The sequence below is a fragment of the Urocitellus parryii genome, chromosome 2 (assembly GCF_045843805.1).
Source record: "Urocitellus parryii isolate mUroPar1 chromosome 2, mUroPar1.hap1, whole genome shotgun sequence".
NCBI classification, from domain to species: domain Eukaryota; kingdom Metazoa; phylum Chordata; class Mammalia; order Rodentia; family Sciuridae; genus Urocitellus; species Urocitellus parryii.
In genome coordinates, this window is record NC_135532.1 from 208,375,671 (window position 1) to 208,447,759 (window position 72,089).

Below are 72,089 nucleotides of genomic sequence, written 5' to 3' on the forward strand. Positions count from 1 at the left end.
ACCCTTACCAAACAGCTTTATTTTTCTGTTCTATGTAAGCACTCATATAAACAACGGCTATTATGGACTGCGATTTGAGCATTTCTCTTGAAACATAAGTGAATTTACTGTTGCCATATTTGAATTGAATCGTTCCTCTTATGATATGGTAAATAGGTATACATATCAGCCAGAGAAATCCAAAGAAAATATTTTAAGAATTCAGTATAGTAACATTAAACATGTTAGACCTCCATTGTATGTGGTAGAGGAGGCTGTTCGGGAGGCTGTTCATGATGGAGATCACAAATGAGAGTCAAGAGTGTTCTATGAGCAAGCATTCAGACTAAAGGAGGCTTCTCCAGCCAGAATTGTCAAAGATCAAGGTTAGCAGCATTCTGGTTAAAGGGCAAGGAGATACCTGAAAGAAAGAGAAAAACCACAAAACCTTAGAATTACAGTGTGTACACTGTATTCTGAAAATAAGGGCAACGGGTAGATTATGACTAAAGTCATTTTTAAGCAGTGGTTCAACTTTCTAGAAAAGTAGTCTAGAGAAAATTATTTTCTAACTAAAACTAGAAGGCTTTAAATCATTTTGATTGTAAGAAAATCTCATTCATACTTTTCTTTAGTACAGTGTCATTATATTGACAAGAATCTAATAACAGACATAACTTGAATCAAACCAGTGTAAGGTTTTAACCAGACAATTTAAACATTATTATTTTTCTATACATTAAAACAACCTTTAAAGACAGCTCTTTTTATCACTATATTGCCAATTATAGTCTGGATCCAAGATCTTGGTCCCAAAACACAGTTAATAAGGAATAAGAAACAATTGTAGAATAGTAATTCAAACTTGGAAAGGTAACATGTTTGAGAAGGTACAAATTCTACTTGCAATACATTGTACTATCTTCACTTTTCCATTTTCAAAGATGGATATAATCATGTATGATTTTGTGCAAATTATGATGTATTGTTTGTCTCACAAGATTTTGTTGCCATCTGGATCATTTACATAACAAAAAACAATAAGTCAGTTGTACAAGAACACAAAAACTTTGAATTAATATGCAGATTCAGTCTTATGCTTTGAATGATCACACAAAATAAGTCTGATATCACCAAGAATCAAGACAAAATTGAAACACTAAAATGTAATTTTCATATTATAATTATAATCATAATATAATCAATGAGTGTTTTTTTCATCTCATAGAAATATGTTTAGCTCTGAAAAAGGAAATCATATCTAGAATGCTACAGTGTCTTTTGAGATAAAAGTAAGTTTTGTGATACAAATATGCTATTGGATTTCCATTTAAATCATGTCTATATTAATCATGTCACTGAATCTCAAAAACTCAAAACTACTACAACCTGGCTTTATGAGCTATTGTTTTGTTTGGTGCCATTTCATTATCATCATTATCAATCATACAAAGTATGACGTTAACACAAAATCAGTAAAACATGGAAGAATAGGATCAACATGCCAATGTCATGTACCAATCACATTTAGGAATATTGATCACAAGGCTGATTTTCAATTGGTCAGACATTTTGAAGCAGCTGTTCAGACAATACAGTTGGAAGACTCATCAAAAAATTCTAAGACACCCTGAAACACAATTTGGAACAATGGAACACATCCCCAGCTGGAACACTGCCGGTTGAATGCATCTGTATTGTTGTCACATTAAGGTAAATAGTTCACAGAAGTTCTCATAGAAGTTCTGGCTACAGAAGACGGAATGCTGAGAGCACATTGGTTATTCTAGCTGTAGCTAAACACATAGGTGAAGATCTGTGTCAGGGAAGAGTAGCTATTTCATTCTCACCATAGTCATTGGAGTAAAGAATGAGAATGTGCAGGGAGTTTGACTCAGAGAATAAAAATGAAAGTCAATGATCACAGTCATTCCTATATTGAATCTGCAGGCATTTTTAATTGTATAAATTTATCACCAGCCTCCCCCATTCCAGATTGGTTATTCTAGCTGTAGCTACACACATAGTGGGACTGTCAAAGGTCCCACTAAGTCATGCATTTTCACTTAAGCTCTTCCACCTCTTTTGTTATATCTTTTTCATTCTTGGGCAGTTTTTCTTCTTTTGTAACACTTATAAATGGGATTTCTTTCTTGATGTTTTTCAGATAATTCACAGTTTGTATCAAATCATACATGGTTATAGATACGTTTAACATTAAGAAAATGAATATAGTTCAATGTGTTTTGATGCAACTTAAATTTTTGGAAGTTTCTTTTCCAAGTTTAAATTACTTTCTGTCAGTCCCTTCTTAATTCATTCTCTTTCTCATTTTTTTTTCCTTTACCAAGGATTAAACCCAGGGACACTTAACTACTAAGTCACATCCCCAGTTCTTTTTATGTTTTATTTTGAGACAGGGTTCTGATAAGTGGCTTAGGGCCTCTCTAAATTGCTGAGGCTGGCTTTGAATTTCCAATCTGCTTGCCTCACCCTCCTGAGCTGCTGAGATTATAGGCATATGCCACCATGCCTGGCCCCTTTCAATTCTTACTAAGAAAGTCTTTGAGTGGTGATCTTTGACTTATATTTTTATAAGATAATGACAATAAAAGCCACCTCTTCAAAGCTGTTATAAAACCCAGATAAAGTATCTGTAAAAGTGTCTTTATCATAATTTATATGTTATGGTGTCTCCCAAAACTCATATGTGAGACAATTCAAGAATGTTCAGAAGTGAAATGGTTGGATTATGAGAGTTGTAAACTAATAGTGGATTAATCCACTAGTATATTTACTGGGTGGTAATAGTAGGCAGGTACAGTATGGCTGAAGGGTTATTTGGGGAATAATGTTGAGAAGTGTATATAATCTCTGGTGAGTGGAAGAGTTCTCTTTCTGCTTCCTGGTCGCCCTGTCTGTGCTGTTTTCCTCTGCCATGCCCTCCAGCCCTGATGTTCTATCTCACCTCTGGTTCTGAGCTATGGAGTCAATCCGTCATGGGCTGAACCTTCAAAACTGTGAGTCAAAATAAACTTTTCCTCTTCTGCATTGTTTTGTCAGTTTTTTTTTTCTTTTTCTTTTTTTTATGCCTCATAGTTGAAAAAATTGGATAAAACATATTAGAGTGATTTTCTATTTTTATTGTGAGACTATTAAATTTGAAACAGTAAAATCATCACAATAACAACTAACATTCAATAAATATGGAAGGAAAATTTTTATAATCATATCAATGTAAGTTCTTCAGTTTGGAAGGAAAATAGATTTTCACTGATGAGAAACAAACTATATTTCATTTCAGGCTACAGAGATTTTAAAATTTATGTGTATATGAGTATATCCTAACACTTACTCTTACTAGATGTGTTACAGTAAGCAAATGAGTTGCGTTTGCTAAGTCTGAGTTTCTCCATTTACACAATGGGTATATATATGCTGATTTCATAGCTATTTTGACAATTTAAAGGAGTATATATATAGAGTTTTTAGCATAGTTTTGAACAAATAAAGATTATTCTTTAGGTGTTTTTTAATTATGATTTGTCTTTATTTATGTACATATCATAGATTTCATATTTTATGTGGTAGACTGCAAATATTATATTTACCTTCCACACAGAAAATTATATAATTTTCTAATGTAGAGATTTTAAGAAAAATAAACTTGGACCTGTAGAAAAAATGGTTTTAGGTACTAAATATAAAATTCTCACTCCATTTCTTCTAGTAGAGTTTATGACTGTGGTTATTTAATTACAAAATGCTAAATACCATCATCCTCGTATAAAATTTGTGTCTCCTGACATCACTCTTTCTGTGACTTCAAGCTGATTTCAATAGTGGACAAAGCTTTCTTGTTTTTTAAATTTTATTTCTAAGAATGTGATTAATTGTTTAAATAAAAATACTAAGGTTATTGAATAATTTTAAGAATTCATGAACTAAATATCATTTTGTATATAATATATAATGAAGTGTACATAATGTATAAAAATGCATATATATATATGTGTGTATATATGTGTGTGTGTGTGTATATATATATGACTAAAACATTGTCTTGAGCTGAGATGTTGTTAAAAAGGCTGACATTTAGTTCCTGTTCAGACATGTTACATCAGATTCTGTACCTTCAACAAGATCCGTACATATATTACTGTTTGAGAAGCACTTGTCCATGTTATATAGTACTGTGTTAACATATTCTTTGACAATATGGTCACAGTGAATTTTTTTTCAATGCTTATTTTCTAGGCAAATTTGGGAGAATAAAAAACGTGTATGTGTGTGTGTGTGGGGGGGGATCTCCTGCCCCACTGTCACATCTGAATATCACAAAGAATTAAAAGCATTTGATGCTTTTCAAAGAAAAACATTTATAGAATTAAATGTGAATTGAATTGTGTATATTATCCACTCCCAATTTCTAAATAGTGGTTTCAAATGGAACTTAAATGGAACTTAAAAAGCACAGGGAACCTCAGATTGAGCATGAGAGGTAAATGGCTATGGAACAGAATGACTTCCCTCCCAGAGGGAAAAGGCATCCTAAGGTGAGCATGGTATTATGGGAATGCACTGTGCACACATGCTGTTTACTCAAGTGTGCTTCCCCATCAGCCCAATAAATCAGTCTTCTTAACTGTACAGGGAATGATTAGTAGAGAAACTTTTCATGTAGTAAAGTTGAAATAACTGATTATGCAAAACAACTAGGATTTTGCTTGTGTATAATTTCACGGAACTAAATAATATGTCTCATTTGGTGTTCAAGCTTTGAAACTACAAAATATTGTTTTGCAGAACTATGAAATGACCTCAGAGAGTAGTAGGGAACTATGAAAACTATCATTCCATGTACACTCAGGATTTTCACTGAGCTGGACCATCCTTCTGACACTCTTTTATATCCTGAAGGTAGTCTTGGAATCAGTATGTGGATGAATACAAATATTTTGGGTAGGACTTATAAAACTGGAAAATGTTCTTTTAATATTGCATCTCAGCATGTAATTTAACTGTTATTAAAAATGCATTCCTTTAAGAAATAGTTTAAAACAACCAAAATTGAAGTTGCCACCATTATTTTTTACTCTATAAGTTTGCCACATAGTTCACTATATTTTCCCCCTATGAAACTATACCAGAGAGACATAAGAAGCACTTTTAGAAGTTTCACTCTGTTAGGCTACTTGGATATTATATAGGAAATTGGCTCTTAGCATTATATTACATGGTGCACTTGGGGCTTGAAAAGGTCAAATAGCTTTCAAAATTAGAATTTGTGAGATTATGACTCTAAACTCATTTACCTTCAACTATATATTTTTGGATATTTTCAAATAAGAGTACTATTTAGTGATAAGAAAATTAATACAAGCTTGAATTCAGGGAGCTTAATTTGGGGGAAGAAAACGGTATCTATACTTATGTAAAAAAATAAAATAAATGATGGCTTGGTGTATATCTCACTGGTAAAGCTCTGGCCTATCATTCGTAAGGCCTTGGGTTTGATCACCCAGAGCCACAAAAATTTTAAAAAGCAACACATATGCATGCGAAGACCACTTTTTAATGTGATTCCATTGCTTCACCCATTGGGATGGTTAATTTCTTGTGTCAAATTAAATGGACAAGCAGGTGCTCAAATATTTGGTCAAATATTATTCTAGGTGAGTCTGTGCGGTTTTTTTCTAGGTGAAACTGACATTTGAATCTGTAGGAGGACTAAGGCAGGTTGTCCTTCTTAATGTGAGTGGGTCTTGCCTGTGTGCTGATGACCTCAATAGAACAGAAGGCTGAGTAAAACAAAATTTCTCCTGTCTCAGTACCTCAAGTTGGGACAGTGGATATTTCCTGCCTTCAGACTTGAAATAAAATAGCAGCTATTCTTGGGTTTATTCTTGGAGACTTTTGGAACAGAATTTACATCATCAGCGATTTTTCTCAGGCCTTCAGACTCAGACTGGATCTGCACCATCAGCCCTTTTAAGTGTCCTACTTGATTATGGCGGACTTAGGACTTCTCAGTCTCCATAATTCCAAAAGCAAATTTCTTATAAGTCTCTCTCTCTCTCTCTCTCTCTCTCTCTCTCTCTCTCTCTCTCTCTCACACACACACACACACACACACACACACACACACATCCTGTAAGAACACTTACCAATGCATTCATCCAAAATTCATACAAATTTAGATTTTATCTCTTGACTCCTTAAATCCATGTTTGGCCATGGACTTGCTCTGGCTAATGATACACTAACGGATGTAACACAATAAATGTTTGAAAGGACTTGCACATGGGTTCGGACATGTTATCACTGAGAATCTCCATGTGAAGAAGCCCAGGTGAGCCTCTCAGAGGGTGAGGCAATGTGGAGTAAAGAGGAGCCATCAATGAAGCCTAGGACAGCCTCTTGAAACATATCGCCCTGTAGACCAGACAATATCCACTCTAAATTGCTCTAATCCAAATGGCCTGCTACCTTCCAGAAACTAGTGAGATTATCATAGTTCATCTGCTCATTGATCATCCAGGACAGCCATGTTGCCCCCTCATGTGATTATAACTAGTATTATTTAAATTCCAAGAACTGACTTTCTTTATAACATTCAATTATATAAATCAATTGTAAAGATTGCTTAATTAAAGTACTAAAACAATCTTTTTCTGAATTTCCACCTTTATTATTAACCTATAAATAATCCTATAGAATGATAGAGATATTCCTCTTAAATACACAAAATTCAGATTGATTTCTGCTATCATAAGTAAGTATTAGTGTTCTTTGCAATTATAAGATCATGCAGAATTACATACAAAAATACCATGACCAGCATGACCTTTAATTTAGGTACCAGACAATGGGCAATGAGGAGATGAAGAAAAGACAGACACACAAATAGAGAAAGCTGAGGCTGGGTGCATCACTAAATCCTGGTAGGAAGATAGTGACCCAGAAGCAGCTCAGCACATTTATTATATAGGTTTTAACATCAAAAGGATTTATTGTGAGAAAGTTTCTTCAAAGCAAACAGAAACAAGGTCAGATACTAGCAGACCAATTACAATTATGAGTTTATGTCCATAATTCTTTACCCACAGGCAGCTGATGTCTGAACTTGAGGACAAGAACTTATAATTGTGTGGCAGTCAGGAACCACTTTTGAACAGGGTGTCACCATAGCAAGTAGGTAATCAAGGCACCCTTGGACAGAAAGTTCCCAGAAGAGGCATTGCTTCTGTTTCTGGACAGCTCAATAATTCTGTCACCACCTTGACACAAAAAGTCTTGCCTTGAATATATCTATATATTTTACCAATCATTATAATATCTTAGAAATATATATATATATATATATATATATATATATGGATAAAAATAATAATAAGCTACTGTTTTACTTATTTACTTACTACTGTTTTACTTATATTCTTAAGAAAAACAAATTTCAATTTAGTAGTTACTGGATGTATTTAGTTTCAATATTTTGAAACATTTTAATTCATAAATTAGTGTTAGCAGCTATTTATAACTTAAAACATATAATTTAGTGCAAATACGCATTACACATATCTGTGTCTAAGTCAACTTTAAATCTCAGTCAGACTCTGTCTTTTCATAATGTCCATGGATGGGCTTTAGTTGGGCTGTGCATGTTCTGTGCAGGTTCTCATTCTCCTTTTCGTAAGCCCAAAGCAGTTACCACACCACTTATCTTATACAGTCATCTAGGTTCCCTCTACCCCTGCTTCAGAAATTAATATGAAATGAAACCTACTTAGGATCCAAAATCAGCAACTATACACATGGTTAAAATATTCTGGAAAAAGTTGATAGTTACTTAGACTTGTATGGTGATTTAAAAATGCAAATGTTACTTGGAAACATCTGGATAGAAGGAGAGCATGTTAATAGCTCTCTTCCCAATTCTCATTTATAAAACCAATAAGTAATGATGGAAGTTAAACACAAACAAGTAAATAGCCTAATATGGATAAAATAATAGTCCAAATCAGAATGTACTGAAATATACAAAATTTTGAAGAATATATGTAATATTTTTGCATGTAGAACAATGAAGTAATGGATCAAGAGGCAAGTCACTATAATCATGAAAAAAAAGTTCAGTTTTGGGATTTGTATGTAAATACAATTCTAGAAAAAAAATGCCCTAGTATTCCCAAATTGGACAAACTATAAATAAATACAAGTCATAAAATTAAAGTTTTTAAAATTAATTTTCTATAATCAACTGAATAAAATCTCCAAGTTTGTTGGTTAAGTTGATCTGCAGACTACATGATAAAGAAAGCCTAGAGTTATGAACTATTAGCATTCACCAAAGCACAATTCTCTTTTTCTTTGAGAACTGGACATGGGAAGGATAAATTTGTGCCCCTAATGAAACAAGTTCTCATGGATTGGCCTTCAAAGTATTACTTTTAGTTGATGAATGAAGGGTTAGATATGATGTCTGGATTCTGCTGAAGTCCTCTAAGCTGCTGTTATGGGGGTCCATGTCCCAGATAGCAGGGAAGAAGGAATTGTCAGCACCAGTAATTTTATTTATTTTCAAACTAACAAATTAGCTTGCCATAATTTTATTTTCTGGCAAAGCACATGAAACTCCTGGGTCAGAAAAAAATGAATTTTTCTTCACAATACATGAAGGAAAAATAACTCTATGTCTGCATAGGTTCACCTTCTCCTTAGTACCATGGGAGCAATGAGAAATGTCCAAAATGAATGCTATACCCATGAGTTTTATCACCAGGGCAGAGACCACAGCTTAGGAGACGTAATATTTTGAAGGAAATCCTACAAGATCTGCTTAAATTTTGCTCCAGTTGGAGACAATATTTTTACTATCCTGATCAAAATTTAAATCTGCTGTCTGACCCAAAGAAGAATGCTTTTTCTGTTCTAAGCCTGTTCACTACTCAAAGATAATGGTGGTTCTCTGGCTTTCCCTATATTAAGACAATTCCCTTCCTCATTTGTAGTTCTCAAGAATAACTGTAGACATGCTGGTATTTCAACATCTTGAAATAGGGAGAGACTGACCAGAATTGTCCAGGTTCAGTTCCAGTCTCCCTCTAGAGCAACATGACCCTCTACCTTTTAGCCCAGGATCATTTAGCTTCTCAGGGCATAAAACACAGTTTTCTCTGCTTTCTGCATCTCTCAGCTATTTTGCAAATTGCTCATGCACAGGTAGGACTCCATTACCCTTGTGCAGTGTTCTTGAAACTTGGGTGACTGGAAAAAAAATAAAGATTAGACTTCTATTTCCCCTATCATTAAGATATAAATGTTTTACTTGTAACTTGTTATGAATGTGAATGTTCTGTCTCACCAGACTAAAATAGTGAAGCATGAATCTGTTTCATCAAAGATTCTTGAAAATATCCCAAATAAAAGTTATCAATGCCTCTTCAGAAAACATGCAGGAATACAAGTCATCCATTAAGAATTATCTCCCAATAGGGAATGTCCCCAACAATCAGGGTCCTTGATTAAATGCTTAGAGCAGAAACTATTCCATTAGTTCATATCTGATATATAACTGGATGAATAAATAAACTTTGTTGCAATATGGTCTAGTCTAAACTAACTAAGCTACCTTTAAACAAATGGGACTTCTTCAAAAAAGTATGGGATAATGTTAGTGTTTAGGTTTTAGGTGTGCCCCAAAAGTTCATGTATGAGAAAATTTCACCTTTAAAGGTGAAATTATTGGGTTATGAGAGCCTTAAAATAATCAGTCCATTAATCCCCTAATAGGGATCAACTGGATGGTAACTCTGTGTAGGTAGAGTGTGGCTGGAGGAGGTGTGTCCCCTCTGTCTGCTTCTTGATGCCATTCTCAAGCCACTGTCCTCCACCACACTCTTCTGCCATGATGTTGCAACTCACCTCAGGTCCCAAAGAATGGAGTCAGCTGTCTATGGATTAAGACCACTGAAGCTCTAAAAAATGGAGTTGGCTATTAATCAATTAAGACCTCTGAAAACATGAACCCCCAAATAAACATTTCTTCCTCTTAAGTGTTCTTGTTGGGTCTTTTGATCACAGGAGAAAACAAAAATTAATACAGATAATATTTATATTATACAAAATCAATTGCTCTTAGATTTGCCAGAGAAGGAAGAGAGTTACTGATAAATAAAGATATAAACCTAACATTTTGCATGTAACTCACAAGGAGAAAGAGAAGGTTAGGTGTAGAAGACACATGCTTGTTAAGTTTTTAGCTGGGGAAAGACTCTGAATTGTGTTATTTTCTCTTCTCTCATTAATTAATGGGTTAATGACAGCCTTTCCTGTAGAAGCTGAAAACATATAGTAAAGAATGGATAAAATCTTGCTTTTGCTCACAATCTAATTTTATGTACTATGAAATTATGTATCCTGAAATCCTCTATAAAGGATGTTTATTTTGATTTTGTGTGGATGTGCAAATTTAATCGAGTGAATCTATTCCTACTTCTGCAAAATTTTATACTGGAATGAAAATTAATAAAACATTGGCCAGTCAGTCTAATACCTGGATTTTCATATCAATCTCAATATCAAATCTCAAAGGCAGAGGTATTTCTTGAACTATATTTAGCAGAGTCTGCACACATCACAAGTGACATGATACAGAGAGAAGTTCAACAGCAGTTTTCTGTTAAGTTTCAAGGGGTTTTGGCTGAATAGCAACCACTATGTGAGGTGGTAGAACTATTTCTTGCTTAGTGTTAAATTCAAGGAAATATCTATAAACACATACTAGAAATCAGAAAGCAAGCTATTGTGAGAAAATTGGTGAATATTTATCTCCTGGGTAGCAAAACAGAAAACACTGCTCTCCTGCTTCCATAATAATTTTGGTCTCATATCATTGTGCTTGATGTTTACACAGTGGCTCAGAAAATGGATATATGGAAAGAAATCAGAGTACTGCCTTACACTCATGAGATCTCTGTTTCTGGAAATGGACAGTAGTGGGATATAAATCATCTCTTCTGACTGGAGAGCTTGGTAGCACCAGAATATTTATAGACCCTGCAACTGGAACATGGCTTGAAATTAAAATACAATTAAAAAATGTCCAATGGACTATGAGGATTCTAGAGATTCTAGTGGGAAAGAGGAATAGGATTCCAAGAGAATAGGATTCTTTCTTCCTTAGTTTAACAATTACATTTCAAAAATTGATAAAATATCACATAAATTACTAGGTAGACATGATATAAAGAGGCAATACCTGCCTTTGTTAGATTTATGTTTCTTAGGAAGCTCCAAATTTAATATGCCCTAAGGCATATGTAAGGGAATGCATAGACAGTTTATTTAAAATCTCAAGTGATTAAATTAACATAAATTTGGGGTTTTATTTATTTGTTTATTTATTTATTCATTTTGATACTGGTAATTAAACGCAGGGATACACAACAACTGAGCCACTTGTTCAGCCTTTTTTTCTTTTTAATTGTCTCATTTTGAGACAGGGTATGGTTAAGGGTCTTGCTTAAGGAACTTGCAAAGTTGCTGAGGCTGCTCTCGAATTTACAATCCTCCTGCCTCAGATTCCCAAGTTGATTCAATTACAGGTGTGTGCCATCACACCTGTCAGCACAAATTTTAATAATTTTATAAAGAAATAGGGAAAATTTCCCAACTGAAAACTTTCTTTTAAAATATATTTTCATAAGAATATAGAGTTGAATAATTAGAAATGTAAGCTGAGCATGAAGAAGAGTCACCCATTTTAATCTGACACAGAAGAATTCTCCCTACATATTAATGCAGTTTCAAGGTCTGGAATGACAACCATAAAGGTGGTGTGAGAAGACAGGAGATTTTTTTATAACTTAGGGAGTTTGAATGCATTGTGCTATTGACTGCATATCCTTTCCTTTCATTCTTTGAATCCCTTATACAAAGAGTTTGGGAAAAAGAGAACAGTAAGTATTTAAAATGGATTGTCAGTTTTAGATCTTAAAAAGAAGGAAATTTCCTCTAATTTATATGGATTTATATTTGTAAATTACTTAGAAAATAATTTAATTAACATGCATTATTGCTGTAGGCATTCATCGATTTCTTCTTAGTCATTCATTTTTATGATCACTGAAAGCTATAGGGGTTCTATATGCAATTTTAAATCATTCTAAAATACAAAAGAAAAAGATTGTTATTTCAAAGTATCCAAACAATTATTTACTGTTACATTTTTTTCTGAGGATCTGGACATTTCAGACTTTAGAAATTCATTGGTGTAAACTTTTAAGCCTTTCTATTGTTCTAGGTTAATTAAGCTTAAATTAAAACACGTGGAGGTATCCAGTAGGGTGGCATTTGAAAGTCATCTACTCCCATCTTACCTTCACTAGAATCAAAAATGAGAAAGGAATGGCTCCATCAGAAAGGGTTTCTGATGCACTCAGCTACATATCCTGTCATTTAAAACTCATGAGTTCATCCGATGTACAATGCCCACTTTCTTCAGCTAAGAATTTATGCAAAACTATTAAAAACTTCTAATTTTACAAGATCGTATTTCAAGAGTTGAGTTAGTAAATTTTAAAGGGTTTTCTGAAGTTAAAAATAAAAATGTAACACTTAGAATAAGTAATTTCTTGGATTTAAAATGTATTTTTAGAGAGAATTTCAGAATATTGTTTTATTTTAATTTGGCTAACATTTGTTAAAAAACTTCAAAGGCATGAAGAAATTCTGCTGATTCAGGCAACAAAAGAGTGGGTCTAACCACTTAACATATAGTATACATAAAATTTAAATGAAAGTAGTTATTTGGCTAAGCAATATTTTCAATCTAAATCTCTAAGTAATTCCAATTAATTGCATATTAGTTAATACTCTTGAATACAGAAATAGAAATACACAATGACTTAATTTTAAGAAATAAGATAATAGAGATTTAATTTCATTTTGCTACACATGGATTTCCAGTTTTGCCAGCACCATTTGTTGAATGAGCTATCTTTTCTCCAGTGAATGTTTTTGGCACCTTTGTCTAGTATGACATAACCATATTTATGTGGGTTTGTCTCTGTGTCCTCTATTCTGTGTCATTGATCTACAAATCTATTTTGGTGTCAATACCATGCTTTTTTTATTACTATAGGTCTGTAGTATAGTTTATGGTCTGGTATTGTGATTCATCCTGCTTCACTTTTCTTGGTACAGATTGCTTTAGCTATTCTGACTTTCTTATTTTTTCAAATAAATTTCACTGTAACAGAGACCCTGAGCCTCGTAGAAGAAAAAATAGGCCCAAATCTTTACCACATTGTCCTAGGATATGCCTTCCTTAACAAGACTCCTAAATCACAAGAAGTAAAATCAAGAATTGACAAATGGGATGGATTCAAATTAAAAAGCTTCTTCTCAGCAAAGAAAACAATTAATAAAGTGAGGAAAGAGCCTATAGTTTGGGAGAAAATTTTTACCACATGCACCTCTGATAAAGCATTACATCTTTAAGATATATAAAGAACTCAAAAAACTTAACACCAAAAAAGTCAAATAACCCAATCGATAAATGGACTAAGGAACTGAACAAACACTTCACAGAAGAAATACAATTAATCAACAAACATATGAAAAAGTGTTCAATATCTCTAGCAATTAGAGAAATGCAAATCAAAACTACTCTAAGATTTCATCTCACTCCTGTCAGAATGGCAATCATCAACATAGAGGCAACAATAAATGTTGGCGAGGATGTGGTGCAAAAAGTACACTCATACATTGCTAGTGGGACTGCAAATTGTTGCAACCACTATGGAAAGCAGTATGGAGATTCCTCAGAAAATTTGGAATGCTACCACCATTTGACCGGCTAAACCATTCCTTGGTTTATACCCAAAGGACTTAAAATTAGCATACTATAGTGACTCAGCCACATTAATGTTTATAGCAGCTCAATTCACAATAGCTAGACTGTGGAACCTAGGTGTCCCTCAATAGATGAATGGATAAAGAAAATATGCTATGTATACTTAATAGAATATTACTCAGCTTTAAAGAAGAGTAAAATTATGGTATTTGCCAGTAAATGATTGGAGTTGGAGAATATCATGCTCATCAAAATAAGACAATCCCACAAAGTCAAAGGCTGAATGTTTTCTCTAATATGCAGATGCTAATTTACAATCAGGGGGCACTAGGGAGTAACAGTGTTAATGTTACCTTAGATTAGGTATCAGGAAATAATGGGAGGAAAGGGGAGGGGATGTGGGGATACGAAAGATAGTAGAATTAAATAGACATTATTACTGTATGTGTTATATGTGACTACATGACCAATATAATCCTGCAACATATACACTCAGAATAATGAGAAATTATAGCCCATCTATGTATGATATATCAAGATGCATACAATAGACTGTCATGTATAACTAATTAAAGCAAGTAATTTTTAACGTAGGCACAGAAAAAGCAACTATTGAGCTAGACCTCAGGGTAGGCCAACTGAAGATAAATAATACCAGGTTATTCCAATCTATGCATTTTATTTCTTAATCTTAGGGCATTATTGATGCTCATAGGAAACAAACACATGTGGATAGTGGGGAAATAAATTTAAGGAAACAATTCTATAAAACAGGCCCACTGTTCTGACCTCCACATGCTTTCTGTTCCAAGAAGCAATTTACTTGGAATCCCAGCTGGTTTAAATGTACAGGATATGTCACTTTTCTCAGAGCACTGTCTATTATCCATAGGAGAAATTCAGACTTAAGATAATGTTTATAAGAGGAAGCCAAGTTATCCTGAAGGAGAAAACTTTTATGACCCTTTTTACCAACCAGATCCTGAAACTTAGGGAGATAAGTAAAATTTCTCCTAACCCATAAAATCTGTCACAATATATTGTTAAGAATTCAATCAGAATCTGTCAGTATGGGTCAAAGTAATATAGAGCTGTTATGGCAGTGGGAACTGGAAGTAATAGAAATAATGACTAGTATCCAGTTCCAAAACGAAGTTTCATGAAGGTTATTATAATTTGGATATGGGTTATCCCCCAAAAGTTCATGTGGGAGACAATGCAAGAAAGGTCAGAGTTGAAATTATTAGGTCATGAGATCATTGACTTAATCAATAATTCGCTGTTAGAGATTATTTGGGTGGAAACTCTAGACAGGTGGAGTGTGGCTGGGAGGTGAGTATCTGGGTTATGACTCTTTGGGTATGTATTTTATTCCTGGTAAGCCAAGACTCTGTGTGCTTTATATTGTCATGTTCTGAGCTGCTTTTCTCTACCACACACTTCTCACTAGATGTTCTACCTTGCCTTGGACCCAGAGAAATAGAGTTGGCCATCTATGGACTGAGACGTTTGAAACTACAAGCACCAAATAAACTTTGCCTCCTCTAAAATTGTTCTTTTCAGGTTTTGGTCAGAGCAAAAACAAACCTGACTTAAACAAAGGCGCTTCTTGACTTAGATTAAATCAGTTACTTAAATTTGGTCCAGTTAGCAACTATTAATAGGCAGAATTGCCATTAACTAATAGGACACACCTGACAATAATATATGGGGGACAAAGGAAGTTTGTCAAGCAGGATAATAACTGCTATAATTCTCAGAACTTATGAATGTTTTACCTTAGTTTCCAAAACAAACATTTTTATGGATGTGACTAAAAGGAGGAGGATGGAGGTCATGCTGGAGAGGTGATGTAATCACCAGAGTCCTTAAAGTGAAGGAGGATCTTTCCCACCTGTGGTCAGAGAGAAATAGCAGCACAAACAGGATTTGATGCATCCTTGCCAATTCTGAAATGCAGAAGCATATGTGCAAGACGAGAAAGGCCTCTAAATGCAGAAAAAGGCAAAGAAAAGGATTTTTCTAGAGCATTAGGCCCATGCAAGTTTTTTGACCAACACAATGTCAATTTTTGTTTTTAAAAGCCACTAAGTTTATGGTGATATTTTATGGGTACAATAGAAAAGCAGATGAATGGGAGGGGATAGATGCTATAAAAAGAATGCTGGAATGATTATCACATCCATATCTAACATCAACTTGATGACTGTGGTTTGTTGTATTAAACTTGACTGGCATGCTCTAGTTAGAAGTCTCAGAAATAGAGGAATAAATACAGATAAAGGTAACTCAAAGTCACCTCAAAAATCAAATCAAATTATTTCTCTTCATGGTTTATATAATCTTTTACTTTTGACAGCATGCTTTATGTACACTAAAATATTAGGTTTACACATTGTATATAACATTACATTTAAATACAAGATTTAATTATATATTAAAATCATTTGTTCAGTTATTTTCAAAGCAAGCAAAATTATTTTGTTATGTGAAGGAATAGTGATATCTGAACTTTAGTTTTTATATTTTTATTTTTACCATTTTATGTTTAATCATTTACCTTAAAGGTATAGAATATTACTGTAAGTTTAGAACTTTGTGGAAAGTTCATAAAACAAACAATATGTATGTCTTTGCCTATTTCTTTATTAATTACATGGATAATTTAAAAAAAAACTGCACCAAATAGACAATTGACTTTTTCCTGCCCCTTCAGTTTTTATTAAAAATCAATCTCTGTTTTAGAAAGAATGAGTCAAAACACATTGATAAGTATTACAAAGAGATCCTAAAAAGAAAATCTGTATAATTAACAGATTATTAGGCAGTTATTCATCTAAAATAACAAAGTCATTAAACATAAACTTTCATTTAAAAAAATAGAAAATGTAGGTAATTGACATATGAAAAGGAAGACATCCCAATACTAAATGCTGAATTTAAAAAAATATAATAGGCTATTGTCTTCATCTCACTAAAATGTTTTAAAAGAGTTAAATAAAATAAAAATAAGTTTGATATGTTTATTTCTGAATTTTTGGAATCATAATTGCAAAATCAGCTGCTAATCTACTTGATCATAAAATACTGGAAAAAGAAGGTTGACATTACATTACAGATGAGTAACATGAATAAAAATTACACCAACCTACAAAAATACAGATCCTCGTGATGATCATTCATATTGTTTTCATTATCAGAATTGATGTGTCCTACTCCTGCCCCAAATTCATATTTTGAAGCCTTATACCTAATGTGACTACATTTGGAAAGAAAGTCTTTACAGGAATAATTAAGGTCATATGAGTTCTAAGAGTAAAGCCATAAAGCACTAAGAGCAAGAGATCTTAAGTATGCTTATGGAGAGAAAAGGCCACATGAGGACACAATGTGATAGTGGCCATGTGCCAACCAAGAACAGACCCGTAGAAAGCAACTCTGCCAACAACCTGATCTCGGATGTTCAGGCTCTAAAAATGTGAGAAAATCAATTTCTGTTGTTTAAGTCACCTAGTCTGTAGTGTTTTTTCACGGCAGCCTGCTCTATCAAAATAATGCAATGGTTTTGACAACTCATACAGTAAGAACAAAGAAATTTAAAGCAAAAGTTGTATCTTATCACAACTTGGATGATACTCCATTGTGAACTATACTTAAAGCTACTCCTTTGAGATTAGTTTAAAACAGAAGATCAGCAACATTATTAAGTATGTCTTGCATTTATAAGATGCTCATCAAAAAAGAAATATCAATAAAGCTTAAAAACCTATCATTGTTTTAAAAATGCTTAAACTTTATATTATGTTCATATTATTGTATGTATAATGCTATAAAAATATTTGGAGAAGATTTATAATCACTATGGATGGGATTTAGTACTGTATTCAAAACTTCTGTAATGCTTCCCAAAATGTTCAAAGCTAATCACAAATAATGAGGCGATAGTTGGAAAAATTATTGTTAATTTATATCATTTAAAGACAATGGATAGGATTATATTTTTCCTATGGTCTTTTATTCAAAGTAGACTTGATTTATATATTTTACACTTTTTGTCTAAATATTTTTTGAAAAAAAGGATTAAAGAGCAAGACCAATAATTTAAAATGACTACTGAAATAGCCAACACATGAGATCATCATTCACTTATTAAATTTTCCAAAATTGAATATTTAAAAAGAAAAAGTCAACTTCTATTTAAGCTATTTTCATCTTAATTTAGCAACAAAATGTTGAAAGACACTGTCAGCATATAATAAGCTACTGTGGTGTGTCATTATCATTAAATAAAACATGTACATAAAAAGTTTATGTTGTAATGGAAAAATAACTGTTCATAAGTATAAAAGTTTGAATTTGTATTTTCCTCATATTTAATTGACTTATTAATTTACCCTAAAACAGTTTCTTGTTTGAAATTGTCCATGCTAAACACTGAAACAAATTGGATTAGTGGCCATATTTTCTGATTCATGTTTTCTGAACATGTTTTGTTCGCTGGACATAGTTTTTATTTAATTTGTAATAACATAATCAACTTCTTATAAATATAAGTGTTATGGACTAAATACTTGTGCTCCCCAAGAAATATATTCTGAAATTCTAACTGTCTGTCTGATAGTAATAGAAAGTGGAGTCTTTGGGAAGTTGTTAGGGCATGACTATGAATGGGATTAATGAAAACCCAGAGTATTTCTTTCATCCATACAAATCCATAGAGAGTAGGAGGCAGAAGAAGGTCCTGTAAAGCAGGAAAAGGACCTTAATCAAAACCCACCATGCTGGAAACTTGATTATGAACTTCCAGGATACAGAACTATAAAAATAAGTTTCTGTTGTTTATAAGATGCACAATATGTGGGGTTTTTTGGTTGTTGCTTATTTGCTTTTTGTTTTTGTTTTTATTGTTTTGCAGCATAAACTGAGAATAAACAGAGAATAAAATCAAATGTAACAGATATACTTTATAACCATATATTTATAATGCACAAAATTATATTTATGATGCACAAGGAAACAAAATACTTAAAAATTCTAGCAATTACCCATTTATCCATATAGGTAGTGAATGGAGAGAAGTAGCTTTTCATTATGAAATAGTGTGAGCTTAGAAATGTACATGCTCATTATATCCACTTTTCTGAATGTGAACAAATGTTTAATATGCCAAGATATTTGCCTACATCTTTAAAAAAATGACATCTTCTCTATAAAATAATGGGAAATACCCATAGTTGTCAGTAAGTATTATGGAAAAATGGAATTTTAGACACTATTTAAGTAAATATAAATTGATGCAAGGTTTTTAGATGAAATTTTATCATATACCACATAGGTAGTAAAAAATAAATTGACTTTATATATTCTGATATGAAATATTATGGTTTAGATATGAGGTGTCCCTAAAACACTCGTGAAAAAAATGCAAGAAGGTGAAATGATCGAATTATGAGAACTTTAACCTAATTGATGGATTAACCCACTATAGTGGATTAATTGGGCCACAACTGTAAGCAAGTAGGATATGGCTGGAGGAAGTAGGTCACTGCAAGTTGCCTTGGAATTTTATAGTTTGTACCTTGCCACAACATATGCATCATCAACAAAGGATTCTCAAGTAAGAGTGATGAGAGATGAAGAAAAATCACAGAAACAAAGAAGACACAGATAATTTCATGAAAAGGTGCTATCAGGTGGAGCACTGCACTCTGATGGAGGAACAGTGACCCAGAACCAGCTTCAAAAGTTTATAATATAGGGTCTATAATCAGGAGGTTAAACTATAGGGGCATTGTAATTGTTCAATGCTTATAAGTTATCAGAGGCTTCTTTGTGCATTAAAATGTTGCAGAGCTAGAAACATTTTGCAGCAGATATACTACTGTTGCAATGCTAAGAACATTCTGCATTATGCTGCTGTATCCAGGACACCCATTTTCCTGAGATATCTGCTATGTTTTAGCATGAGAGCCAAGAAAAAAGGCTGATAATATCCCTGCCTTTGGCAAAGAATGTTTCCCAGGTTTGGCTTTGCTAACACTGCAGGTCAGCTTAATGACTGGGAGCTCATCTGCAATCCACAGTATCTTTAAGCAGAGGTCTCTATCTGTTTCCTGATTTCCAGGTCTTGATCTGCCTTCCTCTGGCGTGTCATTTTGCCATGATAATCTGCCTCACCTCAGGCCCAAAGCTATGGAGTTGACCAATTATGAACTGAACCTCTGAAACCATGAGCCAAAATAAACATTTCCTTCTCTATGTTGTTTTTGTCAGGTATTTTTGTCACAGAGATGAAAAAGCTAACTAAAACAGAAAATGGTATCAAGAAATAGAATTATTATTATGAATAGCCTGACCATGTGGTTCAGAAGTCTTTGGACCTAATTTGTGAATGGAAGAAACTTTGAAAAGTTTAGCTGGAAAAGTTTTCAAATACTGTAGTCAAAGCTTAATAGGAAATTATGGTGGGAGCTTAGAAGACAGGAATGCCTATAGGACTATGGACAGTAAAGATTGTACTCATGAGGTTTCAAAGGGTGAGAACTCTATCAGAAATTGGCCTTAGGCCACTTATGCTATGTTCTGGCAAAGAAGTCAACATTTTGCCCATGTCTTAAAACTTTTTTGTAAGGCTAAATGTAAAGGTGTTGTACTAACTAATTTAGAGAAAATTTCAAGGCAGCACAGCATTTAGGCAGTGGCATGAATCAAGATGGTGGCTACTGAACATATTTACTATAATAATCCAGAGCAGAAAGCAAAACTTTTTTTTTTTTTTTAAATCTTCAGGTTTGAATAGAAAAATGCAAGTACAACTGAGGCTAAGAAAGTTGTGGTCGTTAAAGAAATTATATCCACTAAAGAGACTGAAAGTATTTTACTAAGAAACAATCAAAAAGATGACTTGAAGTTATTTCAAGAATTATCAAGACCACACCCATTTCAAGATCAAGTGTGTAAAAGTAAAAAATCATTTAATAAGAGACCATTGATATACCCTGCTTGCACATATGTGCCTATAAAGTTGTTTCACCTTTCTCAGCTGCACAAACACTCAAGTGTCGTCTACAGCTATGATCCCAGGAGGATTGGGATGGTGGCAGACCTTTGCATCAACCACACTTTGCTAGTTCTGAAGGATTATAGAATGATAAAATAAGGAGGTCATGGATGTTTCCTCAGAGATTTCAAAGGAATGATTGCAAGGCCAGGTAAAATGTTGCAGGGTCAGAGTCCCTGTGGTATGCCCCTGAGAATATTATATGTGAAGAAGTGAGAAGAAAGCCAAAATTGCAATAGAGACCCCTCAGATAATTAGATGCCAGTGACATAGAATGTCTCCTGAGGAAAGTTGCAGGAAGCTAGCAGAACCAAGTAAAGACACAGACCACGTGAGCTGCAACCATCAAGGCCATCTGGGCAGAATTACACAAGTTCTTCAGAGGAACAAGCATAATCCTGTGTGCCCCAGATAATGGATGTGGAGTTACAGGACTTGTTTTCCCAGCTAGATTTCACTCTTTCTTTGATCCCTCCCCTTTCATTGTATGCCCTGATTTCTTCCTTATGGAATGGAAATATTTACTCATCGCCACTATATATTGGATATATGTGATTTGTTTTTGAGCTTTATTCTCATAGCTAAGAATCTGCCTTGAGTCTTAGATGAGATTTTTGAACTTTGACTTTTGGACACTGAAGAAACCCTTAAGACTGTGGGGACTCTTGGAAATAGACTAATTGATTTTTATTGTGAAATGGGGATGAGATTTTGGTGGGCCAGGGTAGAATGCGGTGATTTTGATATGAGGTGTTTCCCAAAAAATTAATATGTGAGACAATGCAAAAATTTTTAGAGGATAAGTGGTTTTATTATGAGCACTTTAACCTAATCAGCAGTTCTGGTCACAGCAATAAAAAATATAACTAAAACATGCAGGGCTGATTTTTTAGGAGAAAACAAAATAAATTATTATCTTATGATAATGATTTTCATTAAACTGAAAATTCACCCACATATATGCCCTCTTCATGCACATATGATTTTCATATACTCTGTTTTTTTTTTTTTTTTTTTTTTTTTTTTTTTTTTTTTTTCCTGGGAGAGTCCTGTTTGTGACTTCTTTAGCAGTTTCCTATTTAGTTTGGAATATACTAAAGACTGGATGCTTATGTTTTCCCTAAAATTCAAATGCCAAATCTTAATATCCTATGAGTCTTAGCTTTTTTGTTGCTATGACTAAAAGACTGACCAGAGAAATTTTAGAGGAAGAAAAATTTATTTAGAGAGTCACAGTTTTAGAGGTCTCAGTTCATAGGCAGATGGCTCCATTCCTCAGGGCTCAATGTAAGGCTCAACATCACCTAGGAATATTAAGGTAAGGCTGAACAGCACTAAGATTTTGGTAGAGGGAAGCAGCTTACATGATGATCAGCAAGTAGAGAGGGACTCCACTCTTCATATACAAAATGTATGTCCCAAGGCCACGTCCCCAATGCCCACCTCCTCTACACACCCTCCCAACCTTCAGTTAGGTATTAATGCACTGATTATGTTAACATTCTGATAATCCAATCATTTCTCTTTAATCCTTCTTGCATTGCTTCACACATGAGCTTTTGGGGGACACCTCATTTCCAAAACACAACATTCCACCCCTGGCCTCCAAAAGATCATGACTGTCTCACAATGCAAAATACATTTTGTCTATTTCTAAGAAGAGTCCTCATGGTCTCAATAGTACCAAGATTTTCCAAAAGTTCAAGTCCAGAGTTTCCTCTGAGACTCAGGGCAAGCTCACATCATAAACTCCAGTAAAATCAAAAGCGATTTACAACTGTCCAATATATAAGGGTACAGGTACATTAAGAAAAATAGGGGCATATAAAGAAGAGATGGGAAAAAACAAGATTGAAATCCAACTGGATAAACAAGTTCTATAGCTCCATGTCCAGCATCTGATGCTCATGTCATGATGATGTTCTCTCGAAAGGGCTTGGTTAGATCAAACCCTGTGACCTTGTTTCTTGAAACCCAAGTGACCTTTCTGTTGGCTTATCTCTGCTCAATTCCTTCAGCTTTCTTAGAATGATGTTCCGCATTCCTGGCACTTCTTAATCACAAGGGTCTCCACTGAAGCTTTGGCTTCCTCTTCATATCTATGCATTGCCCTTGTTGGGGGTGCCTGCAGGGACTCCAAACCTGGTGCTCATTGCCTGGGCTCACAGGCCTTCCTTTGAAAATTTGTGGAAGCCTCCATGACACCCTAACTCCAGCATCCTGCATTCCTGCAGAACCAGCACCTAGGTCTGCCACCATTGATTGATACCTAGGTCTGCCACCATCTTGAACAGTAACCAAAACTACAGAGACTGTGGATGCAGAAATTCCTCAGCGCCTGGGTGGCTGAGCATGTTGAAAAAACTTCCTAGGACCCCTTGTGCAAACAGGGTACCCCACTGGTCTCTTCTCAAGATAATTTTTACTTTTACTCCCTTGAGCCAGAGATAAATATAATCTTGCTAATTCCTGAGTTACCTTCAAGTCATCTCTCTTATTGTCTCTGGGCAAAGTCATTAGCATTTCTTAAATGGAAGCAATGTCTTTAACAATCACAACTTTCTTAGCCTCAGTTTTATTCCTACCTTCCAAGTCCAGATAGCTTTTGAACCAGATGATCAGTTTAATCACATCAAAGACCCCACTTCTCAGTACTAATTTCTCTTAATCACAGCAGTGAAAAAGCTGACTATAAGACTATGTATTTGGAGATAGAGTCTTTGAGACATTGTTAAATTATGCTGGTTTCCTCCTCAAGAATGGGATTAGTGCCTTCATAGGAGATGCCTCAAAGAGTTACCTTGCCTATTTTACCTTGTGAAAATAAAGCAAAAAGAAAAAGGAGGAAGAGGAGGAGGAGAAGGAGGAGATAAAGAAAAAGAAGGAAGACAAACATTGTCTATGAGCCACAAAGCAGGTCCTCATCATATACCCATCTGCCAGCACCTTGATCTAGGACTTCCAGGCTTCAGAACTGTGAGAAAAACATTTCTGATGTTCACAAACCTCCCACTCTGTGGTGTTGCTACCGCTTGTTTTCGGTGATGAGTTCTGCTCCCACATATGTTGAAGTATAACATTAAAGAAGCACACTGAGGCAAGCATATAAAGCAGGGTTTATTTTAAAAGGTAAAATAGACTTCTCCCTGGAAGGAGAAGGGGGCCATAGCTGGTATCCTGGTATCCCCAGAAGTGAGGGTCTTTCGCCTTTATATATGACCTAGGTTTCTTTTGTTCTCCTGTTCTCTTTCCTTTATCTCTCTTCTTCCTTCATATGTAACTAGGCCCAGGAGATGCTCCCTGGGATGTTCAAAAGGTTAGAAGCAGATGGACAGATGGGTAAGGCCCAGATGGAACAGCCCAGGACACATTAATTAACAACTTTATAACTCCCTATGGGGAGGGGTAATTCCTGGGGAGGATATCTTACCAATAGGTTGGAGAGGGGCAGGTTTGATAGGGTAGAGGAAGGGATCTGAAGGCATTTCAGTCCCACAGGGGGAAATCTGCAACTTCCTAGACTCACCTAAATTGGCTTCCTTGATCTAACCTGACTCAATTTACCTATCTATACTGACTGCCTAATTCTGGCTTCAGTGTGTCCTCTATAGCAGCCTGAATGGACTAATCCAAGATTTGTATGTGACTTCATTTTGAGATAAAATATTATTAATGGATTCACTAAAATAGTTGTATTAAAATTCATAGCTGCATTTACATAGATTGGCAGGAGTCCACTTTATCCTCCCCACTTGTCTCATAGTTTACTCTAGCAGTGTGTGAGATGCTTATGAATCAACAGAGTGTTCACAGGAATGTGTGGCTAAATCTGAAAGATCCCTAGCAATACCAGCAACTATCTGCTGAACTGTTTCAGATCTTAAGTAATAAGATCATCCCATTAAGGCCAATGTGTTAGTTAGCATTCCATCACTAAAACAAATACCTATAATAATCAGCTTACAGAAAAATAATTATTTTGGCTCACATTTTTGGGAGGTTTCAGACCATGATTAGTTGGCACCAGTGCTTTGGGCCTGGGTAAGGAAGCAGATCATGGTGGAAGCAGGTGGAAAGCAAAACCATTCATATTGTGGCAGTGAAACAAAAGAAAGAAAGACAAAGGTGCTTCACTAGCATCCACTTCTTAAATACTGTAGTACCTCAAAGAGTGCCACCTGGTGATAAAGCCTTTAACCTATGAGTCTTTGGAGGACAATGACAGTTCAAACTGTAGCAATCATCATTTAGCAGAATGTTTTTTTCAGAAACTCAAGTGTGCAGGCATGGGTCAACTAGACCAGCAATGGTCACTGGAGAGCACTATCCAGCAAAAATTCAGTGATACTGTCCACTTCCTGGCCCTTGGTTCCCCAAACACTGAATAATTACTTGTGTTGGGATTTACAAGATGCATGAAATCTCCAGGCCACAATTTTTAAGATTTCACAGAACAGCTTGGGAATTATAAATTAGGCATTCATGGAAAACATACTTGAAATAAAGTCTGTGTAGTATTGCTAATGAGGATAGAGAGTACTGTAAATTCCAAAGCTTTGTCATTTGCCATGTGGTATATATTAAGACTTTTACTTTTGAAGGGGTAGATCATTAAGAAACACTTTTTCTAATAAAATCATTTAGAAGTACAAACTAAATAAAAGCAAATAATATGAAATTATAACTATAATTTCATAAAATTGAGTACATATATGAAACATACAATATTTATTGACTTTTCTATTGATTGTAAAGGCTATAACAATATCACTGCTAATGTGAAAATTATAAGCACAATATTCTGAGGAAACTTAAAAGTTACAAAAATTAGTTCTTATTTTGAGATATCAGGCAAACTGCATAAATTGCATTTAAGTATCATTCATTGAAGCATGAGGATTTTTTTTGTTTTTTAAGATCAAATGAATGCTCTTATAATTTGTATTTGCTCATTTTTTTATTCCATGCATTTTTGTACATGTACAAAAAGTGAATTGATAGCTAATATTGTATTGGACCCACAAGGGAAGGAAAAACTTTACAAAAAATTAATGGAATTTTCATATGATGTCATCAGATATTTCAAAGTGACAATAGATTAATTCTAGTAAATACTTTTCAAATAAAGGAAAAATGAGAGCTTTTATAGATTCTTTCTGCCAAAAACATGAGATGTTATTTATGATGAAATTTATCTCTCAATTTAAAAAAAAAAATTAAAAATCCACCAAAGAAGAAAAAATATTTATTTTGAGCTAAAAAGGCAAAAATTTTAGTTGTTTCCAGGTTGATGGAAAAAATATATTTGTTAACCTGTGGAAAAGAAATATACTTGATTGCAGTGCTCATAAAATTTGTAATTGCACTTAAGTAATTCTGAACAATATTAAGAGAAGCTACATTTATCCAAAACATAAACATTCAGCATAACTCAGCAACATTGGTATTAAATAAAAAAAATGGTAGCCTGATTGTAAGCACTTTTTCTCTCTGCTGTCAATAAATAATGAAACTTTGAATTGTTAATCCTTTGAAAGACTACATGATAATTATACTATGTTCCCATAATTTTTTTAAAAAAGCACATTTTATTCAAATTCAGTTGACAGTCCTGACAAAATACTCAGTGTAAGAAACCATTAGATTTTAATACTTCTAATAATTGTGATTTATAAAATGATCTTGAAATCAGGAAACATTAGAATTTGTCTTCAAAAAATTAAGAGTAATAAAAGTCAACAATATTTAACTTAGAAATATTCGAAATTTTGAAATTAAAATTTGTAGGAATATTATTTTGATGAAATTCCTGTTCTTAATTGAATAGTTTTTTTATTTTGTAGCAGAATATAATAATTGGAAGAAAATCTTTGATTTTTCACATCAAAATCTGACAAAGATTTAATATATTTGATAAAATATCTTCACAAGACTATTTAATGATATTCATAAATGGTCACACTGTTTTTCAAAATTAGTAGTGCTGTGAATTGGATTTGAGATGTCACCCAAAAGCTCAATGAAATGTAACACAATGAAAGAAGGTTCAGTGTTAGAGTCAATGTTAGAGTCTATAAACAAGTCTGGATGGCGCCTGGCATTTTGCCAGAGGGAGTGGTTTGTGAAGTAACGCCAGGGAGCCATTAAGTGTGGAGATTCCTTATTGGTTGACTGCTGTATGGAGTTTATGTTAATTAAGATAAGCTGTGTGAAATGTATAAATACCTCTGTTGTCCTACAATAAAAGACTCCCACTCCTGCTGTATCAATCTACACAAGTTGTTCGTCACCCCCCCCCCCTGGTTATTTTGCCCAGCCAGCCGGGCTATGGCAGTTCAGAGAAGAAATGATCATCTTATAAGAGTCTTTACTCAATCAGTGAATTAATCCCCTGATGGGATTAATTGAGCGGTAACTGAAGGCAGGTAAAGTGTGGCTGGAGGAGGTGGGCATTGGAGGTGTTCCTTTGGGGTACATATTGGGAGAGTTGAGGTAGCCTCTCTCCTTCTGCCTTCTGATCATCATGTGAATTAATTCCCTCTACCACACTTTTCTGTCATGATGTTCAGCCTCATCTTGATCCCAGAGGAACGGAGCCTGCTGTCTGTGGATTGAAACCTCTGATACTAGACGTTTCCTCCTCTAACATTGTTCTTGTCAGGCTTTTATTCACAGCAGTGAAAAAAATGACTACAAAATATTAGTGCTACAATATCTACAATTTTCAATAAATTAAAAAAAAACTGAACCTTCCTCAATAATCTCAATTTTCAATTTTTTTTTAATTTTCAAATTTTAAATAATAATCTCTGGGAATTACTACAGCATTTATATTTGTTTTAAAAACTTCTATTTCAGTCTGAGAAGAGAGTTAGCTGAAGGTGATAATTCTTTTCAGTTTAATATTTGTTAAGTGATAAAATGCATTTTTGAATATTATAGACTCCCTTATGAAAAAATTAGAAATACTAAGACCATATTGAAAGAAATATATTATTTGAAAAATGATGATTTAATGTAAGACAGTTATAAATTAGTAAAGATTTATTATATTGCTATATGACAGAAATCATTATTTTATATATTTGGGGCAGTGTAAATCATTGAAATAAGTTTATTTTCTTTTGTGGAAATAAATGTGTATTATTATACATTTTTAACTGGTTAAACTGGTGAAAATGCAAGTTCATCATATCAATAGTTTGTTTCCCGGTGTCTGTAAGTGTGCTTGTCACTGTTAACATGTCATAAATTTTTCTTTCCTTTGCTAATTAATGAGTTCACTTAATTTTTTCTGTCACTTAGATCAACTAGATGATTATATTTGAAAATAAGGGAGGTGACTCAAAACAGAGTAGGAAGGAAGAGAATGAGAAGAAGATTACCATGAAATAAGGAAAAGAGGAGGGAGGGAAAGGGAGGGAGAAGGGGAATTGCAGGGAAGATGGAAGGAGACCCTCATGGGTTTGATGGTGTGAGGGGGAAGGGAAGAGGAAAGAGAGAGAGAGACAGAGAGAGGTAAGTGTCACAGTAGAATGGGTAGAGAATAGGGATGGGAGTGGAGGGGAGGGGGGATAGGGAGGGTAGCAGAATACAACTGACACTAGGATTGCTGTATGTATACACATGGATGTATAATCAATGTGATCCTGCAATCTGTATACATGGGAAAATGAGAATTCATACCCTATTTGAATCAAATGTATGATATGTCAAGATCATTGTATTGTCTTGAACAATAAAAAAAGAAAATAGTTTTAGTGCTGCATTTATTTTACATACATGGTAGACCCTACAGATATTCATATGGCTATACATAGATGTTGATTCTCAAAAGGTTATCAAAGAATCATCAAGAATTTTTTTAAAATGTTGTAGATATTTAAAGGTCAGCAACACCAAACATACCCTTGAAATCGTGAAGACAATTTCAAGCTGTCAATGTTTATATATACGTATATAATTGCATCTTGTGTTTTCTGTCAATGTTATAGGTACCATGTTGTTGAAGTCATTCCAGTTGCTGGTATAATTCTGGAGTCATTGGAAGTCTAGTGGCATTAATCCTTTCATTTTAATTTTTTATTTTCTTTTTTAGGTTTCAAAAGTAACTTCTGAGAAATTCTCTGTGTAAAAACTGAATGACGTTCAAAGAAAGACATACTCCTCCTACCAGATCAATGTATTATCATACATAAAAATAAAGTTTATAGGGATTGACATCATTCATCTGTAATGATGTTATTATTAATTAGGGGGAAATAATTTTTAGAATTTCATTTTTCCCCACTGCTTCAGGCTAACCAAGTCTCACTTTTCTACTCACTCTGAAACTTGAATAATTGATAATTGGGGGTAGATGATGCTCCTGATTTTTTTCAAGGCTATAAATCATTTTTACACACTTAGTATTGCTTTCAACATGTGGTCACTGATCCTGGGCCTAAAACATAACTCAAATTTTTCTAAGCTTCAATGACTAGTTCTAGTGAGGAATGGAATGGTCTCTACAAACTGCTTCGCACAAATAATGCTTTTGGATTGCGTGTTGTGCTGCTCACTGGCAGAAATGAAAGATCCATTTGTCTTCTAACCCTTAAGGACAAAAATGTATTTGTCTTTCTTCTTCTAATCCAATCAGTGCCATTTTTCCTCTTGTGAGTGAATGGTTGTATGGAAACTGTCTGTCATTTTAACTGGTTTATGAAAGCTTCCATGTGATTGAGAACTCTATATTTTCCTCCAACCTTCAATCTAGGACTTTGACATACTAGAAGGGAAGGAGTAGGCACCTCAGGATAAAGCTATTTTCAATCTTAGTGATCCCTTGACTTTACTCTTCAAATAATAAGATCATTCTGTAGCTGGTATGCTAAGTGATTAAACATACAAATTTAAATGACCAATTCATACTTCAATATTCAGAAAAAATTGTTGTTCAATAAAAAGAAAGACCAAACAAAGAGTAAGAAATTCTGGGAAAACAAATTATATTTTTCCTTTTTCTGTTATAAGAAATATTCCAACTTGTCTTTTTATATAACCTGGTTTCTCTTATTTGAATTATATGTTCAAATGTTAAGACAATCCATATCACATTTTTCAAATGTTAAGACAATTCTTCATTTCACTTTTTTTTGTCTTGTAGAATGAATTTTTAAAGAATTTAATTATATTACTTTTCTCATTGATGGCAATTCAAACATGCATTCAGAATATTTATGGATTTTGTGAATTTATAAAAAAGTTTCCAGTTTGTATGACTAGGATAATGAAAGAAGGGCAAAAATAAACGTGCATGGGAATACTCCATTTTCTATACTTGTTCTCATAATCTAGTTTTATATTTGTAATTGCTGGGTGATTTTTGGCTACTGGTCCATTGTTTCAACTTCAAACATTTCATTTTTTTTCAATTACTGACCCTATTCTAAAAGGTTTAATTGTTATTCTGATCTCCTTACATATGTAATGAATTATTTTATAGTCTGCCTTTCCTCTTACTGTTTTCTGTTTGTCAAAACAATGGGAAAGTCCCAACATAGTCTAAAGTAAAAGAGTAATAATAATAATAATAATAACTGCTTTCCTTCACACATCTCTCATGAAGTGAAGCATATTTGGATAAAAGAAGAAGATAGCTTTCATTTGTAATCTACAGAAAATTAGAACTGATAACAGGAAAACAAAAAGGTAGCTTGATATAAATTCTTTCTTCTTTTGATAATGATAGGAATTTAAATGGATGGGTAAAATTCCTCTAACTCTGTATATTAGAATGCAATGTGTATGTACTGCAATGACATTCAACACTTAAGACCTTTCCTTAATACAAGATTTAAAAGTTGTTATAGACTTTTAAATGTAAACAAAGTAACAGCTCAGTTATGTATAAATTGATTAATTTTAACCTCTCAAATATGAATCTTTCAAAATGTATTAATTGTATTCCATGATGTATTTATTTATTTAAGTTGGAAATACCTGTATGACAAATTCTAGAAGAATATTAGCATTAATAGTTTTCTGAGTTGAATTACATTTTTCCCACTCTATTTTAGGGGCAAAGCTGATTGATGTTTGTTAATGTTATATGTCAATTAGGGCATGTTGGTTGCTATTGAACTTCAAGTATCCCAATTTTCTGTGTTTTTTTTTCTGTTAATTTTTTAAAGGAGACAGTTGAAATCTTCGAGCATACTTGAGTGTGTGTCTATTTTCCTTGCAGTTCTCTTTGTATCATGTATTTTGAAGTTATGTTATTAGTTCCAGAACAATTCAGATTTCATGTACTCCTATTGAACACTTTATGATTTAGGATGATACTCTGGTAATATTCTTTACATAAAATCTACTTTGTCTAATATTAATATAGTGATTCTATGTTTCTCCCTCACTTCCTCCTTTCTTGAATCCCTTCTTTCTTCCCTTCCTCCTTTTCCCCTTCCCTCCCTCTCTCACTCCCTCCCTTCCTCCCTCTCTCCCTCCCTCTCTTCCTTCCTTCTTCCTTCCTTCCTTCCTCCTTCCCTTCCTTCCTTCCTTCTTTACTTTTATAGTCCTGGGGACTGAACCTAGGGACACTGTGGCACTGAGCTACATCCTCAGCCCTTTCTATTTATTTCAAAGTCTAAGTTGCTGTGGCTAAACTTGTGATTTTCCTGTCTCAGCCTCCCAAATAGCTGGGATTACAGATGTGCACCACTGCTCCTGAATTCTATTCCTATTAGTATGGCCTTTTTTTTTTTCAACAATGTATCTTAATTTTTAGCACCTTTATAACTAAAGTGAATTTTTGTAAGAGCATGAAGATGGATTTTTGTACTTTTTATCTAGTAATAGATGCATTTAAACAATTTATATTTAATGTGATTATTAATTTATTAGAAGTTAAATCTAGTATTTGTGTATCTAGTATCTAATATCATTTTTATTTGTCTTACTATGCATTGTACTATTGTATTAGCTTTTTGTCTCTGTGACTGAATGCCTGGGAAAAACGATCTAGGAAAGATTCATTTTACCTCATGATTCCAGCAGTTTTAGTTGATGATTGTCTGGTCCCATTGTTGCTGGGCCTGTACTAAGGCAGGGAATTATGAAAGAAGGACAAGGAGGAACAAAGTTGGCTTCACTCATGGGGGTCAGGAAGCAGAGATAAAAGAGCCAAAGACAAGACACAACCTACCAGGGCACACCCTGCTCTCATGACCTACTTCTGCCAACCAAGATCAAACCCCATAATTTCTACCATCTCCACTTAATGATACCAGTTGTGAATCCTTAAATGGATTAATCCATCTATGAGGTGAGAACTTTCATGATATTTTCACCTTCCTAAAGGGCCCATCTCTGAACATTGCTGCATTGGAGACCAAGCCTTCAATGCATCTAGATTCAAACCTAACAACCTTCTTTCCTTTCTTAATGCCTTTTTTCTCCCTTTGGTACAAACTAGTAATAGTTTAGTATTCTATTGTTTTCTAGTGTATATTTTACTAAAAATTGATTATATAGATATGTATGTATATATATGCATATATACACATTATGTATGCTACATTATGAATATGGAATATTTCCATGTATATCAATATACATTTTTGGAAATAGACTTTAATTAGCTGATTTTCATTAACTCATATTAACTGTACATATGAATGAGATTCATTGTGGTATTTCCATATGTCTACAGCATGCATTAATTATATCTAATCACCCTTCTTCCATCTTCACCCTCTGATCCCCTTTGTACCCTTCCAAATTGCCAACAGTCATAATTATATTTTTTTTCAGTATCTACTTTCCATATATGAGAGAAAACATGCCACATTTGTTTTTCTTTGTCAGATCTATTTCACTTAACTTGGTGTCTTCCAATTTCATCCATTTTGCTTCAATAACAGGATTTTATTTTCTTTATGCTTTTGTGTGTATATACACTATAATACTCTCTCTCTCTCTCTCTCTCTCTCTCTCTATATATATATATATATATATATATATATATATATATATATATACATATATACCTAAGCTGATTTTCTGTCATTTCTATTATTTTCTGGGTTTGTTTGTTTGTTTGTTGTTGTTAGCTTTTGTGTGTGTGTGTGTGTGTGTGTGTGTGTGGTTTTAGTGGTTGCTGTATAATTAATAATACGTATCTTGAAGATTCTATAGTCTACCTCAAGGTGATATTAAATAATTTGTGCAAATTTAAAGAGACAAACATATTTGATTTCACATGCTCTTGCCTTTGTATTTGTTTTCCCATGCATTGTGTATGTGTACATTTCAGAATACTTTGACATTGCTTTAACAGTCCACTATTTTAACTTAAAGTCTTTAAATGTAACTTAAAATAAGGAAATAATTTTATAGTTCACCAAGAAGTCATCATTTATGCTGTATTATTTTCTCCATTATTTTGTGTAGAACCATATTTTTATCAAAAATTGTCTTTCTTCTATTTAAAGCACTTCCTTCAATTGCTAAATTTTGTCAGCCTCCCTGCATTGAAAACTATATCAACTACAACTTTAAGTATTTTTGCTAGGTAAATAATTTTAGGTGAACAATTGTTTTCTTTCAGGAATTTAAACTTCTTGTGTCATTCATGCTTGTATTATATATGACTAAAAATTTACCTTTTAGTAAATTTTTCCTATAGGCAAAATAAGCCAATTTTTATTAATGCTTTTTAAATTTTCTCTTCATTAATTTTGAGAACTGTGAGTATAACAGTCTTTGTTCTGTCTTCATTTTCTTGTGCTTGAGTTTCTTAAACATTGTTAATTTTGGTGTTTAGTTTTTTTTTTTCAATTCAAAAAATTTGAAGACCTTATTTCCTCAATAATTTTTGTGGCTCACTTTCTCTCCTGCTTCCCTGAGAAATTTACTTCATAGGTTAGGCCAACAATTTGAGGTTGATCCTTTGCTTACTGATCCATTGTATCTTAATTTCAATCATTTCCTCTGTATCTTTGATTTATTGTCATGTCATCAATTTAACTAATGGATTCTACAATTATGTTTAACCTCTCTGTTTCAAATTACTGCATTTTTCAAACTCAAAATGTTTTATCTTGTATTTTCGTAGGTTTGATTTGAGTCTTTTATGGATCTATGTCTCTATTATACTTGTGTAATTCTTTTGGTTTCCTAGAGATATAATAATAACTATTTTTAATGCTCTTGTTACTAATTCCAATTTCACTGTCATTTCAAGGACATCACTTATTGGTATATTTTAACAATATGAGTCATATTATTTACTACTTAGCTTTTTGGTAATTTTTGATTCAATGGTCCACAGTGGGAGTCTATATTTGGGGTCCTGGATATTTGTATTCCCACACAATTATTCAGCTTTGCACTGTGTGATATGATAAAGAAATTTTGATATATCTTTCATATATCATTTTTTTAGGTTTTTAAAGCAGGACAAGAGTAGAAATTATATTTTGGTTAATTTTTATAATTATCTTATTGTTATAATTCAATAATGTGGCAATAACTTTCTGAATACTGTTTATCACACCCTATGAATTAGGTTTTTCACTCTAGTAAGAGCAGCCACTATTCCCTGCATGTGTTGATTCCACATCTAGGTTCCTCTACATTTTGGGGTGTTTCTTTCCTTAATTTGGGTATTTCCCTCATGCACATGAGAGATGATCACTACTCAACAGAAGTTTTTAGAAGGATCAATTCTAGATTATCAGCATTTTTTTCTTCAAAGGATTTTACCCTGTGGTAGTCCAGCTTAGGAACTATAGCTGCCTTTTTCTCACAGGAGTCTCAGATCAATCATCTCAATTCAGAGAGATCACTTTGCTTCAACTGGATTTTCTTTCCCAATGTTTTAAACTGAAAGTTTTCTCTAACCCACAACTAAACTGAGCTTTACTGATGGAAAATCTGGAATATCAATCCTCAGAAACTCATTAATTTTTTAGAACTTTTACTGATTCAGCATAGATTAGAACCCAGCCTCATTGAAGATTTGAGAGATCTATTACTGTTATTATAAAACAGAATGAAAAATTTATGAGCAAAATATCTTTTTGAAATAAATTATTGGTTCCAGAAAAGAAGAACACATATTTGAAAACCAGATGAGTTTATTAATGGAAGTGATCCAAAGAAAAATTTAAATTATTGACTTTGGTCAAAGAACTGCTAGAGCTAGTTTAATGGCTGTTTAATCTATTAATGGTACAAAAAGAGACCCTTGATAATCATTAAGTCAAGGTAGTCTCAATTAAAATGTAAGGCCACAGAACTAAGATTTGTAATGATTTGTTGTAAGAATACTTAATTCTCCTTCCTTATTTGAAATTCTTGCCTAATTATACAACATATAGTTTGTAAAATTTGCTGTTAGTGAGGACCTTCTTAAACAACTAAAAATATCAATCAGCAGAAAACATTAAGTTGATGCCTAGTCAATTTATTCATTTGAATGTATTCATATTTTATTACACACTTTTGAACTACTATTAACCAGTTCTCTCTTATGCCACATGCTTTAAAACTAATTTGACAACAAAATTTATCCAAAACTAGACATAAATTCTGAGCCTTCTCATTTATGCCAGGCTCAATTTCCAAACTGTACCTTATTTTTTTTAATTACTGAATTTAAGCCAGAAAAAATACACTGGAAAAATAATTAATTGTATTAGCATCAGAATAGAAGACAATTCATCAGTAAAATAACATATTAGCATTGTGTTATTATTGTTATATAGTTTAAACTAAAATCATAGAAGACATTAAAACATATATATTATTTTACAGATACATTTTTAATTATGGCTACTTTCTTTCATTGTCTTTTCTCATAAACTTATTTAATTATAATGTAGGTTTGATAATACTATTAATTTTAAATATCTATAACAAAATTTTATATATGTTTTCATAATAGAATATATGTGAAATAAAATCATTAAGCATAAAAGTGACACTGAAGGAGAAATGGAATATTGTCAACACAACCTCTTCTAGGCAGTTGATTTATGAATGCATTTATTTATAAATAAATAAAATAATTTTTGTGTAATGTAATGTTTTGTGTTGTCTGTCCAGAAAAAACTTCAGGAAAGATACCATAAGTATAATTAAATTAGTTACTAAATTCGATTTAGTTGAATTTTTTGGAAAACTGCATCCCTTAAAAAAAAAAAACACAACTGCTTATTCATGCTTATTCATTATTACATGCTGACATAAAATATTTACCAAAACTGTTGACAAAATGGTATAGGATCAATGAGATTCAAAAGACTATAATTAGTTACTCATTTTCTCTCATCAGAGCAGAATACACTTGCATGTGTTTACAAGTAAGCAATAGCTATTAATAATCAGTGAGTAAAAAAAATAAGCCATAAAGAAGTTTATAAAATACTTTCATTCAATTAAAATAAAATACAATAAATCAAAATTTGCTGAATGCATTTTAGCAGTGAATTAGGAATACTTATAGCCTTACTATGTTAGAAAAAAAAGGATGCTAAGAAAATGATTCAACAACTCATATTATTAAATATGAAAATAATTAGAGGCAACCTAAACCCAGGAACTTTAGAGTTATAAAATATTAGAGAATAGACAGCAATGAAATAAGACAAAGTAAAACATTAAAACAAATGTACTGTAGAACCACCGAAAATATTAATTACTTCCTTATGAAGGCTAATATCTTTTTTAATATATTTTTTTTTTGTTGTAGTTGACACAAAACCTTTATTTTATGTATTTATTTTTTTGTAGTGCTGAGGATTGAACCCAGGGCCTAACCAGTGCTAAGTATGGGCTGGACATTTTAACCACAAACCCATCCCAATGAAGGCTAATATATTTTTTAAATAGAAATGTTTTTCAAGGGAAAAAAATGAAACCCCAAGATTGCATTGTGCAGTTATTGAAAACATAAAGCACTGATGACTGTTTTAATAGTAATAAATACAAAATAATAAATGAAATGGGAAAATTCATGGACATGAACTTTTATAATTGTAAACAACATAAAGGACTCGAATATCTCATCTAGAAATAAATAATTCCACACTCTAAAAGCCTTTGTCTTCCCACAACATAGATACAAAATGTAAAAATTCCATGGGAGGAAACCTGCAAAGGTTCAGTCAGCAAATGGATAATTTAAATAATCATATATTTGTATTTGAATTTGAATTCATAATATAAAAGCTTTCCAAAACTAATGGCTTGGTTCAATAATTGGTAAATTCTATCAAACAATCTGATAAAGTACCAGTTCTACACAAACTTTTTCAGGAAATAAGAAACAGGCCACCTCTAAAATCATTTTATGAAGCTTAAATTATTGGCCAAAACAGCAAAGATGTTACAAGAAGCAACAAAACAAAACCCCAGATATTAATATCTGCTATGAACACAAATGCAAAAGGATGGAACAAAATATTAGCACACAAAATCAAGGAATATGTAGGAACTGTGAACATCATTTCCAGCTCTGGTTTATTCCAGAAATGCAAGGTTACTTCGTCTTTCAACAGTCAATGCAGAGTTCCATTTTAAAAGAATGAAACAAAACTAGAAAAGAAACAATCATGGCAATTAATAAAGAACTTGTCAAAAGTTAACATTCATTCATTAATTATTAAAAATTCTCAATAATCCAAAACTAGAAAGAACTTTCTCGGCTTGATAGAATGGTCCTCTCTTACCCATACTATGTTTGAAGACCCCAGTGAATGATTAAAGCCATGGGTACAGACATTGTTTTTCCTATACATACTTATTTATGATGAGTTTTAATTTGTACATTAGCTATAGTAAAAGATTAGCAATAAGAACCAATAATAAAACAACAATTATAACAATATGATATGTTAAAAGTTGTACGAATATTGTCTCTGTCCCTTAAAATATCTTATTGTACTTCCAACTTTTCAATTCAAGGACTCACTTTACAGTTTCTCTTTGACAAATCCAAATTGCCAGTATCACCACCATTGCACGTGGGATCCATTATTGAGTAAAATAAGGTTTACCTTCACACAACTACTGCAGTATAGCAACAGTGACTCTGATAACCAAGATGTCCACTAAGTAATTCATGGGCAGATGAGGCAAAGTGGGATGGCACATGATTTCATCACACTATTCAGAAAGGTGCACAATTGAAAATATTTAACTTATTTTCTTCTGGATTTGTACCTTTAATATATTTGATTTGTGGTTGACAGCAGGTAACTGAAATTGTAGAAAGGAAAACGCTTGATTAAGGATATTAGTTTCCATTAAAACACTGTAAATTTTATCAGAAACACACTTAGCTCAAATTAAAAATGAAAAGCAGAACTTGCCAACCGAGAAAATTTGTCCAGTTGATTTTTTAGTAAATACTTCCAAACACTTAAAAGCAGGATAACAATTTTTTTAGCTCTTATGAAGAAGGGGAGGGAAGTGCAACCCACTGTTTTATTGGACAAAAGATAATTGAATCAACATTGGCAAATACCATTAAATGACAGGAAAAAAAATGCACTGAGATTGTTGAAAAATAGTGCAGTGATATATAACAGCAATCTCAGAAAACAGATTCTTGGTATATGGAAATTCTACATGTGTCTGCAGTGAAGGTGTTTTTTTTTTGTTTGTTTTTAATCATCAGGAAACTAATAATTTTTAATAGCTTACTAATTTTATACCTAACTCCTTATCATCAAAAAGTTATTCCACTCAGATTGTGTTAAAAGTAAAGTCATCATTTAGAAAAATACAGAATATCATTTTGATCCCTACATGAGAGTAATTGGCTAAACAAGATAGAAAATATTAATCTATGAACTATTGAGCAGTGTATAAATCCACATGCAAATGAAAATATATAAAAAACATTTATAAAGCCATAATATAAATAGAAACAACACAAAAATAAAATGAATGCAGAATATAAATAAGCACTTCACAAAGTAAATACAAAAAAAAGATGCATTTCAAAAATAGATACTGAAATTCATCAGTATACAACATAATACAAAGAAACAACAAAATTGAGATTCAATTTTTCACCCACAGGCTTAGCAAAGTATGATGTCTGAAAGAATTTGGGGAATAATTAAGGCAATCAGACCCACATACTACTCAAAATAAAAACTTTTACAAACATGTTGAAAAGCAATTGAAACAATTTACCAAAATTAAATAGGCATATATGAAATGAGTTAGCAATTACATTTCTAAATATAGTTCTAGAAAGTTCTGGAGTCCTGTACCAGGCATCCCATACACAAATCTTCATGACAGCATTTTTAGAGTTAGGAATGAATTGGGCCCAGTGGCATCAACTTGTAATCCCAATGGCTTGGGAAGCTGAGGCAGGGAATGGCAAGATCTCCAGCAATTTAGTGAAGCCCTAAACAACTTAGCAAAACCCTGTTTTTTTAAAAAAAATCTGGCTATGTTGTTGCTCAATGGTTAAGAGCCCTGGGTTCAATCCCTGGTACAATAAACAAACAAACAAACAAACCTAGGAATGGCTCACATGTCCATTGATAGAAAATAGGTATAGTGAGTATATTTATATAATAACGTATTATAAGATATAGAAAAATATCTTACGTATGAAACATAAAATCATAATGCTGAGTGATCAATATAATAATTTGTTGAATAACACCTGTATAGTAATGAATAGAAAATGTTAAAAGAAAGATAAAATAAAACATCATACATAGTTTAATCATACATGAATTAAAAATTAAAAAAAAAACATATAGGAAGAAAGAAAACTGATGAATAGAAAATTCAAAGTATAGAGTTTTTAGCTAATTTTATTTATATATATATATTTTTTCTAGATATAGGTGGGCACGATATCTTTATTTATTCATTTTTATGTGGTGCCAAGGATAAAATCAAGTACCTCACACATGTGAAGCAGGCTTTCTACCACTGAGCTGCAGCACCAGCCCCGAGTTTTTAGCTAAGGGGAAGATCGAGAAAGCCATTAGGGAGAGCGACAATGTGCTTTTTAAAGTCTGGTTCTTATGCTGATTGTTGTTGTTTTTTTTTAAAGAGGGACAGTTTTATTTTTCCTAATGAACTTTATGATATCTTTCAAACAATTTTTCATATATTAAATATTTTAACCAGATCCCTCAAATATATCTTCTTGGTATATAGCACCACACTTAAGCAAGCATATTAAAGCATATTGATAGAGTTCATCTAGATACAATGTAAGGTATCAACTATAGTACCCCATAGCTAGAAATGCTGTTGGCCTGATAACATAGGAAAAATGGAATGCAGGATTAACTACTTAGAATGTATCAAAAACTCCCTTGAAAGATGGCAGGCAGACCCTTATGTGCAAAGTTAGCTTTCTTGGCTGTCGAATGGTTCAACTACTGAAATAAGCTCAAGGCAGATTGTTTATGCCATGCTTGCAAAAGCAACCATTCTCAAAAAGGGTTATACTTCTGCAAGAAACAAACACGGACAGGAAAACTCACCTAACATCTAACCACGGTGTGTCCTTTTTTGCACTGCTCTTTTTCTGGCATGGTTCTACATCAGAGAGAAACAAATCTTCAACTACCTGCTCAGCCTCTATTCTCTTTGATCTTTTAAACTGTAGCAGGCTTCATGATCTGACCTTGCAAATGATTTTGGAAAGATTTAACCACATGTACACTCATGCATCTTATATCATGTTTCTGATACTGTAAAAGGAACTTTATTAAATAGGGGCTCTTTTCATGTTGTAATTTATTAACATTATATCCAGATTCAGAAATATTTATATTGTTAAAAATAAGTTCCTTAAGACATTTTGTTAATTTTTATAATTGTTTCATAATTTTAAAATATTATTATGATTTTTTAAAAAATGTAGTTTTTACAAATTATTACTGAAAACTAGTCTATTTTCAAGCACTAGACATGAAACACTTTATGAGTAATAGCAAATTATTTAGTAAATTCTCCTGTTTAGTAAGCATTATTTCTACTTCATATGACATCATTCAGGAAAACAGTAAAATAACTACTTTACACATTTATCTGAGCTTTTAAAAATAAATTAAAGATTTTAAATAATTATTGTGTCTTTAAAAGAAATAATTTCATATAACTAATTTTCATATTTGTAAGTTGTCCAAGGTAGCAGCAAGTTCTGAAGTTTAATTTTCACAATTTATCATTTATAGTATATACCATTTGCTTGTTATTTGACTTCCAGCTCTTTGAATTGATTAAACCTGGTTCAGGTGTTCACAGACAGCAATTGAAATTGCAACAGCTCTGACAATCTCTTAAAGTACAGTCTATAGGATAAAACTATGTAACACATATAAAAGTGTATTGAAAAATCACAAAGTTTTAAAATTAACAATAAAAGATAAACTGTCATTATTATTTGCTCAGGATTGAGTATTAAAATTGAAGACAAAAAGAAATAAAAGCAAATGTCAAATCACAAAGAGAAATTTGATCTTGATCAATTTGTTTTATCTGGTCCAATTTAGACATTTTAAAAGAAAAACGTTGTATGTTGTCCTGCTCACATTATCAGTCTCACAGAGCATCTCAGCTTGTACCCACATTAGTAGCTATTTATAGTATGCTACATAATTTTGACATACTATTTTGAAAATACAAAAAGGAGCATTGATAATACGTCAGTGTGACATCTGCTTACAGCTGAAAGTGTTTACAAAAATTTGATGAGATTAAATTGGTGCCTCTTCAGCTTTTAACTTCAATTGAATTTGGTCTTTTTATGAAAAAAAGAAAGCAAAATACAAATTTTAAGTTGTTTCTTAAGACGTTTTTGTTATTATTATTATTTTTTTTAGAGACCTTATACACATGGAAGAAAAATCTAATGCAATAAACCCACTGGAGGATAGAATAAGAAGTCTTTCTGCTTTGGTATCAAACACTACTCCTGATGTACCTACAGCATAAATTTAGTATGGTTGGCTCTGTAGTTTCACTTACATTCCAAAACATTAGACAATAGTTTAACTGGATGACTCATTACTTGTTCCCCTTTTTGTTACTTTTCTCCAAATGCATATTTTTGTCTGTTCCTTTATAACTTCACAATTACAACTGTCCTCTGGAAACTCCTATAGTCATCTCCTTGGTGCTATTTAAAACATAAACACTTTACTTTCTTCTCCCTTACAAGATCTAGTTATTTTTTAAATGCTTCTTTAAAATGCCTATGGGATCGCAGAGAACAAGTTACATAAAAATAGATAAGTTGCATTTAGCCCTAGCATCAAAGGATATGTAGAAAATCCAAGAGATTTTAAAGTGAATAGGTATTATAAATCACACATTTGGAAGCCCACTGAGAACTCAATACACTAAAAAATAGAATGGATGAGTCCACAGCAATTCACTGTGCCTATTCCACAACTCCCTGACCTTGCTCTTTAGCAATACAAACCAGATGTAAAAGAAACCTTTCATTCCCCACTCTTGTAGTTCTCCAGGTAAAGTTCTTTATACAGAGAGAAAATGCAAATCAAAGTTGTCTAGTTACAATAAAAAAGTCTTCAAATTAACATTTCAATATCTTCCTGCATTGACCTATAAAACTATAGAAAGAAATGAAGGCTGTTTGGTGAAGGATACAGACCAGCAGTAGTTCTATGACATTCATAAAATCTGCTGCAATACTGCCATCTACCGCTTCAAATAGCTGTCCTTAGATATTAACATCTATACTCCATGGTTTGAAATAGAAGAATGTATGTGATTTTTTTGTGCCACCTTCATTCTAGGCAATTTTATACAGATGTATGTATTTTATAGCATTTGAATACAAATAGCAATTTCTCATGTGATGCTATATAATGTCATATAAGAGTCTGTTATTTGATTGCCATTCAATAGAAATGATAACTTTACCAAAATGTATTTTGCTTTCTAAGGTTTTCTTCTTTGGTATGAAAAGAGGTCGTGATAGGTAGACCAGCTATAAATAAAAGTTTAAGTGGAGTTGAAGCAGGAGATGAAATTTTAACAATAACCAAATGCATTTATAGTTCCATACATAAGTATAACTGCAATTAAGTCCACTTATAATGTTTATAACTTAAACCACATTTACAACACCATGCTACGTATTTCAGTTTTGATGAATGCCTGCAGAAAAGGCAAAGAAAGAAGGCAAAAAGAAAAGGCTTTAAGCTTGTTTTCCTACACAAAAAGACACAAAGAAGATTGCTCATTGTCCTAGTTTGTTTCCAAATACATCACTTAGCCCTGAACATAATTCAGCTGCATGTGAAAATTGAGAGAAGAGAGTTGACTGTACTATGAATCAATCTGCCTTCAGGACTCCAGTGTCTACTTCGTCTCTGGGTCAGAGACCTAGGATCAAATCTCAACATCTTTATCAGCTTTTGGAGTACGAAGATGGTAAACTAGGATGAGATATAATTAAATCAGACCTTCATTTTGAAATAAGTTTTCCATTTTGCTCTTCTCTTTACTGTATACCATAGAATCAATTTTAAAATACTGGGAATGTATACTATGTTCAGAATTTTCTTATTATTTATTATTGTTTTCTTTTTGAAAGTTATTGTTATTTTACAATTTTATATTTGTTTCCATGTGTGTGCTGAGACTGCACATTATATATCTTTCTAATCAAAGAGAAAGAACACCCAAAAGAGAAGGAAAATTTCAGTATAGCAAACCTGGAAAATTGATCAGTGATCACAAAATGGGACAGAGATCAGCATCTAGATGTACCTTCCGCATTCTACTCTCTAAGGAATCAGCATTTAAGTATCTGGTGTGTAGCCATTGCCCTCCAATGAAGAGGGTCCCAGACTACTTCATGCTACTGTATCTCTCCTTTCCCTATGCAGGGTAGTATCTCTCTGAATCTGTAGGATTAAGCAAGGTAATACGTCCTTAGGAAAAATAAATAAATAAGCAGAGAGAAATTGTCATATTCTTTGCAGCTTAAAACAACAAAAATATTTTTTTTATTATAGTTGTGGAGGTCAGAAATCCAAAATGAGTCTCCCTGAACCAAAATCAAGATATTAAGGGATGTGGACTCATTCTGGAAGCTGCAAATGAAAATCTGTTTTCCTGTTTCTTTTACAACTTGTAAAGGCTATCTACATTTTTGGGCTCATTTTTCTTCCTTCCTCCATTCAATGTGCATCACTTTAACATTGCTACCTTCCTCATGCATCTTCTAACTTTGGAGATTTTGCCACTTTCTTACAAGGAATCTTGTGATTGCATTGGTCCTATCTGGAAAATTCACCCCCACGTCATTAGTTTAGTCATATATAAGATGTTCTTTGCTATCTATGGTAACATCTTCATAGATTCTGTGGATTAGGACATGGACATCTTTTGCTGGAGTGAAGGAAAGGGTAGTGGTGGCAGCAGTATCTCTATCCATAAATGCTTATCACATGCAAGGGGTATAGCTAACAAGGAAAGTTTATTAATAATTTTGAACACAATGTAAAATAAATTTCTCATTTTCTCATTCTTCATTCTATCACACTTCTTTAATAATGTCCAGAACATAGAAAAAATATCAAAATACATATTAAGGAATAAGTCACTTGCATAAACTGATCATAGTGCACCTTTATGATCCTGTCTTTGGTCATTCTTTTGCTTTCTTTCTTTCATTTACAAAAGCACTTGTTTTACAATTCTTGAAAAACACCCAAAGCTTCCCATTCCCAGTGCCCTCTTATATAATTTTTCTGTGTTTCTGTAATAACACAACCATACTAGCTTGTTAAAGAATGCTTAATACTTCATGCTATTTGCATGTGTCTGGCTTTATATCATCTCTATAAGGTATGTGAAGGAGACAAACAAGACACCTTGTAAATTGAAATACAAAAGCAAAATAAACAAATGAAGGTAAGAACATACTCTTTTTAATTTTTTTGTTGTTGTACACAAACACAATACCTTTATTTTGTGTGTTTATTTTTAGATGGTGCTGAGCTTCAAAACCAGTGCCTCACACGTGTAAGGCAAGGGCTCCACCGCTGAGCTACAACCCCAGCCCCAAGAACATATCCTTTTAATAAACCTTGGATTTTATTTTAAATTTGAAAAACATGCATTTATACATGATTAAAAACTAAAACTTCCAAGTAATATAAATAATTTTAAATAAAATTGTAATATAAGCATTCATTGTAGTTTAAGCCATTTCAAATATATTATAGAGTTGGTGGAAATTTTAAGTACTTAAATAATGATAATTCTCATATTCTCTTTTTTATATTTTCAAGAGATTTAAAAAATTAAATTGTTTTTATTAGTGCATTATAATTATATATACAATAGTGGGGCTCATTTTGACATAATCATACATACAAGGAATATAATTTGCTCTGGTCTAGACCTGAGAGTTTCCACTTTCCTTCCCTTTCTCCCTCCTCCCACCCTCCTTCCTCCTCCTATACTCTACTCGTCTTCCTTCTATTTATTTATTGTGTTTATTTTTAATTGGTGCTTTATAGGCATAAATAAAGGTGGGATTCACTATGGTATAGCCATTTCCTCTTTTACACCTTTCTGTTCTTTGGTGGTGATGCTCAGCCTAAGGCTTCATGCATGCTAGGCAAGCGCTCTGCCCCAAAATGCAACTTATACCCACCAAAATCACCCCTCCAAAACTGAGTAGTTGTAACCCTATACTGAAGCAGTCATTTTACTATGAAATTGAGGTGACGACCTCTCATATCTTCTATCTATAAATAGATAATGGACAGATGCTTGTAACACTGAGAGAAAAATGAATGGAAAGAAAAGATCCGAATATATGGTGCATGTAGGGCATAGTCAAAAGACCAACCATAGTGTAATAAGAGTGTACCTATGTAGGGACATCTATATTTAAGGATGTATAACATTTATCTGTCTTTATGCTTAATATTTAATCTTAAATATTAACCTTAAAGCTAATCAAAATAAACCTAAAAATAAGATCGGCAGCTGGGAATGTAACTCATTGTAGCATGCTCGCCTAGTATGCATGTGGCCCTAGTATCAGCACCACCATCCCAAAACAACAACAAAAAGGACATAGTAAAGGAAATGAGAATAATTATTTATTGTGTTTACTTTCCACCAACTCTTAGCATCTTTGAAATGGCTTAAATGTAATTAATATTTAATATTATTAATATTAATGTATATTTGCTATTAATTTAATATATATGAAATACTTAATATAACTAATATTTACATGTTATATATTAATACATCATTGTATATTGATTTATATTAATCTATACTTGCTATAAAATCACCTAATACAAAATAGCATAAAATGACACAAGTCAAATACTGGTGCTTGTCAATTACGCAATGAAGATTGTTCCTCCGGAGGCTGCTAAGCATCCTGTATCTGATCTCTATGATAGACCAGCACACTTTCTGAGAGGCACTCTCCAGTACTGCAGAAAGTAAGCTGCAGAACAAGTGGAGTTAATGAGAGGCACCTACAACACAGCCCGAACCTACCTCTGAGCTTAGTGATAGTGATGGTTAATGGTGAGGCCAAGTTGAAGTACAAACCATGTTTGGTCAGAAACAGAGTTTTGTATTTACAAAGAGGAAAAACATGAGCTTGGGGAATTTTATTTTGGAATTCATACTGTTGTAAGATAATTTCACTTCACTTCAGTGAGACTAATATTCCTCCCATGTTTGTGTTTTGTTGAAGGTATAACAATATTATTAAAATTTTGGCAACTCTATGAAGATTATAAAACTTTGACTAGGTACAGTTCTTTTCTTTGGAAAAAATGAATGAAAATTAATAAATGATGAAAATGATTGAAGAATTCACTTGAACAAACACTGTACTAACGCTGCATTCCAGACACATGCTATGTGTAAATTATCTTTTGATGCACTCCATGAGCTGGAGTGCAAAGTAATTAACACCATAGAACAATTTTTATTCAACATATCTTTTTCCCCTACACACCAGGTTTAAAACTCAGTGAGTCATATTTTATTTACAGATCTAATTAATGTTCTGAATAATAAGACCACCAACATACAGTCGCTTACTTTACTTCCTACTGTACACTCTAGGTGAGTATTTCAGTGGTTTGTGTTAGGAATTATCATTCTTTTCATGTTCCATTCTTCCAACCCTACAAGCCTTGATCCACAATGAAAAAAAGAGTTCTTGCCAGTGAGAAAAAGAAAGAAAGAAGAAATGACCTAGAATTTGACAACATTTCTGTTTACATTCCGTTAACAAAACAGGAAATTAGGTCCCACCTTAAAAAGGAGGAGGACATGGTATTTGCTGTCTGGTCATTCTTCCCATAATTCTAACACTTACCTATTTAAACTGACCGTGGAAAACAAAGATTCATCCATTTGCCACACCAAGGTAAAATTTCACAACGTCTTGTGGTTACCAATCATTTCTAGTAGTTTTTAAAGCCATATATTAAACGAAACTCTTTCTCATATAAAATATAATAGAGAATAGGGCATGATAACTACCATAATTCTCCAACTGGAAAAAAAAAGGGGGGGAAACAAGGAAACAAACTGTTTCACAACTTCAGATAAATAAATGGGAAAATTCTCTGCCCTGACATCACAGGAATTCCCACAGACACATTTCTACATCAGTTTTGTGTTCTGGGTTCTGGATTCTGGGTTCTACTCTCTTGGAGGTTCTTCTTTGCTCATTATCTTATTGTTTTCACACCAGAGATAGGAAAGAACTTGGAGACCTAATCAACAATTTTGGTGTTTTTTGTTGTTGTTGTTGTTGTTGTTGTTTGTTTGTTTGTTTCCCATGAAATCTATCAGTGACCCAGAGTTGCTAAGAGTCACATATTTATAGGTTTTTGCAGTTCAGGTAATTAGGGGTTGTCAATCCATTTCTTTATGTAATATGGTTTCCAATAAAACATAATAGGCATTCAGTTTACTAGCTTCTAATGAGGTTAATGTGCAAGTAACTTCAACAAATATTAACAATTGATTTATTTTATTTTGTTGTATGCCTGTTTTAATCTCTGAAGTTCTAACCTCACCATTGGAGAGTGTCTTTGAAGTTAATGATACTCCTGTCTCTAGGTGCAGCCAATGTTGCTGCAGGTGAAATGGACCTGAAGCTGGATTTCATCCTCCCTCGCCCTCTTCACTGCTAGCCTTTCACAGTTGCAGAGTTCAGCTGTACAAACTGGACTTGCATTAAGGAAATCAGAAACAATAAGCCTTAATTTATTATCCACAGACAAACTGGCTTTCAAAGTCTAGCTGAGGGGAATGAGAAGACCTTGAGGACACAGAGTTAGCTCTTGATCTTGCTGCCCCTTTAGAGTAGAGCCACCTCTTAAATAATCTAAGTTCTCTTCTGGTAGAATTTACCAAGCAGAAAATATCTCACATTTTTTCCAATAAGTTTTGCTTGAAGATAAAGCTCTCTTGTTCTGCCTTTCAAAGGATCCCTGGGGACATTTCCACCACTACTTAACAAAGGTCAACAACATCAGCAGCAATAGCTATGCCTGTGCTCAGCCCTTTCCCTGTTCCACGAAGGCAAAGTCAGAATTTTCCTGCATCTTTGTAACAAATTCTTTATTGGTTATACTACAGGTTAGGCCGCTTATGTAAGCAAATACAAACCACAGAAAAAGAGCAATAGGTTATAAATTTCTTTCTCTTTTACATCACAGCTGTGTGAAGTGGAAAAATGCAAGCATGGCAGTTGGTGATGTTGGGGAAGCAGATCATCTGTAGCTGGGTTGCAGGTCCACTTAGTGAGGGTGACATATTATGATACCTGCAATGCAGAATGAGAAGATATGCCTTAAAGCCCCTTGCCAGAAGTTGGGCATATCCCTCTGTTTGGTTTTGCAAGAAGGCTAGCCTATATTATATAATATGTATTATATAATACATGTTATACCTTATATTCACATATAATATATATGATATTTAATAAGGTAATATATAATAGGATATACTGAGATATATATTATAGTCTATAATGTATATGTGCTTCCTGTTGAAATACCCTTACTCATAATAAAGGCAGATAGATGTTAGAACCATGGACATCCTCTCTCTATGGATTGTGTATTTTGAATATGGAAGTATGATGAAGAGGCTAAATAGCAGTTCACTTTTAAGTTACTTTGTAAATAGAATCTATTACTAGGTTATATTATAATAAAGCACATAACAAAGTACTAATGACATTTCATACTTCAAAGTTATTTTTAAATAAAATTCATAGAATAAAACCCAGCCTTCATTGAGCATATAAGATTGTATGTGCATAAACAATGTATCAAAATGTCCCATAGTATGTTATGAATATTTATGATTTTTTTCATGTATCAGTTTAAAACTCAATTTAACGTTTAAAAAAAACGGATCAAAGTAAAGTACGGAATATTCAACAAAATATTTTGCTAAGACTTAAATTTAAATGTCAAGTTTTGTGGCTATAAATGAGTATCTGTGAACAGTCTTTTTGCACATTTCTTCCACCATGACCTACCTGACAGTGATTATCTGATTAGTGTCCCATAACTTTAAAGTTGTTATTATGAATGATCAGAATTATGACAAGAAAATTCACCAACACAATCATATTTAACATACTAGCTAGCAATAAAACATTATCTGCTATAGTTGAATGTTAGTTTAAGAAAACATTAAAATATTCAGAATAAAAAAATACATCTTTATATCCAAAGGGATGCTTCAATTTCTTGATTAAAGTGAAATAATTTCTGATGTCCACATTTATTAAATTCCAAAAATTATTATTTTTATTGATTACTATCAACAAATCAGCTAATACATTTTATGGAAGACTACAGGTTGTTTTTAATTTGTCTAAAAAAGAAATGTCTAGTTGCCAAGGATACCTTTGAAATATTTGGTAATGTCAATAGCATGAGGCAGGTATGGAGTAGAGGTGAAAAAACACTGGAGTAGACAGTGTGATTAATTTCCATGGTAATTTTGAACAATCCATTCTTTCATACTTGATGATTAATCATAATTGTGAATTGAAACTTTTGTTTTCACTCTTGATGCAGCATAAATAAATTAAATGACTTAACACAGAAAGAAGATTTAAGGTAGCACCTCATACTTAGAAGACATTCAATGGTGTCAGCCTTTCCATGGATCTTAGTCATATGTTGCTCTGGAATATGGATTATATTCAGAATTCTTCACATACCATGCTCTATAAAAAAACAATATTCGGGTTGGGGTTGTGGCTCATTGGTAGAGTGCTTGCCTGACATATGGGAGGCCCTGGGTTTGATCCTCAGCACCACATAAAAAAATAAAATAAAGATATTGTGTTCATCTATAACTAAAAAAACCCACAATATTCATCTCTATTTTGTGCTTTTTGGCACTGGGTTGTTTTCAAAATCAATATATATGTTAGTAGTTTATTGTTGGCCTTACAGAAAATATTTGTTTAGTCAATTCAAGGAGTAAAAGCTATTTTAATTCTATATCACTTAATGTGCCTTTCATTTTGCCTTACATATTTGTAAACCACATTATCAAATTTTTGATTGAATAATTGCATGTTCAAGATTTATATTCTAACTTTTTAAAAGTCACCTTTATTAGTAGGATCAGAGCAACACATCACTAATAGATTACATCACAAACTCTGATGTCTAGCTGTCTAAATTGGTCACACAGCATTTCTGTTTATAAATGTCAGAAGAGTAGTGAATTTATTTATTATTCCACTTCAGTATATACCGAGCATGTTAATACATTTTCTATAATTTTACTTATGACTATTTTGAGGAAAAAATCATAACATAGAACACAAGTCAGATAACTCACAAATTCTTTTGATCAGGTCACATATTTGAGGAGTGATTGGCTTTGGATATATAATAAGCATTTGTCTATTACTTACCAGATTTCAATAAGGTCAATTTGAGGCACAATAATTGCCTCAAATTCAGTAACTAAAGAAAATAATAGATCCTAAAATGTTCATAAGCTTTATATAAAAAGGCTATGTAAATGCATATGAGGAAAATACTGTGAAAAAGGAATCTGACTCAAACTGTTACTTCAAACAATGATTAATTTGTATAATGGCTTAAAATCATTAAAACAGAAGGAAAAGAAATAAGAAATTGAACAAATCACAAATTTCAAAGCAAGATGCTTAGTAACAAAATAATTTTATAGTATTAATTAAAAGTCTATATTTTTAAAAAAATAGATCTCTTAAATGAAGTAAGTTGCAGAATTTTAAATTTTTAAGAAATATCAACATGTAGTTTACATTAAAATTTCAGTCACAATATGATATAGAATGCTTTATGCTGTTGTAGGTAGTATGCAATACCAGCTTTTCAAAAGTGTGCTCTTCTTAATTCCCAAATTGTGAATATGTTATGTTATCTGGCCAAAGAAATTTTTTAGATACAATTAAATCTCTTTAATTAAAGAGATTATCCTGGATTATTCATGTTGACCCAGTGTAGTCACTATTGTGTTCTATGTGTAGAGAGAACAGAGACAGAACACAGAGATCAAGGGCAACAAATAACCCAGGAATCTGAGAGAGAGAGTCGTGGCCTTGGGGGTCCATAAACCAAAGAACACAGTCCCCTCCAGAAGCTGTAAAGTCACATATAGAGATTTAATGTGCCTATTGACATCTGTCAGCACTGCTGACACTTGATCTTAGCTCCTTCGGGCCCATTTTAGATTCCTTCTTCCTCCAGAAGTCTAAGATAATAAATGTGTGTTGTTTCAAACCAGTATAGTTGGGGTAATTTGCTCCAGCAACAACAGGAATCTTCTGTATGTGACAAGTTTAAAGAACTGATGAAGTCTTGATTGTAATTTAGGCAATACTATAAATCTTTTTAATATTACATTTCCTCAACTGCCAAGAGGATATGTTAGGGCAAACCTTAATAACCGTTTGTAGAAATAACATCAATGATTGAACTAGTTCATTATGTATTCTGTAGTTTCAGTAGTTTGCTTCCATAATGTATTCACTCTGTGTGCTCCTGGAAATGGGGATGAAGCATTGAATAAATATTCAAAACCTATACTTTTATGAAATATAAATTCTAGTGGTTGGGAAATATATTTTTTTAAAAAAAATCAAATAAATAGTGTATTTCAAATGATGATTAACACTCTGGAAAAAAAAGAGAACAAGGAAGATAAAACATTTAAAACATTCTTATATAAACTACAGTAACTCTGGAAAGTATCACTGAGAAAGTATTTAGGTAAAGACCTGAATGGAGTGAGAGATCATGATTCCTGTGCCTATCTGATGGAAATTCTTGCAGCCTACTCCATCCATGAGCCTGGATTGCAGGGTGGCTAACATGTGTGACTAAAACCCAGACAGGAGACAGTAAAAAGCAGGTTAGGGGCATAGTTGGAAAGCAAGAAGTGGTAGAGCTTATGTGGCTTATTGTGAGCTTGCTTCATATTTAATAAGCATTTTATTTTTGCTATGAGAAAGAAGTAATGTCCTTTAGAATTTTGAGCTATGTAGAATGATTAGAACCTGCTTTTCAAAAAATTATCTTCAAGTGGTATGTTAAAAAATGACTTTAGGCTGAGAAGGAGGCAAGTTCAAAAATAATGGCTTGGATCAAGGTACAACTAATAGAGGCAGTAAGAAGCAGCTCAAGTCTAAATACATTTTGAAGGTAGAACTGATGCAATTTGTTGATGAACTGGATGTGATATGTCAAGAAGAAAGGAGTCAAGGACGACAACAAAGCTTCCAGACTGAATATCTAGAAGGTTGATTTTGCTTCCAACTCAGATGGCCAAGACTTAAAGAAGGATAGTCATGGAAGGGCTAGTAATTTGTTTTGTATAAATGAAGTATTAAGTATTAAGTATTAAGATGCCTGTCAACCTTCCATGTTTTGTTGGAGTTTGTATATGCCAGTATAGGCTTTGATGACATGGTGAAACCTATGCACAAATCATTTTGTTTTTTAATTATGTTATCAGGTTTTCTAACTAAAATTTATATGTAATAGTGCTATGGTCTAAATGGTCCCTCCAAAGTTCTTGTGTTAGAATAGTGGGCTTTCATTAATGGACTTCTGCTCTTATCATGGGTGTGGGTCAGGTGTCAAAAGATCGTTTCCCAATAAAAGAAACTCTCATCTACTCTCTTGCCCTTTCACCTCTACCATGGAATTATATAACAAGAAGGCACACCTCAAATACAGACCCTGCAAACTTGGTCTTTTTAGCCTCCAGAATGTTACCAAGTGCATCTCTGCTATGTATAAATTACCCAGTATCAAGTGATCTGTTATAGAAGACCAACTGAACTAAGGCAAGTAGTACCTTAAATTTGGTATCTATTTTAAGATGACACATTGAGCCAATGTTCTTGTTCCTTCATATATTATGTTATCATGCTAAATTAAATGAACTCTGTGCAAAAAAAGAGAACTATATTAATCTGTAACCACTTATGACAATCATTCATAGTGCACTTTTGAGAAACGTCTATTGATTTCAATATCAAGGCAAAGTGAAAGACACTCAAGATGGAAATTATTCATTTAAATGATGATATAGACTGAGTATTTTCATAGTTGAACTATTTAAATCATCTCATTGTTTAAATCTAGATTCCTTCTTTAATTAAAAAGTCCACTTCATTTTATTTTTAATATGTGAATTCAGAGCTGGGTATATAGCTCACCAGTAGAGTGCTCGCCTAGCATGTTCAAGACTCTGAGTTTGACTGCAGCACTGCAAAAATAAATAAATAAATAAATAAATAAATAAATAAATAAATAAATTCATCAAGTATTCTGAAAACCTGCTATTCCTGTAACTATTCTAGACATTTTCTTTATAACCACAATTTTTTTTTAAAAAAGGAGAATTTCCACTGAATTATTTTTTATACTTGTTTTAACATTTATTGTCTAATAAGGTGAAAATTGAAATTCAGATCATTTCCTTTGTTTCCATGTTTCATAGTTGCCATGATTCACAGAAGAAAATTCTAAGTATAAAATGTTTCCAAGGGAGGAGAGAATCTGGGCCTATGGCCCAGAGCATAAGCTTGAAATAAAGGTCTAAAATATGTTGAAGTAAAATGATGGCAACCAAGTTATAAGTATCACCTTCTTTGCCCTTTCTTCATAATCTTCAGTAAAGTCAATTTTTTTCCCCAGAGATATATGGACTATCTTCCCTTTCTTGTGGCACAGGAGATACAATAGTGGGGGATAGGCAGGTGGTGAAAAGAGTTGTGTCTTGTTTCATGAAGCAGCAGTAGAGGCTGCTCCTGAGAGATTGGTGATATACAGTGGATACATAGCTAAGAGAACAATATTGTATGATTAGGAACAAGATGCAAATTATTCATTTGTTGTTGGATATGAACTGAATATAAATAGAAAGGTCATCTCACATGCTACCATACTTTTGGAGAAAATGATATTGGAACTACAATTAAAATTAGTTTAACTACAGGTCAGAAAGAATTGGGTATGTGAAATGTTCTAGGAAAAGGCAATTAAATGTGAAAGACCCAGGAGGAGAGTGAGAACATCTTGTCAGGATTTATGTACTTTACTCCAGCAAACTTTTATTCTTTACTACAGAGAGTGGTAATACTCTAACATGCTCTGGTTCAAATCACTATGTTTGATTTGAAAATGTTTAAACAAATTTTCCAGTTATTTTTGAAACATATATTTTAGATTTAAGTTAAGAGATGTACTGACAATATATCCAGATAGCTGTAATGAAAATAAATCATCTATAAGAAAAGAGACATATGAATATTCACAATGCTCTTGTTCTCTGTATTAATCACATTAGATGCAAGAGGAATCTAAAAAGGATGACTACTTCTGTACATGTGAGCAGAAAAACTCACCAGCAGTCCTTATTCACATATGGCACTGTATCTGAATGATTTTTTAATAATCACTTCTTCCCCTTCTCCAATAGGAAAAAAAAAACAACATAAAGACTGGAAGTTCTGAGCACATTTCTCTTTAATTGGCTTTTCAAATAATGATGAAAACTGATTTTTCCAATGGTAAATGGTTACTTTTAAATAAAAACTACTCATTCATCCTGCAATGGTAAATGGTTACTTTTATTAAAAACTACTCATTCATCTTGGAAAAATGAATCTCTTCTTAAATCTAAATGTATGCTTATTATTTACTTATTCAGTATCCTAGAAGATTTAGGTATTTTTGAGTTAAAGATAAGTTAATACAACAAATAATTAAAAACTTCTTGAATTCACTAATGTGACATTGTCACGATTTATAAGATCATGTATGAGACAATGGAAAGAAGTTTAGAGGTGAAATGATTGGGTTATGAGAGCCTTAATCTAATCAGTTCATTAATTCCCTGACAGGGGTAAACTGGGCTGTAACTGAAAGAGGGTACCGTGTCACTACAGGAAGTGAATCCAAGGGGGTTTGCCATAGGGTGTGGTGAGCCGTTTCTGTGTACTGTGGCCGCCATTACAAGATGGCGCTGGCTCCGCTGTAGTCTGTGACAAACAACTCCTTATCAGAATGAGTTGGCACGCTGTGACTTGGCACCCTATGAGAAAAGTCCACGTGGCAGTTGTGCATTAGGGCTTTATGTGCTTTATCAAGGCTGGGGCGCTCGGGTGAGGTAGTAGTGGTAGTAGTAGTAGTGACAGTAGTAGTAGTGGCAGTAGGAGTAGTGGCAGTAGTAGTAGTAGTAGTAGTAGTAGTAGTAGTAGTAGAGAGAGAAACAAGCTAAAAGACATGTCAAAACAAAGGCCTGAATAAACTGCTGAAAGAAGATTCCTGAGTTAGGTCTTCCTTGCTGGCGAGGGGTCGCGACATTAGGGTTTATATTTTGTCAGTGGTAAGGGAAACTCTCACTTCTTGCTTCTTTGTGACCATGTCATGAGCCCCTTTTTTCTACCACTCTTCTGCCAATCAATCCTGCCTTACCTTGTACTCTGAGGAGAAGAATCAACCACCTATGAACTGATATCTTGAAACCATGAGTGTAAAATAAATATTTCCTCCTTTAAAAATGTTCTTGTCAGGTATAGTGGTCTCATTGACAAAAAAGCTGGACAAAACAGACTTGGTATTATTAATGTTGTATACAGCTTATTATTTGATGCAGTAGTTTTCCAAATATACAGATGATTCATCTGCTTATATGTAAAGATGAAATTCTGTGTACCTGGAATTAGTTTTCATTCAGTGATTCTATTCCTCAAAATTAAACAAACAAATCATAGAAATATTCTGACCAAACTACACATTTCTAAATTGGATTTTTCTCTTGTATAAGCTTCTGTCAAATATTAACATTTAGGTGACTTTAACTTTTTTCTCAACCCAACAGAACATAAAAAAGCAATTCTTTAAAAATGGGCATAGTTTTACCTTTCTATATATTTTATAATTAATTAAAAACAGAATTCAAACTGTCTAAATGACTCAGAAACAAATAAAATCAATATGGCATGATGATCATAAGAGGTAGAATACTTAAAATTATGGTTTTGAAACAAATAAAATCAACATGGCATGATAATCAGAAAAGGTAGAATACTTAAAATTATAGTTTTAAAAGTGTGGACTAGCTTCATAAGTGAAAAATGCATCATTATTAGAGAATATAGCACAATTATTATGCTTAGGAGTAATATTTCACACTTAGGTCACGTATCCACAACATGGTAATAGTGACAGCAGATCTCTCTGCATTTGCAAGATAGCAGAAACAATTATCTAAAGAGATACAGGAGAGTGATTCTCAGCACCATGAGATATATACCTTATGTTATTGTTCAATAATAGTATACTCAGAGATCATAAATACTATATTGTTTTATTGATAATATGAACAATGTTAAAATATTTTGTTAAAATATATATATATGTACACACACATATATCTTGGGATTGAACTCAGGGGCACTTAACCACTAAGTCACATCCCTAGCTCTTTTTTTTTTTTTTTTTTGTATTTTATTTAGAGATGGGGTCATGTAAGTTAATCAGGGCCTCACTAAGTTGCTGAGCTGGCTTTTGAACTTCAATCCTCCCTCCCTCAGTATCCTGAGCCTCTGGTATTACATGTGTGCAACCATGCCCAGCTACAATTGTGTGTGTGTGTGTGTGTGTGTGTGTGTGTGTGTGTGATGCTGGGATTAAACCCAGGACCTTGTGCATGCGAGGGAAGCACGCTACCAACTAAGTTATATATCCCCAGCCCTACAATATTTTTAATTAAAGCATTCTAGGTAATTTAAAATTTACCAAGTCATGATAGTGAAAATACCTGAATAATACAGAAGTTTGATGAAATTATTTTACATTGTTTGATGATATGCAACAGTCTAAGATAGTCTGTTATATATTCTGGGGTATAAGCAATTTTGAAAACTTTTATTATCATGATCATAAAACTTATATCAGTTATACTGGATTTTGATATTTTTCCAAGTCCAGCAGGCAAGAGCAACTTGTCTAATTAAAATAATTGAATCTGTTTCTTCCAGAGCTAATTATCAGAGGGAAGCCACAAAGTCAGAATCCAGAGACACAGTTTCTTGTTATTCTTATAATAATTGGGATGATCTACAGTAAACCAGCAGCATCTGTGGGATTTATTATCCCATACCTATCTGTTTTATCTTGGCTTTATTGTTTTTACCGATGCCTTCCAATTTTTTCTTTGTGTCTGGTGTTCCTTGCCTTAAATTTCTTTTCCATTATAAAGCTGTTAGTCGACACTGCCAGTGTGATTAGGAAATACAGTTGCTTCAGACATTGTTTGTATTCAGAGCCACAGGTCACACTGGCAAGTACCCTGCCAATTCATATAATAAATCAGTATGAAACAAATCCGAATGAAGACTACAGAGCGAGTGAAGTACAAAGTAAGTATGGTTTGCCTTATTTTGCTGCTTTTTTATCTGAGTTTGTTGTTGTTGTTCAAGTACCTTGTATGCACCAGTTGAAAAATACAAGGAAACAAGTAATAATTTTGCAGGAAGCGAAGTGGAAGTTGAATACATCTGTTCTTTCTATACATATACCCTTTAAGAGCAAGCTGTATTTGTCTATTTTATATCTTCCTACTCACTCTTTTTGAATAGTCCAGATTTATTATAATAATTATTCCCTCTGGATGCCTTTAAAGCAATCTCTTCAAATGTAAGTACTTTACCCAGTGGGCCTCTTTGACAAAGTGTCCAATTAAACTCTTGTGAGGTGGAAAGTGAGAAGGAGGTATAGGAAGAATTCACCTCGAGTCACAAAGCACATTTTACTCTAGGGGATTTAAAAACGTGAATAAGAACATTGAAATACATGATGGAATTGAGTCACAGACTGGAGTTATTTTTTGTAATATTTATCCTTAAGCTTCATAATATTAATGATCTCCCCCCAAAAAGCTGTAGACAATGACATTTAAATCATATGTAGAACACAGACAACAGACTGGCCAAGAAATGCACAAGATTCAGTAATATAAATAATAATAATAATTTTAAATAACTTCAATGTAGGGAAATATATATATTTTTATAAAAGCCACAATATAAATTTCAGACATCTTTTGACATAATCATTAGTATTTATGATAGAAATCTTGAACAGTTTCCAGTGGAAGTTTTCAAAGAACACCCAACAAGGAAACAATTATGCTTATTAATTTGAGTAAGATGAACCATCAGACTCCAGATGTATCTTTCCTTCTACACATCTTAAGAGAACAGTCATGAGAGTAAAATAAATTTCATATGGTTACCTATGTGATAATATGAAAAAAAGGGGCAGTCATTTCTCTTCTTTTTCTTCTCTTGTCATTCTATGGTAAATATAATCAGGCATGATTCTTAAACAACAGTGTGCTACTACTTGACATTTAAATTTACAACTGGAGATTTCATATTTCCTATAATTTGCATGTTGAGTGTCTTGAAGACTTGGTCCACAGGATGGCACTGTAGGGAGGTGGTAGATGGTGAGGCCTGGTGGGATGTCCTCTGTTCATTTGGGATGTGTCCTTGACAAGGACTGTGGGGCCCAAGCATCTTTTTTTTTCCTTTCTTTGTTCCCTGTATTGGGACATAAGTAGTTTACCCTACCATACACTTCTACCATGACGTGCTGCCCTGATCAGAGGCACAATCATATAGGACCACAAAATGTTGAATGCCATCCCCAGAACCTTGAGTCAAAACAAAACTCTTCTCATCATCAGTTCATTATCTCAGTCATTTCATTATAGTAATGTGAAGTGAATAAAATATCTTGAAAAAATTCACCTTCCCACTTATTAAATATAATTCTTCCCCCATCAAAAAGTTACTTCTTTTTCCCAATATAGGAGCAAAGGAGAAAGAAATATCAAAGTAGTTTTCAGGTTTATGATGTCAATAACTTTATAAAAGATTTAGAAAGGAAAGATAATCAGAAGTTACTTTGAAATCTAAATTCTACAGTCCTATTTTATTTTAATTGATGATTTTATATTCATAATGGCATGAAGTTTATATGGGATTGTCTAAGGAGAATGTATAAAATAAAAGAAAAAACAATATTAAAATCTATGGAATAATTAATGTCTGATAAAAATAAAAGTTAACCATGTAAAATAATACCATGAAGAAAATCAATGAAAAAGTTTTTTCCAAATTCAAGGTAGAAGAGCACACAATAAATATAATGTGCCAATATGATTTTTATTAAAGGTGAAGAGAAAACTTATAGAGATGACATATTAACACACTGGTAAATGTCCTTCCTGTGTTATATCATGCCTCAGTGTAAGACGTAAACAACCTCCTGTTTTAGACTAATGACTGCACTTGATTCTCTATAGGGTCACCAAGAAATGGGTAGTCAGTGAACAGTGAGTGCAAGGCAAAGGAGAAAATCACTTTCTACTCATACTGAAATTAATATTCCAAAATATGTAAAGGAAGCATGAAAAAGAGCTGTCAAATTAAAGATAGTGAATAAAATCACTTCCAATAAAATTATTATAATAAAAACTGAAATATTTTATCTATTCTTCATAGGAATGAAACAGAGGCAAGTGTATAGGAACAAAAAAAAAGTGAATACATATTTTCACATATAAAATGTCCTAGAAGTAAAATCTGCTGACATACAAGCAATCTTTTAATATGGATATATTCAAGAGAAAATTAGCACATAATAATTCCATTAAATTCACTTATAATAAAACTTAGAGAAAGTATTGAAATATGCAAAAAACATATTGACAAACAAGGTAGCACTATTAATACATATAAAATAACAAAGACTAGGTGCTCCATGATCATGAAATGAAAAGAATAGATTAGACCAAAATTAAAGAAAAATATTCCTAAATTTTTTCATAATAAAAACAGAAGTACCATATTATAGATCTCTGATTTCTCTTGCCAATTTCATTATGGTTTCAGGAATGTATGATAAATCTTAGTCTTCCTTTCCTACCATACCATATTCTGAACATTTTCGGAAGTAATACAAATAAGAGGAATTTTGAGGTGAAACTAACTAGTTTAAGTATTGGTGGAGAGTTGGCTGCAGGGTGAGGCTATAGATCTTTAGCCAAGTGGGTCAATTAGCCAAATCCCAGAATTAGCCTCAAGGCCTTGTCGAGTTATAGATAGGCTGAACAATGGCAAAGCTCTCCATTGCTTAGGAAATATTACATACAGAAGAGCAAAAAAAGTTATGGATAATTTCCCAAGAGAGCACAACAGGGTAGGCCTGGAACAAGATTTGTTTGTTTCTCAGCAGCTTTCTCTGCCTCTAGGAGACCAGGGGAGGAGACTAGACCAACCAAAGATAACAGTTATTTGTAGGAAGGAAGGAAGGAAGGAAGGAAGGAAGGAAGGAAGGAAGGAAGGAAGGAAGGAAAGAAGGAATAAAGTCTTTGGTACACTTTCATCTTACATACCACACATACAGTGGAGTAATAAAAAAAAGGCAGAGCAGGGCTCTGATTATTCTTAGGGAAATTTGTTTTCAGGAAGCCATGTATCATTTCCCTTAATACTCTATAAGTTATACACCTATTCAGTTAGTGCAGCTTCCATTAACCTAATCTGTGTGAGTCTTATCATAATGCAGTTTCAAGAAATATGTTGGGTTGTGGGCTCCATCTGCTGGGAAGTCTTTTGGTCCTATCACCCTGTTGGCCACCTCTCTCTCTTACTCCTGAGTCTAGGAGACCCTCAGTTCCCATGTGTTACATAGCCCATGAATATTGCTATCCTCTCTATGAACTGAATATGTGCATACGTATTTCAAATATATTTATCTAGAGAGAATATAATGTTCCAATATAAAATTGCAGTGCCATCTTGACCCAATCCTCTAGAACATCTTTAACACACACACACACACACACACACACACACACACACACACTCATACACACAAATGCACAAGTTAATGTCATTATCACATGCTTTGGAAATATTAAGATTATATTTCACAACACATATGATGAATCTGAAAACAGAAGTCTAACCAAGTAGAGATTGATTTATTTTTGTCATGAGAGAAAAGGTAGATATTAAAAGTCTGGTGCATATTTTCATATCACAGTCCTCCCATCTTTCGGCTCTGTTCATCCAAGCACAGATTTTTTTTTCTGTTCCATAATTACTTCTCTCCCTCTAGAGTCTATGTTACAGACCCAGGCAGAAAAATAAAAGGGAGAATTGCCGAATTGGGGAGAAAACAGATTCCATATTTTGATATAATTTTATTGTCATTTTGAATTGGGCAATATTTCAAAGCTAATAGTACAGTTTTTGCTAAATACAGTCTGGCATTTAAGTATTTATTAAACAATACTGAAAAGACAATATGCCACAAAAATAAATAGCATTTTTTACAGTGAGAGAGAAAAAACTATTAGACATGTTTTCTCTTTCCAAAAGTTGTATTCAAAATATCGTTGAATTGAGTTGTTCATTGAGGTTAAATTTTGCTAAAATTTTTAAAAAATGAATTAATGGGTTAATAAATGACTCAAAGTCAAATATCAAATATCATTATATTCCACAAATTGTTTTCTAGCAGTGCCATCCTAACCAGTTACTGACAAAAACTATTATTGATTTTGATTTAACTAGTTAAATAATATATCTTTTCACCAAGGATTTATATGAAAGTTCAGTGTTTCTAATAATTTAAGAGTAATATTAACAGATTACTTGATTAAGGGCTTTGTCTTGAAAATGAATTACCACTGAAAATGGTATTGTCAGGTCATAAATTTGATTCAAATACCTATTGAACACATCAAATGCATATTTAAGCTTAATATATTCCACATTTATATGCATAGCTAAATGTTTATATACATAAGAATGTGTGCATGCATGTATATGTTGTATATATATACACCCCTTATCCACAATTTTTCTTCCTTTAGTTTCAATTACACATGGTCCAAAAACAACATTGATCCAAAAATATTAATATTTATCTTGAGTAATTAATAAAGCAATTGTATTCACGTGACTTTTATAGAATATAGAATTGTTCTATTATATTACTAAGTATAAGAGTTAATCTCATAATCTGCCAAATTTATAAGCTGAACTTTATCACTAGTATATATGCATAGAGTAAAACATATATGAGATATATATATATAGGCTTTAGTACTCTCAAGAATCAGTGATTCACTGAGAGGCTTCGAATGTGCCCATGGTTAAGGGGAGACTACTGTAAGTACACATGTATATAAATAAATTGTACCTTAGTTTTTTTGAGGCTACTATAAGAAAATACATTAAACTTGGTGTCTTATAAGCAACAGAATTTTATTTCTCACAGTTCTGAAGGCTGGGAGTCTAACATCAAGGAACTGTCAGGCTCAGCGTCTGTTAAGGCTCATTTCTTGATTCATAGATGGACCATGTCTTCACATGGTGGAATGGGTAACCAAGCTTCCTTGGCTTATATTAAAAAGGCACTAATCCCATTTATAAAGGCCTACCCTCATGAACTATTCAACTCCAGAAAGGCCCCACCTCCTGATACCTTTACCTTGGGGGCTAAGATTGCAACATATGAATTTGGACATGCAAAACATTCAGATTACAGCAAACAGATGCACACTGACACATATAAATTCACACTGAAATATTTGTCTTCTTCATTGTATAAACAGTGCTCTAATGTGATTTTCATGTAGCATACATTCCTTTGTCTGGATATATGCAATTTTTTTATCTGCTCAACTATGGAAGGGCATATTGCTGCTTCCAAGATTGGATAATTATGAATACAGCTGCTATAAATATCCATATACAGGGTTTGGGGTTTGGATTTCTACTCATTAAAGAAGATACCAAGGGTGGGTTACATTTGCTACATCATATGCTTAGAGAGTATACTCTGTCTTCCAAAGTGGCTCAACTATGCATTCCCAGAAGCAGTGGATGAGTGTTCCTGTTACTCTGCTTCTTTGTCAGTATTTGGTAGTTCAGTGTGCTGAATTCCAGCCATTCCAGTAGGTATGATGATATCCCACTGCTGTTATAATTTGCATTTTCCTGATGATATAAGATGAGGAAAATCTTTGTACATATTTATTTGTCATCTATATATCTTCTTTGATGTCCGTTAAGGTCTTTGGCCCATTGTTTAATCAGGTTTGTGTTTTCTTATCATTGAGTTTTAAGAGTTCTTTATATAATTTGGATGAAAGAATTTTATCAGGTATGTCTTTCAAAAAATTTTTCTCTGGGCCTGTGACTTGTCCTTTTATTCTCTTGGCAATGTTTTTCATAAAGCAAAAGTTTTTAAATGTAATGAAGTACCTCTTGTTAATTGTTTCATTCATGGATCACGGCATTGTTTCCATACCTACAAAGTGACTGAAGAATTCTGTTTCATCGAGTATTTTTCTATCCTCCTTTTAAAGAGTTTTATAGTCTTCAGCTTTACACTTAGGTCTGTGATCCTTTTTCAGTTAATATTTGAAAAGGACACAAAGTCCGTGTCTATATTTATTTTTTGAATGTGGATGTCCCGTTATTCCAGCACCATCCATTGAAGATCTGATCTTTTCTCATTGCACTTCTTTTTCTCCTTGTCAAAAATCAGTTGTTATGTGGGCCTATTTTTGTCCTTTTGATTTTGTTTTATTGATCAGTTTGTCCCACTCTTTTGCCAAAACATACTGTATTGATTTCTGTAGCATTGTAGTTGTTCACACAGTTGGGGAGAGTCAGTCCTCCAGCTTTCTTCTCCTCAGTATTGTATTCACTATTTGGGGTCTTTCATTTTTCTCTACACATAAACCACAGAATCAGTTTTGTGGATATTGACAAACTGGAATTATGAATGGGATCCCATTAAATCTATGGATCTAATTAGGAAAAATAGACCTCGTGATATTATTGTGTCTTTTTGCGTATGAACCATGTAATTTTTTCTTGATTTCTTTCATCAAAATTTTATAGTTTTCCTGAAAAATAGATTGTAAATATTTAGATTTATAGTTAAGTATTTCATTTTGGAGTCCTACTGTACATAATTTTATGCTTTTAGTTTGAAATTATACTGATTCATTGTTTATATGTGAGACAGACCAACCTTGTATTCTGCAAATTTGTTATACTTATCGATTATATCCAGAAGTATTTTGTAGATTCTTTCAGACTTTGTAATATGAATAATTTGGTAGCCAATAAATAAAAAGTATTTATTTCTTTATTTCCAATCAGTATAACTTTATTTCATTTGCTTGTTCTACTGCATTAATAAGAATTCTAGGGCAGTGTTGAATAGCAGTGGTAAAGGGAAAATAATTGTCTTTTTCCTGATACTAGTGGAAAACCTTCAAGTTTCTCAACATGCAATATGTTTTTAGTTGAAAATTTTAAGTAGTTATTATTTACTAAGTTGTGGAAGTTTCCTTCGATTCCTAATTTTCTGAGAGTTTTTATTACATATAACTGTATAATTTTGTACTTTTGACAAATGTCCGTTATTTATCTATTTAAATAATCTGTGACCTTTATAGCCTATTTTTGTGACTGATTGCTTTGACTTCTTCTTCTTTTTTTTTTTTCTTTTGAATGTTGGAACAGCCTTGAATACCTGGGATAAATCTTGCTTGGTTAGGTAGATAATACATTTTGTACAATGACAAATTCAAATGGTTAATGTTTTGTCAAGTGTCTACATTACAGTGTCAGTGTAATCCCAATCCTCCTGAGACACACTTGTCTGTAGTTGTCTGCTCTGGCATGTTTTCCTCTGGTTTTGGTATTCTGATGATGCTGGCTTCATAGAATAAACTAGAAAGTGCTCCCTGTTAGGCAGGGTGCTTGTACACTGCAGGCAGAGTGAGTCAGAACACCTGTAAACTCAAGTTACATGAAGTACATTTACTCCTTACAGATAGGCAGCAAGGGACAATGGGACATTTGAGAAAATCTTAAATTTACCTGACAGATTCTTAAAGCTCTACTTAGCAGGAGCTTTAGTAATTCTTTCATTCCTGCTCCCCACAGATTTGAAGCAAAATATTAGGACTGCCTGCTTATTTCTCTAAAAGGGAAACAACCACTTTCCAGTTGTTGTAATTTACATAAAATTTAAGTGACCATCCAGATATTTTTTTTTTTTTATCTTAGAAACAGTTCTACTTTGGTTCAGTCCTACTTATTTTCTTTTCAGGACTTGAGATCATAAAATTATTGCCTGTGTTCTGAAAAACAATAATCATATTCAAATAAAGAAGTTACGAGTTGTTCATATTATGATTTTCTCAAAGACTACATGTTTAGATGGAAATGAAAAAAAATAGATGAGTTAACATCAATTTTAGGAGATGGAAATTTTGGAAAGGTGCCATTAATGTTCAACAATAATATCAGAGATATATTGCAATGAAAAATAATAAAGTTTAGGTATGATTATATTCAAAGGAAAACTGACTGGATCTGACATCAGTCAGCAAATTAAACACAACTTGTTTATAAAAACAAAGAAATGTTAAACTATTAAAGTTTTAACCTGATTCAATTTTAATTTGTGGGGGGAGAAACCCATTTGTAAAAAGTCATTTTTGAATCATCCTCATTCATCTTCTCACACCCAGGCAGTGACTATCATAGCAGCCCACTGAGGTGACTGTTGTTACATCCAATCAATCTTAAAAAGGAGACTTCCCTAGAGAATTTAACAGGAGGCTTTACTTTGAATACAGAGGGCCTGGATGATTCCAATATCATGATGTTCATTTTTGTCTGGATTTTTTCTTTCATATTTCTAATCTTAAGGTATTTTGAATTTTAATTCTATGCATCTTTACTTTTATTTTACTTATCACAGGTAGTCTTTTTAAATTTTGTTAGCCATTTTATAATTTGACACTATAATATCATAACGTGTGACATTTTCCTTTCCTTTTTTTCTTTGCAAACATCATGTTTTCAAAGATATCTTAGAGTATCAGCTTTCTGTTAAACAGACTCTTCTTGTGTGTTTTGAGGTTACTTTCCATTCTGTGGAAATGTGTTGGATCTTATTCAAGAATTCACTTTTGTTAAGTAGCTTCTATTATGTTAATTTTTCATTTAATAATAAAAATTTGGAAAAGGGGATACCATATGGTTTTATGCACCAAAGGGATTTTCAAGAAATGTAGATAAGCTTTTTCTGTAATGTAGTTTCCTACAAAATGTATCAGCCAATGTATTTTGTCAAACATTAAAATACTATCAGGAAAAAAAAGAGGATTTGTATTAACACATAATCGTTAAACTCCTGGGGGGGAAAAATAAGGTCTCTTGATACATCACAGAAATGCACAAAGCTGTGGAGTTAGGGTATAAGGATAAAAAAAGCTGATAACTGTGTATCTATGGAAGTAACTATGGGAATTAAAAGAGGAGAAGATACATTTTTTTTTGTTTCAATTCATTCTTTTACTGGTAAAACAAATGTTGATAAGGTCTAAATAAAATGAAATTTTCTCTCTTGTCAGATTTTTAAAAATAAAAAATTCGGAATACAAAAATTCCTAAAAATGTGGAGTGTGGAATAATGACAACTATAATAACAAGAGAGGAGAAAAGCAAACATTACTCATCTTCTCAAGAGAATGAGTTTTTTGCAAATATAGGTTTAAACATCCTGACCTTGCATAGAAGGATGCTCTTTCGTTTAGCTGAGAAAATCTGATGGGTATTAGATTGCAAAGTTGGTTATAAAGATGATTTGGGGAAATCTCAAAGGAAAGATTTAAGTTAGATAAATTTTATCTAACTCATCAAAATTTTTGTAAGTTCACAAATAAATATTTACTTTTTCCTATTTTTTTACTTGACTACAACTAAAAAACTTTAAAACTGCAATTTTTAGTATATTAACTTATCTTTGATGTTTACTTTATCCAAACTGTCAAAATAATATTTCTTTATCACAGAAAAAAAATGTTTCTCATAGTGTAGATAGAAAGAACAATAAAAATGTATACCTGAATAATAGGTCATTTTTATATTTTACTAACAATGTGATCTCTACAATTCAATTAAAATTTATGAGTTTAACTAACAATGTTATCTTTTAAAAATATTATTTAGCCAGGCACAGTGCAGCATGCCTGTAATCCTAACAGCCCGGGATGCTGATCCTGGAGGATCATGAATTCAAAACCAACCTCAGCAAAAAGAGGTGCTGAGCAACTCAGTGAGACCCTGTCTCTAAACAAAATAACAAAATATACAAAAGAACTGGGGATGTGGTTCAGTGATCATGTGCCCCTGAGTTCAATCACCAGTAACTACCAACCTCACACACACACACACACACACACACACACACACACACACACACACATATGTATCTATATATACATATATATACACACAAATATACACACAAATATATATATATATATATACATTTATACACACATATATATATAAATATATATATAAAAAACATATCATATTCTTCCCCTTGAGTATTCAGAGACAGCATAAGAATTTTTAAAATGATACTTTGAAACATGTACAAATATTTTAAGGCTCTAGTGTTTATTTTTAAAACTATATATGTTGGACTAATGTGTATTATTTCTATGACTACTACTAGAATAATCTCAAGAAAGAATTAACCTAAAATATAATATTTCAGGTTCTTATAAGAGAGTAATTGCAGTTTCCAGACCTCTTTATCCACATTTTTGCTGTGTAAAAACTCCATTCTATTTCATGTTTATGAGAGTTAAATAAATACATGATATTTAAATATCTTTTTTGAAATATGACTAACATACAAAAAGCTTCAAATACTTAGTTTGTACAATTTGATGACTTTGGACATATTATGCTCCTATAAAATCTTCAACACAATCAAAGCAATAGACATAGCTATGGGGGATATAATAATTTGAACCATGATGTTCTCACTTTCAGGATAAAAACAAATAAATACTGGCTTCTAAGAATATATACTAGCATTTAAGTGTCACATTCTGAGAAATATATAAATAACTGCAAAATATATAAATAGGACTTTTATCACTAATTTGAGTTTAAATATTTCAATTATTATTAATAGTAGCATCATATTTAATTCACTGACTCCATAGAGTTCAAAAATCAAGAGAAATACAGTGCAGAGTACTGGTGTGAATTTCAGGCAGCTTTTTTGTTGCTGTGACCAAAAGACCCGTAAGAAAATTAGAGGAAGAAAAGTTTGCTTGAGGCTCATGGTCTCAGAGATCTTACCTCGTAGATGGCTGAATTCATTGCTCTGGACCTGAGTGAGGCACTGTATCATGGTGGAAGAAAGAAGCTTAGGACATGGCAATAGGGAAGCAGAGAGTGCTCTGCTCACCAGGACAAAATATAAACCCCAAAGGCATGTACCTAGTGACCCACCTCCTCCAGCCGCACCCTACCTGACTCCAGTTACTGTTCAGTTAATCTGTTTAATACACGTATTAATGCACTGATCAGGTTAAGGCTCTAATAACCCAATTATTTCACCTCTAAACTTGATCGCAATATCTCACAATGAGGTTTTGGGGGACATCTTCTGTTTTATAAAATGTCAACAATTCGGGTTACATTTTTGCAAAATAGAGTTACATAGTTGAACTGCCTTGTAATCAATGAGTAGCACATGAAATAAGAACACATTTCCACTGTCCCAGTAGGATATCTAGGATAACCGGGAGCAGTTAACTGGACACAGGTGGTCATTTTTTCAGAAGAGCTTTTTGTCATCATCTTTAAGTGGGGAAACTGAAAATATCAGTTTCAGATATTTTTGAAGGCTCACAAGTGTGAAAAACTCCATCCATCATGACCGAAATAATTGGAAGTTAATATGAAATGTCATTGATTTAAATGAGTTGCCAGATGCACCTGATTCCTGAGTAAGCAAAAGGAAAGCAACAGAAGCTTATAAAATCTGTCACAACAGTTTATGATAGCTTCTGTTAATACTAAGAGAGTTATCCAATTTTGAAAATAATTTAATTTTAGAAATGTCATTTTTGAGTGTAAAATCATCTTTCACATTTCACCGTCTTAAAGCTTTTACAATCCTCCTAAGAAAATAAATAAGACAAATCCTAAATAGCCAACAGCAAAATTCAGACCAAATATAACAAATACCTCAAATGTGTAAGAACGAGTAGAATCAAAAGAAGATGAATGTGAAAATAAAAGCATAAATACTTTATTTCCAAAGGAGAAAGGTAAGGAAAGAAGAAAGGAAGGAGATAAGTAATGAGCAAATATGTTTTAGGCTTCAGAAACCTAAGTGATGATTGAGTTTAAAAGATATGCCTTGATACATATCCTCATTATAAATGTATGTTAGAAAAAGTATGTTAGGATAAACGGCCTTCTTTTTCTGTGAGAAAGCCAACTTGGCCAATATGCAATATGTTAATTTGTTTTCTAAGGCACAAGTTGTTCTCCTTAAAAGTACTAACTCTGTATCCTAGTCTGAATATAAACATCATAAGAAGCACATTTTGTAAACAAATTATGTTTACAAAATTCAGCTCTCTAATCCTTTTCAGATTTCTACAAAAGCATCATAAAAATACAAAGCTCAATGTCCCTCAATACAATCAGGTTCCAGCGCATAAAATATCCCTAAATTGCTGTTAAGGATGAGACAATGTGAAGACTTTCAAATTAATTTTAAAGTTGCTGATCTGGAATGTAATGGGGCATTGCTGGTTTTTAAAGGTTCTCCCAAGTGTTTAATGTACAGTTAAACTGTGAAGTATTGTATGAGACAATATCAAGTAAAGTCTCTTTAAATGAAAGAGTTGGAAGTTATACTCAATGAATATACAATCTGCCAAAATACATTCTACTGGCATGTATAATTAAAAAGAACAAATAAAAAATAAAAATAAGAAATAAAACATAATTTTATTCATTAATGCAATAAATATTTACTGAGATCAAACTAGCACAAAAATGCGTAGAACACTGAGCTCTTTATAATAAATTAGACATTAACGGAATATACATTTACAGACTTGTGCAATTTAATCAAAAGACAAGAATCAAAAAAATTTAATCAAAAGACAAGAATTCCTTGCCTCCATTCTCCACTACTATTCTGACAAATTCATTCTGAGGCCAGTGTCATGTTCTGACAATACCTCAGAAAGTCAGGACATTATGTGTAACGATGACAAAAATCAATTAATTTCAACCATCACACAGATACACATATTTTCTACAAATATCTTAAGGTTTATTTAAGTCTCTTTTCCTTGAAGAGTGGTTCTGAAATGTCATCAAGAGTCTTAGAGCACTGTTATTGTTAACACAGATAGCTGGACACCACCTATTCAGCATCTGTTTCAACCCATCCCACGTGGCTTAGAATTGGGAATTCTAACAAATCCCCAGGTGATGTTGGTCCTGCAAATTCAGAGATTATGTCTTGGAATGCAACTGAAACTGTATTCCAGTTCTCAGTGCACAGTTGGTGACTGAATAGCTGCTTTTATTTTATTTTTAAATAAAATAGATTTCACATAGGATACACAGCTTACCAAAAATGCCTTTATATTATTAGGTTTAAAACTGTATTCAGAACTTGGTTTACAGAAAAGAGACTTTTATAGTGTCAATGAACCTGAGGTTTGTTGGGAATCTCTGTCTTCTACACATTACTTTTCTGCTTATTATAATGTTTCACCTGGAATCAGGGCAAACCACCAAGTGACATTAACAATTTACCAGCTTCATTTTGCTCATGAAAATTGTTGAATACAGAAAACCTTTGACCAGCTTCAAAGGTTGTCATTATTTCTCTGAAGGATGGAGAAAACAGATACAAAATTCATCACAGAAAAATAACAAGCATAGAACACCCCCCACATACTCTTACACCTGCCCTCCACACTCCTACAGAATTATTTTAATAGTATTTATGGCCCAATTAGAAGTTGAGTATAAAATATTTTCTAAACCACAAAATATAGAATACTCTTCATGAATAATGATTAAAACTTAAGTTTTCATAAATATTTTCACAAAAGTTGAAATTTCATATAGTATAAGTTCATGTTGGAAGAAAAAATATGATCCTGTAAATGAAAATCTTTGTGGAGTTATGGCAGGAGTCACTAAGGAATTATCCCATTAACATAGATTAAGATCATTATTCCTTTAGAAATCATAAATCATGTAGAATAAAGTCTTTTAAAACAAACTTAATTTTTAAAATATGTAATTTATGATTTTTCCAGAATTTTAGTCCAATCCACATATAAACTTTACTATTTTTTGTCCCTTGAAAACAATTACTTATAGCTCTACCTTTTATGAAGTGAACTACTTCCCCCCCTGGCTTTGCTTGTTGTAATTATGAAGACACTGTTTAACATATAGTACTTGATGACAAAAAAAAAAAATGAGCTATAATATTGTTTTTTTTTTTCCATGTAAAGAGCGTGGTTTCTTTGATCACATTATTATGGTAGGTGTGTCGTAATTCTTCCTGCAAATTCTGATTGTTTTTAATCCCGAAGATGGAGTAATTTACTTGGCTTCTAAGTCAACTAAGCATAAAAGCAATGAGCCTAATAGTTTATTATCTGCAGCCTTCTTCC